The 72,089-nt window shown below is 30.8% G+C and overlaps 5 protein-coding genes and 3 long non-coding RNA genes across 9 annotated transcripts in view; 5 read left to right on the top strand and 3 right to left on the bottom strand.

The window, feature by feature from the left end:
• The window catches only part of LOC107957083 (dihydroxy-acid dehydratase, chloroplastic), a 6,065-nt gene extending 936 nt beyond the window's left edge, over positions 1 to 5,129 (bottom strand). Inside the window, exons 1-12 of the mRNA XM_016892509.2 lie at positions 4,461 to 5,129; positions 4,236 to 4,307; positions 3,637 to 3,684; positions 2,501 to 2,655; positions 2,219 to 2,413; positions 2,026 to 2,137; positions 1,830 to 1,899; positions 1,676 to 1,734; positions 1,433 to 1,556; positions 1,233 to 1,303; positions 705 to 806; positions 327 to 407 (exon numbers count right to left, since the gene is read on the bottom strand). Of these exons, the coding sequence (XP_016747998.1) occupies positions 327 to 407; positions 705 to 806; positions 1,233 to 1,303; positions 1,433 to 1,556; positions 1,676 to 1,734; positions 1,830 to 1,899; positions 2,026 to 2,137; positions 2,219 to 2,413; positions 2,501 to 2,655; positions 3,637 to 3,684; positions 4,236 to 4,307; positions 4,461 to 4,982 (1,611 nt within the window). The 5' untranslated portion in view covers positions 4,983 to 5,129. The remainder of the gene's footprint in view (positions 1 to 326; positions 408 to 704; positions 807 to 1,232; positions 1,304 to 1,432; positions 1,557 to 1,675; positions 1,735 to 1,829; positions 1,900 to 2,025; positions 2,138 to 2,218; positions 2,414 to 2,500; positions 2,656 to 3,636; positions 3,685 to 4,235; positions 4,308 to 4,460) is intronic.
• A 6,353-nt stretch (positions 5,130 to 11,482) lies between these two features.
• LOC107957084 (uncharacterized) lies at positions 11,483 to 12,673 on the top strand. The gene is made up of 2 exons (XR_001700362.2): positions 11,483 to 11,880; positions 12,209 to 12,673. It is a non-coding gene; the product is annotated as an uncharacterized lncRNA (long non-coding RNA).
• A 10,414-nt stretch (positions 12,674 to 23,087) lies between these two features.
• On the top strand, positions 23,088 to 26,489 carry LOC107957085 (chalcone synthase 1). Its single transcript, XM_016892510.2, has 2 exons — positions 23,088 to 23,472; positions 25,230 to 26,489. Exons 1-2 carry the CDS (start codon positions 23,295 to 23,297, stop codon positions 26,219 to 26,221), a joined length of 1,170 nt encoding a protein of 389 aa, XP_016747999.2. The 5' UTR covers positions 23,088 to 23,294; the 3' UTR covers positions 26,222 to 26,489.
• An 8,159-nt stretch (positions 26,490 to 34,648) lies between these two features.
• On the top strand, positions 34,649 to 38,952 carry LOC107957086 (ankyrin repeat domain-containing protein 13C-B). Of its 2 annotated transcripts, none has more exons than XM_041088681.1 (3): positions 34,649 to 35,444; positions 35,926 to 37,586; positions 38,154 to 38,952. In XM_041088681.1, the coding sequence occupies exons 2-3, from the start codon at positions 35,973 to 35,975 to the stop codon at positions 38,484 to 38,486; spliced, it is 1,947 nt and encodes a 648-aa protein (XP_040944615.1). In that variant the 5' UTR covers positions 34,649 to 35,444; positions 35,926 to 35,972; the 3' UTR covers positions 38,487 to 38,952. The 2 variants fall into 2 exon arrangements, with proteins under 2 accessions (XP_040944615.1, XP_016748000.2); XM_016892511.2 differs by having other exon boundaries at positions 34,921 to 35,009.
• An 880-nt stretch (positions 38,953 to 39,832) lies between these two features.
• Positions 39,833 to 45,283, bottom strand: LOC107957087 (leucine-rich repeat extensin-like protein 5). The gene is made up of 5 exons (XM_041091868.1): positions 45,238 to 45,283; positions 44,121 to 45,188; positions 40,883 to 41,493; positions 40,415 to 40,496; positions 39,833 to 40,324 (listed from the first exon to the last, which is right to left on the bottom strand). The coding sequence occupies exons 1-3, from the start codon at positions 45,281 to 45,283 to the stop codon at positions 41,471 to 41,473; spliced, it is 1,137 nt and encodes a 378-aa protein (XP_040947802.1). The 3' UTR covers positions 39,833 to 40,324; positions 40,415 to 40,496; positions 40,883 to 41,470.
• Positions 45,284 to 53,377: 8,094 nt separating this feature from the next.
• LOC107960480 (glycine-rich cell wall structural protein) lies at positions 53,378 to 54,862 on the top strand. Its single transcript, XM_016896821.2, has one exon. The coding sequence runs from the start codon at positions 53,378 to 53,380 to the stop codon at positions 54,860 to 54,862; it is 1,485 nt and encodes a 494-aa protein (XP_016752310.2).
• Positions 54,863 to 60,000: 5,138 nt separating this feature from the next.
• On the bottom strand, positions 60,001 to 60,998 carry LOC121214689 (uncharacterized). Its single transcript, XR_005910322.1, has 2 exons — positions 60,662 to 60,998; positions 60,001 to 60,548 (listed from the first exon to the last, which is right to left on the bottom strand). It is a non-coding gene; the product is annotated as an uncharacterized lncRNA (long non-coding RNA).
• A 1,184-nt stretch (positions 60,999 to 62,182) lies between these two features.
• LOC121214688 (uncharacterized) lies at positions 62,183 to 63,915 on the top strand. Its single transcript, XR_005910321.1, has 3 exons — positions 62,183 to 62,598; positions 62,687 to 62,728; positions 63,398 to 63,915. It is a non-coding gene; the product is annotated as an uncharacterized lncRNA (long non-coding RNA).
• The last annotated feature ends 8,174 nt before the right edge of the window (positions 63,916 to 72,089 follow it).

Here is a 72,089-nt window from a genome sequence, read left to right as displayed (position 1 = left end):
CTTTTATGTTAATGAGATTCATTTAGGAAACATAGAACTCCGGAGCTTTTGCTATCCTACATTCGAGTTAAGAAGCTATTCTGTCAAATGTTTCACACTTTCCACCATTGACCAGTTTAATTCCATTGAAAGTACGGATTAAATTTGTTAACTCTTGTTTATTTTAAAATTTTCAGATCTTTGATTTTGTCAGGGATGCAGGATAAGGCATATTTTTATAGCTAAGAATGTAATACATAAAAGATAACACAGACTAAAATGCACAATTTTAAACTTTCATTGGAATGCAAAAATTATCTTGCTGTTCGAGTGAGAAATTACTGCACCTGTGCTTCAGGGCATATGTGGCCTACAACGAATCCATGTGAACCTCCAGAAAACCTACCATCAGTGAGCAATGCAACATCCTGCAGTATTCGCTTGCAATGTTTGAATCAAATACCATTTTCAAAGGCAGAATAATCACATCGGCAATTACAAAGATCCAATTCAAATTGAAAGTAAACTGTAGAGACAGTAAAAGGAATGCTCCAAAAGGTACAGGTTTTGCAACGTTTTGCAGACCAATTCAACTAACTGTGCTTCTAAAATCACAGAATTTGAGATCTTGCATTTTTGGAAAAAAAATAGAATAGCATCTGAGCAGATTAACAAAAAAATGTAGGTCAGTGGTGGCAAGCCACTAGGACTTCAAATCACAATACCTTCCCAAGACCTGCTCCCATTATAGCACTTGTTGGTGTCAACATTTCAGGCATGCCTGGTCCCCCCTTCGGTCCCTCCCCTCTAATGACTACTACTTTTCCCTGGAAATTTACAAAGCATAAAATATTTAGAGTTTAGCCAATGCAAATAGATATACAAGGAATGCAAATTCAAACTTGCATTCTTGACTGAAAGGTAAACAAACAAAGCTTATGGTGAAAAACATATGTGCAATAAGAAACCCTCAACCTTGCCACTTTAAGACGATCAACTTAAGCTCACCAATAAAACTCAGGGTCTCATAGTCATAGTAAATTTTTTTTCTTTTTTATAACTTGTATTTATCAAAAAGATCCTCCTGCAACAGAGTCAAACTCACAGCAAACAAGTAAAATGAAGCAGCTTACACATCAGAAACAGAATGCAATTAAAACTTCTCACTCAATTGTTAATAAAAAAACTCAGCACATGGAGATTCCCGTTCCTAACTAATTATATAAAAATACTACGCTGCTTGACTCACATACCTTAAAACTTGAAGGATTTTCAGAGATGGCCGCTAGCATAGCTTCCTCTCCTTCAAAGACAAGTGCAGGTCCTAAAGAACAATTTTTGAAATCATTACATATGGAGGTAGACTAGATTCTGAATTATAAAATGTTCTGGCAGGACAATTAACATGAAGCACAAAGTTAAAATTAGAAAGAAGGAAGAATAAAAAGGGAACCAGAGAAATAGAGTCCTTCTTTTCCAGTAATTTTTGCTACAGAACCCTCAGGTGCAAGATTCCCTCTTAATATTTGGATGTGCCCTGTTTTCTTGATGGGATTTGACACCGGTCTTATGATATCCTGGAAACGAATTTTGAAGATTGATCAGACTAATTGCATCTTCCATTCAACAAATCTCGATTTTAATATGTTGAAGGAGCCTAGTCTATTTTTGGTGAAAAATAATCAGTACAACCAACCTGTCCATCAGGAAAACGAGGGTAGCTTTGTGCATTTTCTGCCATTGTCTTCCCGGTCACTAGAATGGAATTATCATTGTATCAAAAATATTGAATATTAAAGCTCCAATATTGCAATAAACAAAGAAATGTAGTAGAACCCAAACTGGCATACCAGTCATGCAATCCCCATCTAGATACCCATGCTCCAAAAGAAAACGAATCACAGCAGGTGTTCCTCCAATCTATCAAAACGTTATTTTTTCCCATGTGTTGCCAGGAAAGTTATTAGAGTCATGATCCATAAGCTCTGGAGGAAAAATGAAACTTGAAAGAAACGAATAATTTAGAAGATAAGCAGTTATTTATACCTTGTGTACATCCTCCATGACATATTTGCCACTGGGCTTCAAATCAGCCAGAAAAGGAACCTCATCACTAACCTTCTGAAAATCATCAAGAGTCAATTCTAGACCAACAGACCTGCCATGATAATTCCACAACTCATTTCCACAAAATTCCAATAATTTTGAGACCCAAGGGATATCTGCCATAAAGTCTTACCTTGCTATGGCAATTAAATGTAACACAGCATTGGTTGATCCACCTAGGGCCATGACAATAACCATTGCATTACGTAAAGATTTCCGGGTGATAATATCCCGGGGTTTTAAATCCATTTTTAACAATTCTAGTAGATACTTCCCAGCCAAACGGCATTCATCCAATTTCAATGGGTCTTCAGCAGGTATTGAAGAGCTTGTCAGGTAGAAAAAGAAAATGTAAGAAAAAACAGCAGAATGCCAAATTCACAATCAAAATGATCCTGTGCGAGCATAGTTGTACCTGTAAGGAAGTGACATTCCCATAGCTTCAATTGCAGAAGCCATGGTGTTTGCAGTATACATCCCCCCACAGGCTCCTGCTCCAGGGCATGAGTTAAGGATAACATTCTTTCTCTGCTCATCACTTATTGATCCACTTACATACTCTCCATAACACTGCATGGCCAATCAAAAAATAAAAAGTTACAAGGTTATCAAAATACTGGTATTTTCAGATAAATCATGCCATAAAGGTTAATCTTTACATATTAGCATATGGTAGAAATTTTAATGATATTGCTTGATCTTGACAAACTTCAAACAGTCAGTTGGCCTTATTTTAATCCTCAAAGTCATGAAAACAGGGGAAGAAGAACAAGAGTGAAAAGCAAAAGCAAACTCTGCCCCTCAAGGGTGAGTACCACTTCAGTTCAGAGACAGAGTAAAACCAAAATAAATGTAACAAGAAAGAGCCTCAAAGCTTCACTGTGTTAGCACCAGAGATGAACTAACTGAACTCACAATCTACAAACTCTGTCAATACTTCAATTCTCAAGCAGAATTTTGGAGTAATAGCAAATAGAAAGATGTGACATTAGTTATTACCAGAAAATGCAAGAGTTATCCTTATTCAATAAAATAACTTCCAAAGACAAGGTAAATAGAGTGTCACCCATTACAAACCAAAACAAAAAATAAAGTATAAAAGTAGGCACTTATCTGATATACACCACCATGAGGTTGATTGTACACAAACACAGTGTCCACGTACAAAAACTCCTCCAATTCTAGAAATGTAGATTTAGCTTTATATGTTTTATTTTAATCTTAGATTGTAATGCCTTCATATGTACTTACCAAAAAAACCATAGATCATGGAAAACACTGCATGTATATATCTAAGTGTAATTATCTACATAAAAGATCATCATATCCTCGTAATTTCCCAAGTTCCACACACTAATCCAAGAAATTTTATTGCAATTGTCACTCCTAAAATCAAAGAATTAACAGACACCAAGGGTCTGAAAAATATCAAATTGAGAGAGGCACAGAAACTCTGGAACCAAGCAAAATATCCAGCTAATATGAAGGTATAAAGAGAAAGAAGAAATAAACTAGCATAAGAACATTCCTATAGCATATCATTGTGCTTACCTGGAAGGCAGATACTATATCGAATGTATTGCCTTGAAAATGACCGGGCTGCAAAAAAAGAAGTATAAAAATAAATAACTCATTGAAATGAAAATTTGATGACAATGAAAGGGAGAACCAGAGCAACAGATTGTACAAATTTCATTTAACACATTACTGCGTGATGGCCTAATATATTTCTGTTTAGCACCTAGAATGTTTAGACTTAATTTTAATATAACCTATAACAAAATTGCCAGTACACCCATGGTATACTAAGCCAGGTGCATTCATTTTTTTAATGGTGGGTATGCATTGATAAGAGAAATCATGCATATATAATATATATACTGCAACTTAGAAAGAAAACAAGCATTCATTCGAATGAATGCTTTCCACTTTGAAACCAATCCTTGTGGACTTATCTAATGAAACAAGGGTGAAATGTGTATTTGTTTTAAGAATTTTAAAGAGCAGCATTGATTTACCAAAGAACACTTGCAATAGAAAGTTATAGGAGCAAAACTAATAGATATAAAGCCTAAATGAGGCTTTTGCAACTGAAGAAAAAAGAGCAGTTGATCTACAGCAGTTATAGTAGACAAAGCGAAGCAGCAAACCTTGATGGTTCCACCATAAACCATAATACTTGGCCGATTGAGCCTCCCCATTGCAATAATTGTACCTGGCATCTAAAGAACTAGCTAATATAAGATTGAGATGGTTGTAAAATTGTTAAAAAACCAACATATTTCACATTATAATTTATAATTGTTGATTTTTTCTCGAAACACAAAAGAAATAAAAAAACACTACTACTACTACATTTGGATAATAAAGCTTACATTTTTATCACAACCAGGAATAGAGATATTCCCATCATACCACTGAGCACTCATAACAGTTTCAATACTATCAGCAATCAAATCCCTTGACTGCAAACTGAAGCACATCCCTCTCGTCCCCATCGAAATCCCATCGCTGACCCCGACCGTATTGAATCTGAACCCAATCATCCCGGCCTCCTCAACGCCCCGTTTCACTTCCTCCGATAGCTTCAACAAATGCATGTTGCACGTGTTCCCCTCGTACCAGACCGACGATATTCCCACCTGGGGTTTCGACATGTCATCTTCCGATAATCCGACACCGTACAACATGGCCTGGGATGCGCCTTGTGACTTTGGCTCCGTTATTCTCGAGCTGTATTTGTTGAGCTTTACGGCTGAGGGAGAAGGAGGTTCTGCTGTTACTGTTGCTTGGGATTGTGCGGTAACGCTAAGACATTGGCGGCGGTTGGGAATAGCGGTAGCTGGCTTTGTGGCGGGGAGGACGGTGGTTCGGGAGGACAGAAATGTGGCTTGCATGGCTGCGGCGGCGGAAGTGAGGGTTTAAGTTGGGGATTAGGAAAGCTGCAACCCTTTTGCTTTACTGCTTGTAAAAAGTGACTGTGCTAGGCACATATCATGCTCGTGCTTTACACTTTTTCGATAACGTATAATCAACAAACAAACAAATTGGACCCAGAAGGAAACAACAAAACAAACAAAAAAGTTTGGCTCCTGTCCTTATTTCGGGGGCTAAATTCTGATGTGAGTCCCTGTAATTTGCAAAAGTTGTGATTAAATTTTACTATTAATCTCTATGCTTTTCAAATTGATCAATTTTAACCCCTATACTTTTTAAATTTTGATCTTGACAAGAACAATTATCATTAATTCATTAACTGAATTTTTTAATTAGTAATTCATAGAAATAACAAACTGATATGACATTACACATATCATAATATGTTAGTTGCATCATATTTTGAAAATAGCAAAACTTAGCTAAATGAACTTAACAATTATCATTCGATGAGAATTGAAATTTTAAAATTTAGAAAATACAAAAACTAAAATTGATAAAATTAAAATACATAAACTAAATCCACAAGGGGAGCAATAAAAAATTTTAACCTTACTTTTTGTCCATTGTTATCTAAACACAATTTTAATCGCCATTTACAAGTTTGATTTTGACAATTCATTGATAAATTTACACATTTGAAGGGTGATAATTAGCGTATTATTAGACAAAATCTCAACTCCGCATTACTCTATAACGATCAAGAATTTGTTTTGTTTTACGAATTTGAAGCTCTCGAAAAGTTTAAAAATTCTCGATCTAACCACCACATCCTAAATCAAGTTCTTCTGCTTTTTCTTAAATTAATGAAGTAAAATTTTAACAAAGATATGAAATAACTTAAAAAATAAAAGGTAAGAAATAAAATAATAATTTATTCAAAATATAAACAAATACTTCAAATGAAAATTATCAAATTAAAAAAACTGTAATAGTTACCACCTATCTTATGTTTGCTTGTTAATTAAATAAATGAATTTTCAAAATGTAATTTTATTAATATTTAAAGCTTGGATATATCAAACCCACGAGTTATGTTTATTTATTAATTAAAAACTATTTTATTTTAAATTTAGATGATGTTTTAAAAAGATTCATACATAAATTCACTTGCTTGTTTTAGGATCCAAATTCGATCCGTTCATAGAAAATATTATTGTTGTTGTTAATGAATTGCACGTGTCTATTCACGGCTCGAATATCCAAATCACGAGGAAAGAAGTTGTTTTTATTTTTTCAAGTTCAAAATTATATAAACGTTGACAAATTAATTTAATAATGACTTAATACAACAAACAATTGCTGCATAAATTTGATTTTTTTTTAAATTTGATAATTAAGCTTTTGTTGCTTCAAACTGATATTTCAACTAGACATTTTTTCTTTAATTTGGTACTTAACCTCTCTTTTTCTTCTTTTTTTTTGTGTCAAAATTGGTAGTTAAATTTGTCAAATGTTATACAATTTATTTTAATATATTAGCGATGTTATTTTTAAGTGGTAACAAAATTAATTAATATATGACCCACATGTGACAGATGTCATGATTTTTTTTTTTGCATTTTAAATGTTGAATTACTTTTAGTTTAATTTAACATAATTAATTTCTTATTCAATATCCATTCATTAAGCATAGCTCAAAGCACAATTTTTTAACACGGTTAGGCCATACTTTAAGCATGTAATCCTTCTTGAATCATTTCTGTCATTAATAGTGTATCATTTAGCGAAACATAAGAAACTCTAAATAAATGTAGTCATTCATGTCATTTGCCACTTATTGATCATACAAAAAAAACTAATGTTGTTAATGTTTTTGGATAATTTGTATAACATTTGACAAGTTTAGGTATTAAATTGGACAAAAAAAAAACCTAGGTCCGAATTAACAAAACAGGCTAAGGTTAAATGCCAAATTGGACAACAAAATTTCAGTACTAAATTAGACAAAAAAAATTTAAGTACCAAATTAAAAAAATGACAACTTTAAATACCAAATGTTATATACTAAAATAAAATATAATACTAGTTTTTTTACCTGTTGAATACACGAGCTTGCTTTTTGTATTAGTCCTAAAAGCCATTGAGATCTATCGGAATTTGAATCTAATAATAAGTTAATTAATTAATAAATAAATTCAAATAATTTAATGTGTACATATGGTAATATTAATTATAATTAAAAATTTATTCTCCTTTAATTAATAATATTGTAAAGTAGTACATATAGATATAGTCTATATATTGTGAATACTATAATATTTATAGTTAATTAAGGTTGTTTATAAAATCTAATTTTAGGAATGGAATATTTATTACAAAGGAATAATAGTTAAATAAGGGTTAGTTTTAAAATATTTATAAAGATTTTAAATTAGTATAATATTGGAGTATCAATGGTGTATTAAAAAAAATGTAAAAGGACGCAATTTGATACGGGTGTAAAATGCAAGCCCTAATTGTGTAAAATGGAGGTTAATAATTATAGACATAAGTAAGCCTCTTTCAACCATATAAGTGCAAGACGAGCCTATGCAAAAGATTTGGTTAAGATATGCTAGATTCCAACAAATATACAAATGGAACTTAACCGTATATGTCCTCCAATTATATCTTTCAGATCGTCCACACTAACAATCCATCATTCACACCTCCAAAGGGTGATTTTAGTAAATAGCCAAATATAACACTTGGGCTAAGAGTCAAGTTGGTAATTTTTCTTACATCTTCCCCTCTAAGAGCTTAGGTATCGTATACGCCCCTAAAATAAAGAGCTTTAAATACTAGAAGAAAAGCACCTATACCTAGCAAAATTAAGTGAATACCAAAATTGTGGTCATTGTATTTCTATCTTTTCATACATAACTGAGAAATGGAAAAAATTCTTCAAGAGTTTTAGGTCCTAGAAGTGCATGATAAATACCGTCAAAGCGATTTTTTTTGTGTGTTTTTTAACATTAATTTCATAATAGATTCTTATAATATTCATTATTTTTAACACAATGCATAGAACTATCTATAGCCCTCTAGCTCCCACCTTTAAATAAGAGGATAATGCACTTCAACACACTCAAACTCACGTTTTGCTGTATTGGCAACAATACCAATACCAATTGAGCTAAGACAATTGTTCATATTAATGTTCATGTTCATATTCATATTTATCGAATATTAATTTTATTTATTTATTCTTTTCGTAAATAAAAGGATATGATACGAAATCTGTGTATCATATTGCTTTAATTACATTAAAATCGGTTAAATAAATTGTTTTAGAATGTTTTGATACTTTTATCAGTTTTAGTACTCTAAATGATAAGCATAAATGCAATTTTCATTAAAGCTTGCATGAATGTTTTTTTTTTTCGATTTCAGTATTTGACAAATTAAAGATTTCTAATCCAAAAACTTTCTTTAATTCGGATTGTCATCATCAACACATAAAAATGAGGGATGGTTTTATAAATATGTTAAGAAACAAAAAATTTATGCAGCATAAATTATGTTATTTAAAAAGGAATAATTGTTTTATACTCGTATTCATAATTAAAACGATAAAAATTTGAACCCATGTGATGACTTGATGGTTAAAGGTGTTTTTCGTCTCAGATGTAATCTGGGCTCGAGTCACACTAGTCGCGTTTGTTATTCGGGCATTGCCCTATTATTATAATTCACTAATTCACAAAAAAAAATATAATAAAAATTTTGAAATATAAAAATGGTTTTTAGAGTTTTTTTTTAATGTGGTTTATTTAAAACTTTGTTTAAAAACACATGTAATTTCTTATTAATTTATGTATTATTATGAATTTTCACTTGAAATAAAATTAACATGGTATTAAGGTATCTAGGATAAAATTTTTTATAATGTTAATTTTTGAACATTTAGCACATTATTTTGTAAGGTTTTTGTTCCATACAACGGAGAATATTATTGTAACTGAGAGCAATAGGGAATTGCTTGTGATGGAGGGAGATTCAAATTCTATCGTTTTAGGGTGGGTTTGGTTAGACGGTGGGGTGTGGTGCAGTACGTTTAGCTTACTTTTTGTCTCACGCTACAGTATCACTATAGTATCTAATCACCGTTGTTTTTACGCTAGACACCGCTCATCCAAACTCACTCTTAGATTTGTTAATATTACAACTGATTGTTGTTGATTTTTGGAACTTAGGTTTTCTACTTCCAATGGTTGGTTTTTGTTCCATATAATGTAGGTTAATAATGATCAAGCTTCTTATGTTGTATTAGTTTTGTTTAACAATTTATTAGAGGAGATTGTTGAAAAATATGGAAAGACTAGAGAACTGCGCCTGAGGGAGTGATAAACATTATTTGTGAGTATATTTGATTGTAAAACCTTCGTGATGTGGTTTTACATGCTAAGTTAACATGGGTGAATTTAGTGGTGAGAGCTCTAGTCTTCAAAAGTACAAGAGTGAGGAAATTGTCACCAGGGTGTGATAAATATAGGTCACTTGTTGTAAGTGTTTGAAGATAATTGATACTTCTCATTGAATTAAGCCCTACAGATGTAGGTGTAGCGACGTAAAAAATTTTGCTTTGGTCGCTAGTTGGATCGATTTATTAAAAATTTGAAAACCGACTTTCGATTTTATTAAAAAAGGGATTCGCCACCGATCTTTTTTCTAGGTGTGATCGGACACCTAATAGATCATCTTTTTAGAAAAGAAAATTTGTTTTTGAACAAAAATGAAGGCCGAATTTGAGTCTACGCGAAAATCCAGAGAAAAATAGGGTTCAGGAGTTGGTTACGCACGAGGAAGGTATTAGCACCCTCGTGATGCTCAAAATTGGTATCTCGTTAAACATGTGTCGTCTTGATTTTCAAAAATACGAATTCAATTTGACATTTAATCGTGATCCGATCGAAAAAACGAGAATTTTCAGTTTTCGAGTTTTTAGAAGGATGTTCCGTTTTTAACGCGAGCTGACGAATTTCACCCAACATAGCGATGAAATCGATGACTTAATGTTAAATTGGTTCATTGCCTTATTTATTGAAATGAATAAAAAAATTTAAGTAGTGAATAACAAAATGATATAAAATGGGCGGGAAACAAAAAAATAAAAGAGTTAGAAATACATCGAAGCACATAATAAATACGACAATAATATTAAAAACAATAACAATACATGCGATATATTAAACGTAATAATAGCATCAAACACGAAATAAAAACAATGAATATATATATAATAATGATATTAAGAGTATGTTCGTAATATATATAAATAGTAATAGTGTTAGAAATATACTATATAGTATTTGAAGTATATACATAAGATAGTAAAAATATATAACTAGTAATGTTAAAATATATACATAATATATATATATATAATAAATATTGAAAAATGTATGTACATAACATATATGAAAAATATATACATAATAATATTTAAAATAAAATAATAAGTAATAATAGTGAAAATAATAGGTATAATAATAAATATAATGATGTAAAAAAATAATACTATATATAAAGGTATATATATACTCATATAATAAAATGTATGTACTAGTATTAACAATAAATATGATAGGGATAAAAAATACATACATGGAAAAGTATAAGAAATATATGTAACTAATAACATTAAAAATATGTACATAATATATACATATATGTTAAAGATATACATATAAAACGCATACTAATATTAATAAAAATAATAAGGATAATACCAATATATACATGAAATAGTATATAAAAAAATATAACTAATAATATTAAAAATACATACGTAAGATATATATATAAAACATATATGATATATACGTATACATTAGAAATGATAATAATATAAAAAGAACTTATTAATACGCTACATAGATACGTACGTATATAATAATGATCTTAGAAATACTTAATATATGATATTAGAAATATATACGTAAAATAAAAAATATATATAATGTAGTACTAAAATATATACATAATATATACATATTAAAAATAATAATAATGTTAAAAACAACTATTGATAATACTTCATAAATATATATATACTAAAAGTATACATAATAATAATATATACAATAGTAAGTCGTGATATATAAAAAGCTAAACATAATATAGAAATGTATAAAATAATAGTGATAGTGATAAAACATGGAAGTTAATATATAATATATATATTGAAAATATTGAAAATAATAATTTAGTACTATATAACAAGCGTATATATATATGAGTATTAATCAAAATAGATAATAAGACTAATAATAGTAATAATATTAATTATAGATACAATAAGAATAATAATACTAAATAATTAATTTAAACAGTAAAATAACTAAAAAAGATTAAATTGAACTAAAAAACAAAATATTTGGGGCGAATTTGAAAAGAAACAAAGAGAAAATGACCAAATTGCAACATGCGCGTAATGTAGAGGTACTCAAAACGCAATATTCCCCAACCTAAAATACAGCGCTTGGCCGAGGACTAAATTGAAAAGTGCGACAAATTCCAGGGCCGAATTAAAAGTAAAAATAACCTGATTGTAAATACATAAAAAAGCGGAAGGGCTAAATGCGCAAATAGCCCTTCCGTTTAAAAAACACGCGGATCCTAATTGAAGCGGGTCGGGTCGGTTCGACCCAGGACAAAACGACGTCGTTTTATGCCCTGGGTTTTAATGCCAAAACGGCACCGTTTTTTAACACTATAAATAGTTCAAAATCAGAAAAAAAAGTCATTTGCACCAAAATCAGAAAAAAAGGGGAGAGAGGGAGAGTTGGGCGATTTCCGGTGGGAAATTCGGCCTAGCTCCGACCGCCGTCCACCGTCACCGGCGTCGGCCATAGTGCACGGTTGCCGGAAAAGGTATTTTTTTTTTACTTTTATTCTTTTTTTTATCTATGTCTATATATATATGAAACGAAAGATAAATAAAGTAACCAAGATTCGAAACGAAATATAAAAAAAAATACTAAATAAGAAATCACCTCTGATTTGGCTTGGTGCTTTTGATTCCTTTTTTGTTCTTACTATTTTGGTGTTAATCTATGCCTTTGTTGAGTTTGTTGAGTAAAAATCTCTTTTTTATTGATGAAAAATGGTCGAACCCTTACAAAATGTTTAAATTTGGCTTTTATAGCCATACCACTTGATTTTGTATTATTTTCTGTCTTTTCTTTCTAATCCCTTGCAGGTGCAAGTCGTTGGAGAGGCGGTGGAGACGTGACCGGTGGAGCGGCGGAGCAGGCTTTTGGCAGAGGGGTAGGTGGCCGAAGGTCAAGGGGTGGTTGCTGCGCCAAAAAGCTAGGGGGCTAGGGTTTGTGATGGCTTTGTCTTTTCTGAATTGGGTTTAGGGTTTCAATTGGGTTTGGGCTAATGTTGGGTTTTAGTGTGTTATTGGGCTGACGGGTTGGGGTTTAAGTGGGTTTTGTAAAATGGGGTTTGGGCTTCTGTTGGGTTAATTGTTTAGGTTAGTTTAGGCATTAGTTGGGCTAATAGGGTGTTGGTTATTTGGGTTAAATTTTGGGGTATGGAAATGGGTTTAAACCCGGGCAAAATTTGGGCTATACAGTAGGAAAACCAAATTGTTTAAACAATCTTTTTGTCCCCTATTTTTTTTTCATGTTATTGCAGTGTATGAATGAGTGCCACTTCCTTAGCCACTCCTTTCAAGCACCTCACTTGTTTCTCAACAAGTGTTTTGATCTAACATTTGATATTAGAGCATGTCACTTAACGTAACTAGTGGATATCCTTAATGTTTCTAGATTCAAGCTATGGAAGGTACATCTACTTCTCGTCCTCCTATCTTAAAGGTTAGCAATTATGCATATTGAAAAGCACACATAAAGGCGTACATTAAGTCCATTGATAAAAAGGCTTAACGAGCTGTACTTAGGGGTGTGCAAAATTCGGGTAAAACTGAAAAAATTCGGTTAATAGACCGAATTCGGTTAATCGGTCGGTTAACCGAATTAATTCAGTCGGGGGTCGGTTAATAATTTTTTGAATTTTCGGTTAACGGTTAATTCGGTTCGAAACCGGTTGGTTAACCAAATTTTTTGGGTTTAACAGAAAAATAATAAATAAAATTATAATATATAAATAGTCCACTCTTTATTCAAACTCAATCCAACATAAACCCAAATACCCAATCTAATATTTATTAACTCAAGTACCCAACCCAATCATAAAAAATTACAAATAATTTAATAAATAAAAATAAAAATTTAAAACTAAAACTAAAAATAAAAAATATAATTTTATTCAAATAATTCAATTAATTCGGTTAATTTTGGTAATTCGGTTAATTTTATACTTATTTTAACCAAAAATAAAAAAAAAATAATTTTCGGTTAATTCAATTAACCGACCGAATTAACCGAAAAAATTTCGGTTCAATTAACGGTTAAAAATTCTGAAGGATTAATTAATTTAATTAATATTATTTCGAGTTAATTAACTGATCGATTAACTGACTCAACACCCCTAAGTACTGACTGGATGAGAGCTACCCAAAATGAATACTGGAAATGGAAGGGTTATTAAGCTAGAAGTTCAGTAGACCGTTGAGGAAGAAAACTAGTTAATGCAAACTCCAAACCTCTATATGTCATTTTTTGTGGAGTTGACGTGCAGAAATCTAAGAAGATCACCAAATGCAATGTAACTGAACTGTCTTGGAGACTGCTCATGAAATAACATATATTGGAAAGCAGTAAAAAATCCACGTGTCACCATGATAAACTATCCCTACCAACTTTTTATGTTAAACCTTATAATATATATATGTAATTATCGCAAGTAAATTATATTATATTTAAAATTAGTCATAATTTCTACCTAACCTGTAAATTAAAATATATTTAAAAACTGTGTTTTGACTTAATCAAGACTCATGCTTTTTGTCTCCAACAACCTAAGTTTGATGATGCATATAACCCATATATTTATATATAGTATTGACTTAGTTTGCTGATGCAATCACTTCTGAATGGTTCAAATTTGACTGTGAGTCCAGTACGATGTTTCTTATTCTAATTAAAACATGGCATTATTGAAATGTAGAAACACTGGAAAACAAGAATGCCGTAATCACCCAAAATTTGTTAATGGTGGGAGGACTGCATGTAAATACATTACAAAATCCGACAGAACTTGTGTCACCCATATTAACCCAATATTTGACCATTTAAAATAGGGGAAAAAAACACAATGAACCCTAAAATAATCATGCCCCCATGCTCCCAAATTTGACTACTCCCAAAGATATATAGATTAACAGTTTGGAAATGATACAATCATACCCCCATTGCTTTCACATTTTGACTTAGTCCAAAAGATATAGATTAACACCTTTTCATATTTTTAGAATTGAATATTTGTTGAGATGTTAATTAGGATGGTGATTCGGTTTGATTTGAATATTTGTGGATATTTAATTTGGATATTGTAGATTCGAATATTTTATTCATGATGAATTAAGAACAAATGTGGATAGATATTTCGAATATTTATTATTTGAATTTATATTACTTATTCAAATAGTGGATGTAGATTCAAATATCCTAATTTACTATATACAGAATGTGTATGAATAAATTTAGTGACTTTGGATTTGAGTTTTCTTTCAAAACCTATATTATTTTCTTAAAACAATTTTATCTTAAACAAAATATATATTTATATATTAGCCGATTGAATATTTAACTCAATTTGTATGGGTATGATTGTCAATGCAGGACGGTGTGGGTTCGAGTGCGCTAAAGCGCATTATCCTCCTATTTATGGTCAACTTAATGTTAAAGTAATTAATGAAGATTATCCCCAAAATTTTATATTTATCCAAAGAAAAATTGGTTTTGAGTTACTTTTTATAATTTGAAATTTTGGTATTATTAAAAATGTAATATTATTGGCTTAAGATAATTTTGGTATTAAAACACTTATTCACTTCTCCTGCTCATGATTAACATATATTTAAATATTCATGATTAATCATTTACAAGCATTGAACTGAATAACTAATTCGATAACTAAATCTTTTCGACCTAACTAGCTAATTCATCAGAATAAATTTGAAAGAAAACCTATACACATAAACACAACCAAACTTGAATCGGAGTACTTTAAGTTCCAAAGCTTCGATATTTGTCAACACAGCTAAAGCCTCGTTTACAAATATATAATGACAACATAGGGGTTTGTTTACAAAATAATGATAAAGAGTTTAATATTTTAGACTATTTTAATAAATTGCCGACAATTTAATGGAACAGTAGGTAAAGGTTTTTGTTAGTACCCAAAGATTAAGATTCAAACCCCATTGTTATTATCTCAAGTTAAATTTTATTATTAGTGTCTCTACTATGCATAAGTTATGAATTTAGTCCTTTTACCTTAATTTGGTCATTTTTAAATATTGTACTTTTTGGATTTTAAAATTTTAGTCGTGAACAAATTATAGTTATTAAATTCATTAAGTTACATTATTTTATTTTCAAATTTTGATGCAGCAAATATATTGTCACATATATAATGCCATGCCATTGTTCTTTCCACATATTACTCAAAAAAAATAGTTAATAAATTAAACGTTTGTCATTTTTATTAAGACTGAAATTGTGAAATTTGAAAAAAAGAGTGACAAAGAATGATCTAGTTGGAGAACATAGATTAAATCTACAATTTTATGCATAATACATAACTGACAACAGAATTTAACCAAATAGATTTATTTGTTATCATTTAGTTAGGACTAAATTTGATAAATTAGACAAGTACAAAGACTAAAATTGATTAAATTAAAATATAAATACTAAATCTACAAGGGCCTAATAAGCAAATTTTGACATATTATCTCCTCTCCTTATTTGTAAGTTGTAATATATGCACGCAAAAGAGTTGTAAATATCTAAGGAATTCTAAAGGAGTAGGTAGGGATTTGGATTCCCCTTAAAATTGAAAAAAAAAATGTATGTTTTGGTCTCTTTCAAATATTGATGACTTTAATTTAAGTGATTTTAATATGAATTTGTAGTTTTGATTTTAAAAATTATATATATTTTTTATATTCTAAAAAGTTTATATATATTGATTGAGTCTTAACTCGATTTATATGAGTATTGTTGCCAATATAAGAGGACGTGGGTTCAAGTGCACTGAAGCGCATTATCCTCTTATTTATGGGTTGGGAAGGAATTATGGGTACTTCTAGACATTATGTCAAAAAGAACAGTAATGATCAAAATCTATAATGAGATTATTCAAAAAAAAGTTTATATCTTTGTACTACCTTTAATATAAAAAGTTTATGTCTCCCGCTAAACATTTTCATATCATATACTTGAATCCAATCATTATTTATCAATTAGGTAACGATGTTGTGATACGTTTATTTAAAGTCATTATTGACATGCCATCTTAAGTTTGAATCTAAATCAAATTGGATCTTAACACGTATTCAAACCATATAACTATATCTCTTACATTTATTATTTTATTAAAAAAAGTAGAATAACTTATTTGTCCTTCCAACTTTATAAAAAAATATTTTAGTCCTTCATTTAAAATTTTACCTCTTTTAGCTATTGAGCTTGCATTATTTGTTAAGTTATTGTATGTTAACTTTATTGATATGGCATCCATGTGTATGCCACATCAACAATTAATTTTTTAAAAATTAAAAAATATTTTATATGTTTTTATAATTTTTTAATATTGTTAATATTTTTTTGAATTTTTAAATATTAAAATTTAATTATTTACTGATGTGACCACGCAATAATACACGTATATGTCACATCAATAAAGTTAACAATAAATAAAAATAAATAATAACTAAAATAACTTTTTCTAAAGTTGAAGGGCTAATAAATCATTATACCTAAAAAATTCTAAACCAAATCTAAAACATAGACACAACACATCATTTAGCATCATTAAGGATGGAATAAGTGGGGATTTCAATTCCGCTATAGTACATAGACACAACACACCATTTAGCATCATTAAGGATGGAATAAGTGGGGATTTCAATTCCGCTATAGTAAGGAGAATCCATACATTATTGAAGCTTCTAAGACAATGAAATCAGAAAAAAATTATTAAGATGGTAGGAAATAGAAAAACTGATTTACTGGATCCCATCCAGATGACATCATCTTAATCTTGATTATTTGAGGAGTATTTATTTTTCATAAGTGTGAGCAAAGGAACATTGCATTAAGTGGACTCAACCGACACAATAAAAAGAACGTGCAAAATTAAAAGACATGCAGCAAAAATATCTTCTTTAACGTAAATAATGTTCACTAAAAGTAAACAGAAACGGTAAATAATTAAATTAAGTAAGTTTTTCAATAATTTATTATTCAAAAATAAAAACATGCAGCAAAGGAACATTCCTTTTGTCGGTTTAAGGTTTATTCCACTCCATAAATAAAGAAATAAATTTTTATTTTTCAGCAGTTTAATGTTGTAAGAAATTTTAAAAATATTACCCTTTGTACTGTGAGAAAACTTCAAAGCTCCCTTCTTTTTATTTTCCAATGCCTTGTTCATGAATAATAAAAAAAATACAAAAATTAAAAAAAATATGATGTAAATATTTCCTTTTTTTACCCTTTTTTACAGCTTGGATTTACCTTTTGTGTCGAAATCAATCAGCTTTTTAAGTGGTATTTCAAAAGATCAGAATCTTTTACAGCAGTAAAAAAAAAGTAAGTTCTCTTCTTTATGAATTTGATTATTTCTTGTGAATTTTTCCTTTTTCCTTTTTTTGTTTATGCATTTTGAATTCCTTTTTTATTATTTAGGAAAAAAAAAACTTAATGAATTCATGAAAGACTTATTAAGGTCTAAGAGGGAGGCTAAGGGATCATTGTAGTTAGTATCTTATCGGTCCTAAATTTGTATCAATTAATCTATATTTTGTTTTGGTTAAAGTTTCGGTGTGTTTTGGTTCATTTCGGTCAATATCAATTTAAACCGGTACGTACTAGCTCGTATCAGTTCGGACAAATTTTTTATATTTTAAACTGAATTTTTAAAATTTTTACCTTAATTATTTCAATTTTTTATAATTCCATTTAAAAATTGGTAATTATTAAATTAAGTTATTAAACTTAATTAATAATTTTATATTTTATATTTACATATAAATATATAATATATAATTTATTAAGAAACTAACAATTATACTATAGATATATAGATAGAAAAAATATTTAAATGTATATATATATAATTATCAAGAAACTAAATATTAGGTTATAAATATATATGTGTGTAAAAATATTTTAAAATATCGATAAATCTAAAATGGACAAGGACCAAGATAAAAACAATATATCCTCCTGTTTAAGGGGTTGGAGAGCAGATATGATAAGAATCTATAATGATATTAATGTTCAAAAAAAATTTACATCACATATATGAGATTTAAACCACAATAACAACAACAACAATAAAATGTGCATCAATTTGTCCAAATACATAAAATATAAAGATATAATGATTTATTTAGCCCTCCAACTTAAAAAAAAAATTAATCTAACCCACTATTTAAATTTTCAACTCTTTTAACTATTGTACTTGCGTTTTTTTTTATAAAATCACTTCGAAAAGGATGGAAAAGGTTAACAAACATTGACTTTGTTAACGTGGACATACACATGGACTACCATATGAATGTCACATCAATAATTAATTATTTTCTGAAAAATATAGTTAATAAAATTATTTTAAAAACTTGCAAAAAATAAAAAAGATTTATAATTTTTTTAAAAATTAATTAATCGTTGATGTAACATCCACATGGCAGTCCACGTGTATGTCTATATCGGTAAAGTTAATGCTCATTAATTTTTCCATTTGCTTTGGAGTGATTTGATTAAAAAAATGCAAGTTCAAGGATTAAAAGAGACAAAAAAATAAATAAAGGGCTAAATTGAATTTTTTTTAAATTAAAGGGTTAAATAAAACATTATGCTTGATATGAAATAAAAAAGTAAATGAAATTATGGGTTAACAAGAAGGGTTGGAATGCTTTTTTTTTATGTTTAAAATTTGGGTAAACTTTAAAAATAGTCTCTCTCTTTTTTAGTTTGCCTCAAATTACATTTTAGTTATTTATGTTTGAAATGTTACATTTTAGTCACTTACATTATCGTTTTGTTACAAAGTGATCACTCTATCATTAAATTTCATTACCTCCCTAACGGTAGTCTTACGTGGCAGTCCAAATGGGTTTTAAATGCCAACTTGAATGTCTAGTTGTTGGGATGAAAATAGGTTTTTAATTAAATAAGTTTAATTTAGATTGTCATGTAGGACATCCAAGTTGGCATTTAAAATCTATTTAGATGTCACGTAGGACCGCCATTACGCAAGTAAGGGAGCTTAACGGTAGAGTGACCATTTTGTAACAAAATGATAACATAAGTGACTAAAACGTAATATTTCAAACATAAATAACTAAAATATAATCTCGGCTAAACAAGAGTGACTATTTTTACAATTTACCCTTTAAAATTTAGAAAATAAAATACATGCTTTAAATGCTTTCGCTTTCAAGGATTTAAACCTTTAGTTGAAAAGAAAGAAGGCAGAGGTGGATGTTAACTCAAATAAATTAGTATCATTTTCATGCATTGGCTACCTAAATACAAAAAAAGTGGTATCAATGTGATCCAATGGCTAACCTTCATTGCCTGGTGCCCAATGAATTGTAGCCCTTGATCTTGTCTGGGAAATCAATATACCTACTCCTTGATGTGCTACTTGACATTTTTTTGGGGATTAATTTATTAATTTTGTAAGATTCCATTATAAATATTCATTTCTATATATTTGTGTTATTACAAAATGTATGAGTTTAATGTTACAAATAATATTAAAAAATAAAAAAAAATTATTTACCTATAATGCATATAGTTTGAAACTAATTAATTATAATAACACGTGAAATATGTATAATATTAAACGAAAAATCAGATTAAATTTCGAGTAAACCAAAATTTGAAACAGATAAATACATTAAATTGACAATACTGTATGTATTACAATTGTTTATTATGATATTGTCTTTGATTATCATATTGATATAAAAATGTATAAACACGCATTAAAATGAAGTTTTAATTAAGTGATATATTTAAGGTTCAGATCCTACTCTATGCATAATTTTATTGTTTTTTTTAAATAAAAAGATTAAAGTACCTCTAAATAGTATGATTTATTTTAATTACAAAATGATATTTCTGTAATTTTTTTAATTGAGTTGGTAACCTGATTGAAAATAACACTAATTCACTTAGTAAATCACTTAATAAATAGTATAGATAACAATAATAATCCTAATAATATCTAGATAGATATTTTTGTCCAAAAAAAATATAGGTAGATATTTATAAATTTTTAAATAAATTTTTTATTTTTTATTTTTCTCTTTCTCTACTTTTCAATAAAACATTAAAAAGAAAATTAGAAAAACATGGACCACACATGCTACTTACTTCAAGTCTTCATTTAATACATGTTAGGTTAAAATATGCTTATATAGTACTTGTACTTTTTGAAAATTAGGAATTTAGTTATTGTATTTATATTTTTAGAAATTTAGTCATTTTATTTTTTAGATTTTAAATTTTAGGTCCAACTATTAATATTACTAAAATGTTTTTGTTAAATTCGGGTGAATTGCAACATGTTTTTTTAAATTACATGGTTATCGAATAAGTAGTTTTTTATTTCAAAATGTCACAACAATAAATTTAACAAAAAAATAGTTGTGTTATCAGTTGGACCTAAATTTAAAATTTTAAAAGTAAAGAGACTAATTCCTAATTTTCATAAAGTACAGAGACTATAAGCACATTTTAACCAATATGTTATATACCGGAATAAATCCACTTACATTAATAATTATATATCTTGTATAAAAAAGCTTAATAATTTTATATTTTTAATAACTTTTCATATAATAATAACTAAAAAAATAGATAGATATATGAGAGATAGAAGAGAAATTATTCATAAACGTGTCATGACGGATAATATTTTAATAATATAACCGTTAAATTTATTAATATAATTTTATTTTTTATTTACAATAAATTTTGAATCTCGTATCGATTTAAAATATTATATATTTTACTATATAGTTAATAGTTAATTTCTGTTTACATAAATAATTAAGTAATTTTAATTTACTCAGAAATTAATAGTTTATTTTCTCTACGGTTTTAATTAATACATTTATTTTAATTATTTTATTAATATTTTTCATTTATGCTCATAATGAAAGGAAAAAGAAAAAGAAAAATTAGAATACGGTAATATTAAAAGTATAAATGAAAATAAAAATTCTTCAAATGTATAAAATATATCATAATTGCCGATTATGTCTTAGTTCGATTGCTATTGTGGGTCTGAAGGTGCTGAAATACATTAACCTCCTATTTAAGGACTGGTGAGGAATTATGTGTAAAAGTAAAATAAAATTTACCATAATTAGTTAATAAATATATGTATTTAATTACACCAACTCAATTAAAATTAAAAAAACCATTAAATTAATCATTTATTTTTAAAAATAATATCTAACCTTCTTGAATGGTATTTTCTTTTTTTTTAGATAAAGAAAACTAGTCATACTTTTTACCTAAAAGTCCCAATAATTTAAATGCACAATTTCCTAAAAATAATATAAAAATTAAAAGTCCCCAAAATAATATCTTATTACCATATGATTGAATAGGATGTCAATGATTAATATTTATCACTTAAAATAAAAGTACTTTTTTTGGTATGTATTTAACATTGTATTGTACTTTATTTTCATCCTTCCTTGTCATTGAGCTTGTCACAACTTTATTCTTAAAATATATACATAAAAAAAATATTATATTTGTTACCCGTATTTGTATCTCAATAGATTCGGATTTAGAATTACACGAATGCATTCTGTAAGACTAATATAAACGTTAATCGTTTTGTATTTAAAACATTAATTCTCAATTTAACCAATTCATGGTTGAATTTTTCGACACCAATGACAAGTAAATAGCCACATATAGCTAAAATGTGGTAATTTGCTGCTTTTCTTTATCGTTGTAACGCTGGGCTTTATTTGAATGTTGGGTTATTATTGTCTTATAGTCTGCTGTTTTTCTTGGGTAAATTATGTTAGAAGTCAATCAATTATGAAAAATTATAAAATAATCATTTAATTATTTAAATTTATTTATTTTATCACTAATTAACTAACAATAAAATGGAAAAATTAAAAAAATATAATTGGGCGATCAAAAATGATAGTTAAATACTTAGATAGCCATTTTATAATTTTTCATAATTAAAAGATTAAAAAAATATAATTGAATGACTGTTAATACAATTTACCCTTTTTTTTAATGCTGTTCCTACTTTTTATTGATGAGTTTTTGGACTTAGGTGTTAGGGGGGTTTGTTTTGAGATTCATCTAATTGGTGTGGAGTGGTTGGTAGGTTGTATGGTGCTGATCATTTTAGTTATTTTTCTGTTTTTCCATTTTTAATAAATATTTTTTAATGCATTGACGTCCGTGCCTTTTGATTCCACAAATCAAATTTAAAAGGAAATTCATTACAAGTTGGTCTAATGTAGTCGCCACTTCCAAAAAAAAAATAATTATAAATAAAGGATTTTAATTACACCCTAATTTAATAATGGAATCCAGACTTGATTGGTATAAATACTGTTGTTAATATAAGAAGACATGAGTTTGAGTATATTTAAGCATATTATCTTTTTATTTATGAGTTAAGGAATGACTATGATTAATTTTAAGTATTGTACTAAAAAAACAAATAAACCTAATTTCTCGATTGATTTTCGATCGATACCCAGCATAAAAATATTTTGGTTATTTAATTTTTATTGGTATTTAAAAAAGAATTATTTGATTTTAAGAAATGATATCATTAACATCGTATGAAAATTTTCACCATTAAAAATTAATAAATTAAAAAATAAAATGATTGTTTGGCATACATGTTAAGCGGAGAGCGATCGATAGCTGCACCAAACTCCAATGTCACGTGCCTGCTAGTCTCAACAAAGTGAGTCGTAGCATCGTTTACGCACGTGAGTCTCAGCTACCTCTCTTCTTCATCTTATTTATAGGAGCCAAACTCTTTATGGAACTTCAATCAAAACACTTCTCCTTATCACCCTTAGCCACCACCACAACTCTTGGGTTGTTTTTCTTTTTCCTTTTGTTGAAGCTTTAAAAAAAATGCTGACAGTGGAGGAAGTTCGTAAGGCACAACGAGCCGAAGGGCCGGCCACCGTGTTGGCGATCGGTACGTCGACTCCACCCAATTGTGTGGATCAGAGCACGTACCCTGATTACTATTTCCGTATCACAAATAGTGAGCACAAGACTGAGCTGAAAGAGAAATTCAAGCGCATGTGTAAGTTTTCTTTTTAATATCTCTTTTCCTGAGAATATATATATATTTGTTGAAAAAATTTAGCTTATTTCATGAGATTTTAAGGTCATTTTTGGTGTTTCGTACGTCATTTTTGCATGAAATGCGCATGGCTTTGTATCATTTTCATGCAAAAATCTTTAGAAATAAAAAGGTAAAATTTTGTTCATTTCTTATTTGCGACAAATTTCTCAGGGTTAAATTCTGCTGTCAGTCCCCGTGATCTTTGTGGATTTAAAATTTAATTTCTTTACTTTTTTTTAAAGAACTTTAGTTTTTTTACATAAGGTTGTTTGTTAAATTGAATTTTGTGATTTTTAAAAAATAAAATATTTACTCATATTATCAATTTAAATTTATGTGAAAGTCAGGAAAAAAAATAAAAAAATATTGAGTGTAGCACCACGATTCTAACCTTTATTTTTTGATACAATGCGTCCTCCTATACTGGCAACAATATGATGCCAACTGAGTTAAGATTCGATCGGCTTCATTTTGTTTTTCTAGAACATTAAATTCAAGATTTAAAATAAAAACTTTACATAATTAGGTGAAAGTATTATGAAAACTCATGTATTAAGTAAGAGTTAGATTACATTTTTGCTCCCTCTACTAAAATAGACAAATTAGTCATTATATGTTAGATCAAATAACAAATTAGTCTTTTCTGTGAAAAATTTCATTCATTTATACAATTAAAAACTAGTGTGACCAAGGGCGAAGCCAGAACAATTTTTTACAGGGGCCAAATAAAATTTTAAATTTTTATAGTCTATATCTTTATAATTTTTAAAAGATTAAATCGAATTTTTATAATTTTAGGAGGGTAAAGTGCAATTTTACTTTACTAATTTAAAATTTTTAAAAATTTTAGAGGGCCTAAATGGTAATTTTTTATTTTAAGGGGGTCGAGGCCCATGTCAGCCCTCCTAGAATCGCCTCTGAGTGTGATTAATGGAATAATCAAATGGTGACACGTAACATGCCAGGTGTAGCTCATTTTAACCTTCATAGATTAATTTACGCATTTTTTTAAATAAAATCAATTGTTGTATTTGTATATTAATATTATAATACAATAATACATTAATTATTTTTAGATAAACTTTAAGATACTTCATAATGAAAACTGTAAGATGCTTCATAATAATAGTTTAATAAAACAAAACTTTAAAATTATGTTTCATAAAATATACCGCTTGGTTCTCTTCGACCTTATTTATTTATTTATTTTAGAAATATAATATTTTATGTATTATTTTTAGTATATAATAAAATATGTTAATATTATATATATGTAAATATGATATGCTATTATAATAGATTAATTTTTTTCTTAAAATTTGATCTAACGGTGCTAAATTTTTAGTTTTATTCTGGGTATATTTTTATAATATTAAATTGCAAATTTATTAGGAAATATTTTTATGCAAAACCTTAGAAAGTCTTTTTCCTTTCACTTTTTTGTGCCTTTTGTCATTTTCAGTCGGTTTTGAAAAAGATAGATAGAAAAAGGGACAAGAAATATTTATTGCTTTAGGGTTTAGTCCACTAAGAATAAAAATCATGCTTGCATGTAAACTGAACCGGCAGGTCAGCCGGCTACCAACCACAAATTGTAAAAAGTAAAAAGTAAAAAAATAATAATAATAATTTGTTGGGTTAATTTTTAATAATTTCGATGTATTTATATCATATTTATATAATATTTATCTTGGGTTGGTATTTAAATTTTGTAGGCGAAAAATCAATGATCAAAAAGCGTTACATGTATCTAACGGAAGAGATTTTGAAAGAGAACCCCAATGTATGTGAATACATGGCACCATCACTAGATGCAAGACAAGATATGGTGGTAGTTGAGGTACCAAAGCTAGGTAAAGAAGCCGCCACAAAGGCTATTAAGGAATGGGGTCAGCCCAAATCCAAGATCACCCACCTCGTGTTTTGCACCACCAGTGGTGTCGACATGCCCGGTGCCGATTACCAGCTCACTAAGCTTTTGGGCCTTCGCCCGTCGGTTAAGCGTCTCATGATGTATCAACAAGGTTGTTTCGCTGGGGGTACTGTGCTCCGTGTGGCCAAGGACTTGGCTGAGAACAACAAGGGCGCTCGCGTGCTTGTTGTTTGCTCGGAAATCACCGCGGTTACTTTCCGTGGGCCGAGTGATACTCACTTGGATAGTTTAGTTGGCCAAGCGTTGTTCGGTGATGGTGCTGCTGCTGTTATAGTAGGTGCGGATCCATTGCCTGAAATCGAGAAGCCTATGTTTGAACTTGTCTCAGCGGCCCAAACGATCTTGCCAGACAGCGATGGTGCCATTGACGGTCACCTTCGTGAAGTTGGACTTACATTTCACCTTCTCAAGGATGTTCCCGGCCTAATTTCAAAGAACATTGAAAAGAGCCTAGCTGAGGCATTTCAACCTTTGGGCATTTCGGATTGGAACTCGCTCTTTTGGATCGCTCACCCCGGTGGTCCAGCCATATTGGATCAGGTTGAGGCGAAGCTAGCCCTTAAATCCGAAAAACTCCGAGCCACGAGGCACGTGCTTTCAGAATATGGGAACATGTCAAGTGCTTGTGTGCTGTTCATATTGGATGAGATGAGGAAGAAATCAAAGGAAGATGGACTTGGAACCACGGGTGAAGGGCTCGAGTGGGGTGTCCTGTTTGGGTTCGGACCAGGGCTCACTGTTGAGACCGTGGTGCTTCATAGTATCTCTGCTTAAACAAGGTTTTAATGTTCATGTTGGCTAGCCCTGGCTGCACTACAATTTGCTTTGCATTTTTATTTATTTTATTTTCCTTTTTATTAATGAAATTTGGGATTTGTATGGTTATTTGAAAGAGAGTAAAGCTCTCACATATGGTGTTTAACGCCTGTAGAATTTATGTGCCACCTTATATTTTATGATATGGTGTTTAACGCCTGTAGAATTTATGTGCCACCTTATATTTTATGGAAATAATAAATTGCCTTTTTTTTAGGTGAAAGTATTTGAGAGGTGTTCATTAAAATTAATTTAATTTTTCTATTATTAAAAAAAATCAAATAAGATTAAATCGGAATTGATTTAACATGTTGTTTTTTAAAAAATATCATTTATTGTTTTCAAAGTTAATATTTCAAAGTTTTTATTATTTTGTATTTTCAAAATTTTTTTTATACGAGAATAAATATGTTTGTCGAGCCATCTTTTTCAAATTTAAAATATATGTTCCCACATGAATCTCAGCAATAACTTGTTCTTGTCTTACATGTTAATCGTTTTGAACAAAAAAAAAAAACTTTTTGGTAGAAAAGTTGCCTTATGTATAATATCTTTGCTCTCATTAATTACATACAAGTTCATATAACATAAAAAAGTAGATGTCCATGACACGTACATGTGGGATGAACCAAATCCTCATTGACTTTGATGTTTCCATTAAAAAGAGTTTGGGATGTCCTTGTAAATACTCCGTCGGTATGAAAAATTCATAATGTTAGTTGTGTTCTCGATTCTCCAATGAATTGTTGCCAAAAATACCTACAAATTCTCCCAACTCAATTAGGTCATCATGAGTGAGCCTCCGATTATAATGTTAATTTTATTAATTTGAATTTAATTAAATTTTTAATAATATAGGGACTAAATTGGTCCATTTAATAATAGAGGAACTAATTTCATCATATTCCTATAATATAGGAAACCATATTTTATATTACCATGAAATATATGTGGTAATATTGCTTGACAAGTCTCTGTATTATTGGCTTAAGATTTAATTAGTGAATAATTTGCTCTGCATTTAATTTTGAAGCCAATAGAAACGGCAGTAAGGCTGAATGTCAAAAAATGTTAATTTGTCGTGTTTTAAAGTGACTTGAACTTGAGTAAATATTTAATTATTGTGCTTAAAAGAGAAAAAAATTCTAAAAGTAAGAAAGATCATAAAAATTAAAAAAAATATATTTAAAATGTTTAAAATATTATTTAAAAATTAAAGAATTATTAAAAATTTCCAAAGTTTCAAGAAGTTACAAGAATTTCTAAATTCTATAAACAATTCAAAAAATATTAAAAGTATATAAATTATAAAAATAAAAAATAATATTAAATATTTATTAAAAAATAGTAAATATAAAAATTCCAAATTTTTGAAAAAGAGCATGAAAAATTCTATAGAAGAAAATATTTTATTCTTTTCTAAAAAAAGATTTTATTCTTGACAAGCTTTTTCATAAATGGTATCACATAACTTTTAAATTTAATATTTCAATTAAAAAACAAAAAAAAAATCTAAAAGTACAAAAATCATAAAAATTTAAAAAATGAAAAATTATTTAAAATTAGGAAAAATATTTGAAATTATAAAAAAAATTCAAAAAAAAACATTGCCGATATTCCATAAAAAACATTTTTATTTTGTCAAAATTTTGGATAATTTTTCTCTTGTACTAACGAAAATTGAAAGATAGGAGAAACACATTGAAATCAGTTACTGGGTTGGTAGGAATTTTGCCCTGAAAAATTATCGATTTAAGCTTTTTAGAAATATTAAAATTTTAAATTAATAAAAAATTATATTTTAGTCCTAAAAATAATAAAAATTTAATTTAATTTTTAAAAATTATAAAAAATACAAATTATTAAAAGTTAGAATTTAATTTTCACCCACAATAATTTATTAATTTTTTTCAGAAAACTCAAATAGATTTTTTCAGACTACTAGATTCTATAATAGATTTGAAAAGATTGAAAAGCTGGCTGCTGGATTTGCTTCTTTAAATGAAGCCCCATAATTTTTGTAGCTGAAGTAGGAAAAAACTTCAGCAAGTAGTCCTACTTCATCAATGGTATCAAGCTTTGGTCAAAGAAATGTTGGTTTTTTTAAATAGTATAAAAAAATTACTAAAATTATTTATCGTTGAAGTGAACAGCAAAATATGACGTTGCTGACATTTCAAGCGATACCACTTATAAAAATAATATTTTAATTTAAAATGAGTGTCTCAACATGTCAAGCGATACCCTTTTCTACTTGCTATTACTTTTTAAATTTTAAATTTTATATGTTCATAAATTAATTTTATTTCATAAAGAATAGTTGAGTTGTTTTGGTTTTATAATTTTATTTTTTAATATTTTATAATTATAATTTTGTTAATATTTAAAATAATGATTGAGTTAAACGTTGAAGGTGAAATATATTATTTTTTATAAATAGAAATAATTTAATAGAGTGTGTAAAATATTAAGGGTTAAATTTATTATTATACCAATTAAAAGAAGACTACATCAACATTCTATTTGGTGGCAAATTCATTTTAATATAAGTGACTAGAATTAAAAATTCACCTAATAATAGCGACGAAATTAATAAAAAATATTCGGTGATCAAAATTAAAACTCACTAAAAAAATTTGAATCACTATTTAGACAGTTTACCCTAATATTTTTATGTCAATTTTATAAAAATTTATCAACTTCGTCATTATTTTGAATATTCTAAATTTTATAATTATAAAATATTGAAAAGTTATAAAATTATGAAAATAAAACAATCGAAGATTTTTATTAAATAAAATAAAATTATAAAAACTATAAAATATAAATATAAAACTAAAAATGTATATATGATTTGTATAAAAAAATAACAGAAAGAAGGGGCAGCAGAAAAAAGGGGTGTCGCCTTTTGAGTTAAAATATTATAATTTATTAATTTATTTTTATTAAAATATTATTTTTTTGACATGTTGGCCACATCATTTTTTATTAATCATTTTAATTCATTCTTATAAATAATTTTTTTTCCATCTCAATTTTGTAAACATTTATTTTCATTTATTTAAATAAAAAACTCAAGAAATGTAACCATATGTTTTTATATAAGAGTACTTACCATATTATCTATATATATTATATTATTTACGTTTTGGTTACTCAATTTTAAAAAGTTATAGAATGATCGCTGAACTATTTAAAAGATTTTATTTAAGTCTCTAAACAATTAAAATTATTGTTGTATGACTTTCTCTATTCGCACCGCTTATACTAATTGAAACTTTTCTTCCCCTTTTCATTTAATCAAAATTACTCAAATGTTTTTTTTTGTATGGCTTGATTTTTATATCGCACCAGTTTATAAAATTATTTTAAAAAGAAAGAGAGGGTAAAAAATATATTTTACGACTTAATATTTTTTTGGTAAATTATAAAAATAGTCATTTTTGTCTACCTCATATTATATTTTAGTCACTTATATTTGAAATGTTACATTTTAGTCACTTACGTTATCGTTTTGTTACGAAGTGGTCACTCTACTGTTACCTCCCTAATTGCAGTCCTACGTGACAGTCTAAATGAGTTTTAAATGCCAACCTTGATGTTCAGTTGCTGAGATGAAAATAAGTTTTTAATTAAATAAATTTAATTTAGATTGCCACGTAGGACATCCAAATTAACATTTAAAATCTATTTGGACTGCCACATAGGACCGCTGTTAGGGAGGTAACGGAGCTTAACAGTAGAGTGACCACTTCGTAACAAAACGATAATGTAAGTGAGTAAAACCTAACGTTTCAAACATAAGTGACTAAAATGTAATCTAAAATAATTAAAAGTGACTATTTTTATAATTTATCCTTTTTTTTTGTTTTGTTTTGTTTTCCTTTCCTTAGCTTCCCTCTCAAATTGGGATAAGTTAAAAATTGAAGTCCATTACTTTCCGTTGCTTAAATTAAAAATTTATTCTAGACAAAGGAAAGAATAATCTTTTTCCTTACTTTCCTTTCATTTCCTTTGCCTACACCAATCCAGACAAAGGGTTAGAGTTTAACAAGTCCTTCACTCCTCCTTAAGCTTCATCAATAGAAAAATTGTTTATTTTTTAAAGAAAATACTATCGAAACCATGAATGAGCACGAATGATAAATAAAACATTACAAATTGATACTAAAATACTATGTTTGTAGAATAATCCCAAAAGAAGAGAAATATAAATTGTCAATAACTGTAACATTAGAAAATTTTAAAAGCAAACATAGGATGTATCTAGACCTGTTCATGGGCCGAGCTATTCGTCTAAGCTCGAAGGCTCGCTTGAAATTTAGAAGGATTTTGGCAAAAATATTAGGCCTGAAAATAGGCTTAGACAAAAAATTAGGCCCATTTAAAATATGAGATGGGTTTGGGCTTGAACATTCAATGACTGAGCCCGACCAGTTTTAAGTTTATAATATTTTATATTATGTTATTTTTATATATTATATAATCTAGAACACATTAAAAAAAAGGGTAATCTATAAAAATAGTCACTTATGTTTGAAATGTTACGTTTTAGTCACTTATGTTACTATTTTGTTACGAAGTGATCACTCTACCGTTAAGTTCCGTTATCTCTCTAACAGTAATCCTACGTGGTAGTCCAACTAGATTTTAGATGTCAACTTGGATTTTTAAATGGGATGGAAATAGATTTTTAATTAAAAAATTTAATTAATTAAAATTTTTAAACCTAAATTTTAACTAAAAAAATTGTTCATCTCCTCTTTTTATTTTTTCTTCATCTCTTCTTTTTTCAATGGTTTTTTTTTAATTTGACTGGAAAAACTAGATCAAAATAGTTGAAATCAAATTGACTACTTCATAAAGATGGAGGTATGTATTCTTTGCATTCATCTATCTCTTTTATTCAATACTGAAAAATAAAAGATTAAATTTTTTATTATTTAATGAAAACCCTAAATTAAAATTCTTGATATGAATATTAACAACTAAAAGAATTTCAGATCAGAAAAAAGGGATACCCACAAAGGGGTGTGAACAAACAAGCCGATACAGATCAGAAAAAATCGGATTGAGAAACTAATTATTCAAGAACGTGAAGAATTGGAAAATACAATGATTAGGAACAAAAACGATTACCATTTTCTTATTTGTCGACAACCACTTCATTTTAAGTTTTAGAACATAAATTGGTCGGTGAAGAAGACATACCTGGACTCTCCATTGAATCCTCTTTTGTTTTTGTACGTGAATACAAAATTTTGATGATAATAGCTTTTTTAGTCAATTGAAAAAGAAAACTAAAAAAAGGGGGAGATGAATGGTTTTTTAACTAAGACTTAGGGTTTAAAATTTTTAATTAATTAAATTTATTTAATAAAAAATCTATTCTAATCCCATTAGGAAATCCAAGTTGGCACTTAAAATCTAGTTAGACTGCCACGTAGGATTACCGTTAAGGAGATAACGGAACTTAATGGAAGAGTGATCACTTCGTAACAAAATAATAACATAAGTGACTAAACGTAACATTTCAAACATAAGTGACTAAAATGTAACTTGAAACAAAACAAAAGTGACTATTTTTGTAGTTTACCCTAAGAAAAACCTATACTAAATTTACAATATTACTCTAATGTAAACATTAAAATAATGTTAAGATGACTATATAAAAAACTTCAATAAATTAAAAATATATAAAATTATTAAATATTAAAATAAAATAAAGTAAATTCTTTTTAAAAATAAAAAAATATGAGCGAGTTTAAAATGGGTTTGAGTTAGTTTGTTGCAAATATGGGCGGCTTTCGGCAAAATTTTAGGCACAAATTTTGGGTCAGCATAAAGTATGTTAATATTATGCTTAGACCCAGCCCGAACCCGACCTGACTCAATCCACGAGCATCTCTAGATGTATCACCTTCACTAAATTGTTGGAAATTACATTCTAGCCAAGGTCAAATTTGAGTAGCGTGAGTAAAACTCAATTCGACATGAAAAATAAAAAAAAATTTGAATTTCGAGTTAATCAAATTGAATTATTCGAGTTATTCAATTTTTTGAGTTAACTCTAATAAGTAATTCAATTTTTTGAGTTCGAGTTGAGTTGAATTTTACAAATTGAATAATTCGAATAATTCAAATAACTCAAATGACAAATTCGTAAAAATACCCATTTGATCCCTAATAATTTTAAAAAATGAGCAAATTGATCCATTTCAACAAAAAAATCTAAAATAATTCAAAATAATTTTCAAAAATTCAAAATATTTATAAAAAATTCTAAAATTTCATAATTTTTTGATAATTATAAAAATTTAAAAATTCTAAAGAATATATAAAAAATGTTTATTTTTTTTTAAATTTAAAATAATAATTTTGAGGATCTAAACAAATAGATCATAAATTCAAATTTATCATAATAAAATATCTTTATCTTTTTTCTTATTTTACTTTGAAAGAGTTCTTAAATGTATGGTTTTAAATTTACGGGCTCTAATATGAAATTAATTATATTGTAATAAGATTTTATTTTTACATGTTTAATTTTTTCAATTTAACTTAAACAATTTCACTCGATTCGACTCTACTTTGATTTATTTCACTCGAACCAATTTGAATAAAATATGGCTTGTCAATTCAATTAGCTCGAACTTTTTTACTTGATTCGACTAAACGCTTACCCTTAAATTTGAGGGGCAAGCAGGGGCCTTGTCCCTTCCCCCACCCTCAAATGGAAAAATGCTATTGAAATATCTTATAAAATGATTAAATTAAAAATTAGTATATAGTAAAATTACACTTTACCCTCTATAAATGAAGAAAGTTATGTTCAATCCCTTAAAAAATGATGAAATAATAAATTACTACATTATGAAATTATGTTTTGATCTCTAAAAAAATTATTATTCAATTTCGGCCCTCTAAAAGATGAACTTTGGTCAACAAAAAAACCACTACTAAAAGCTCTAAAAGATCCACTGCATCAGTAATGTTCAAAATGTCAAATCTTAGATGACATATTCTTTTTATCATTATTTCGGATTCTATTTTTACAAACACTATCACTATTAGGGGTGAGAATTCGATCAAGTGGAATCGAGTCGATTTAAAAAATTTCGAGTCAAGTCGAGTTGAGTTAACGAATCCTATTATTTATACTCAATGTTGCGTTTACATGAACCAATTATTTAACTAGTAAACAAAATATAAAATTATTTAACTACATAAACAATATGATAGTTTTACTTTTTAACTTAATGAGTAAACATTTATCAAAACAACGTAGTTTTGCCTTTTAATTTTATAAAAGTTAAATATTTATCAAAATGGCGTAGTTTTACCTTTTCTTATTCGGATTTTTCGATAACTCGAATTGTGTAATTCATATTCGAGTTAAACTGAAAAACTTAATTTTTTATTCGAGTTGATCCAAATAACTTGATTAACTCAAATAACTCGAACTATTTAATTCAAAATTTAAAAATTTTATCAAGTTTTTTGAATCGAATTGAATTTTGCTCACCCTTAATCACTATACTCTATCATAATAAGCCCCCTCCCCTCTAGCAACACTGTATCAGGGTAAATCTCATCTATAAGCTAGAAACATGACTAAAAACTAAAACCACAATATTGTGAACTGAAATTAAAAATTAAAGAAAATACTATTAAAAAAAGCCATGACTAACAACTAGCCAGGGGGCTGGCATGGGCCCCGGCCCCCCCTAAAATGTAAAATTATATTTTAGGCCCTTGAAATTTTTAAAAAATTTTAAATTAGTAAAGGTAAAATTATACTTTGGCCTACCAAAATTATAAAAATTCGATTTAATCCTTTACAAATTATAAAAATATAAACTATAAAAAATTAAAATTTCATCCGGCCCCCCTAAAAAATTTTTCTTACTTCGCCCCTGCAACCAGCTCAACGGTAGTAGCGAAGATTAAATCTTGGGGGATGGGGTTAGTAAAACTTTTAAAAATTTTAGGAGTTAAATTAGTTTTTTTTAAAGAATGAGGTCTACTAAAATTTATGTGTGGGATTAATGAGGACTTTCAAAAAATTTAACCAAAATTTTCTAAAAAATTCAAGAAAAAAAAATAAAAATTTCCAAAATTTTTCAAAGGATTCGCCTCTAACTCGAGAGTCGATGCGACTACCAAACCCGTATGACGTTAGGAGAGAGGTACTACAAAGTACATTTAATTACATTTGCTACTGAAAAGATTAATTAAATTTGGCAGTTTCTGAATTAATTAACCCTTTTCTAAAGCTTAAAATATTAAGCCAAATAAATATACATATTTTATTACTAACCAATCATTTAAGACTTTGTGTGCTCAACAACAACATAAATTTCATTTACTACTTTCTTTATTTTCACGGAAGAAAAGCACCCAAATGAAATAGGAAAGCAAGTTCCCCACTATTCTTGGCCAACAACATACAGCTGCAGCCTTGCCACCTCTGGTCTTCTTATTCTTATCATTTTTTTTTTAAAATATTAATTTATATTTATAGTGAGTGAAAATATATATAAAATGAAATAGTAAAAATTATAATATTTTATGTTCAAGTATAGTATAATATTTAAAGCATTATTTTTTATACAAATAAAAACGTAAAAGAAAAAAAATATTATTCTTTTAATTTTCTTCTCTCTTGTATTAAATTAAAAAGTATCTACTTTTTTTTGGAAAAAAAAAATCCTTCTTCTACTCTGTACAAAAAGGAGTAACTTGGGTACTTCCTGCTTTTCAGTTTTTGATTTCTTTTTTCTTCTTTAATCCTTACTTAATATTTCCTTTTTTTTTTGTTAGGTTTTCTTGAAAGGTGGGGTTTTTTGTTTGCTTTCTTATATAGAAATTCTTTTCTTTGATTATTGTCCCATCATTTTTTTTTTGCTTTTAACTTCTTTACCATATTCCCCACCTGGGTTTTTTTGGGTATTATTATTATTATTTTAAATTTTGTTCCACACACCCACATGCATGTTCTTCAGTTTGTCTGATCTGGATTGGATCACAAGGTGTTATTTTTTTTCCTACCTTGAAGAAGTGTAAAGAGAGGGATAGAAAGGGAGGTTTCTTTGGTGGGGTTAGTTGCTTGAAGTTTCTCTTCTTTCTTTTTTAGGAGCAATCTTTGATTGCTTAGAAGAATGAAGAAATAAAGAACCAGGTAGGACTTCCCCCCCCCCCCCCTAAAGTTCATATCTTTTTGATCTCTATTTTGGGTCCACAAAAGGTTCTTTTGTTGTTTCCCTTCTTGTTTATGTTATGATAGTTACAAGAAACTGTGTAATATTGCATTTCTAAGTGGGTGGGACTTGGGGTTTTGGTTGGTTTTTGGCCAAAATTACATTTGCTTATTAATTGTTCTTTTTTATTATTCTCATTTGTTTGAATTTGTTGGTTTGTAGGGATGAATAATCTACTTATGTGCTTGTATTGTTGCTGGATTTTTAAGTAGAAATTGAGTGTTTTAATACTGAATGATTGAAAATTGTTTTAATTGGAACAGCAGTCTTGGGGTTGATAGCTTTTGTTTGAATTTGTTAGTGTGGAGGGATGAATAATCTACTTCTGTGCTTGTATTGTTGCTGGATTTTAAGTCGAAATCAAGTATTCTAATGTTGAATGATTGAATTGTGTTTAAATAGGCAAAAGCAGTCTTGGGGTTGATAGCATATTTGGACACCCCTTTGGCATGGCTGGTATTGATGTTTCTAAGTATGCACATAGCCCCGTGCATGTGGCTGTTGCAACGAGGGATTATGGTAGTCTCAGGAGGATACTTGAGGCTCTCCCACGTCTTGGTAACCCTGATGAGATTCAAACTGAAGCAGCCTCATTGGCCGAGGAAAAAAAGGCTGAAGAGATTGCTGCTGTGATTGATAGGCGTGATGTTCCTAATCGGGATACCCCTCTTCATTTGGCTGTTAAACTTGGTGATGAAACTGCAACTAAAATGCTTATGGCTGCCGGTGCTGATTGGAGCTTGCAAAATGAACAAGGATGGAGTGCACTCCAAGAAGCAATTTGTAATAGGGAAGAGGCTATTGCGATGATTATTGTTCGGGATTACCAGCCATTGGCATGGGCAAAATGGTGTAGGAGGTTGCCTCGTTTGGTGGGAACTATGCGAAGGATGAGAGACTTTTACATGGAAATCACATTCCATTTTGAGAGTTCTGTGATACCTTTTATTTCCCGAATTGCTCCTTCTGATACATATAAAATTTGGAAGAGGGGTGCGAATTTGAGGGCTGATATGACTTTGGCCGGATTTGATGGTTTCAGAATTCAGCGGTCAGATCAAAGTATTCTTTTCCTTGGTGATGGTTCTGAGGATGGTAAGGTTCCTCCTGGATCACTTTGTATGATCTCACATAAGGATAAAGAGGTGATGAATGCTTTGGATGGTGCTGGTTCTCAAGCAACTGATGAAGAGGTACGAAAAGAAGTGGTTGCAATGTCTCAGACTAGTATATTCAGGCCTGGAATAGATGTGACACAGGCAGTTCTTTTGCCACAATTGACTTGGAGGCGACAAGAGAAAACAGAAATGGTGGGTGCCTGGAAAGCTAAGGTGTATGATATGCACAACGTTGTTGTTAGCATCAAATCAAGGAGGGTGCCCGGGGCCATGACAGATGATGAGTTTTTGGTAACTTCCAATGAAAACGAAGCAGAGAGTGAAGAGCTTGATGAGATTTTGACAGAAGAAGAAAGGAGACAACTTGAAGTTGCTCTTAAATTGGATTCTTCAGAAATGTCCAATGAGAGTGAAGATGGCATTATTGGACATCAGCATAGCGGTTATGAGTCTCGGGAAATTCCTATCGAGGAAACCAATGGTTTTAAAAATGGAGAGACTAAGCAGGAAAAGAAAGGATGGTTTGGTGGATGGAGGAAAAAGGAGACAAAGCATGAAGTGCAGAGGAAGATTGTGCCACCTCGAAGTTCTTTCTGTGTTAATGAAAAGGTGAGTGACTTATTAGGAGACTCTCCATCAAGGAGTCAGATAAAACCTGGTAGACATTCTGTGGAGATTGTGGCAACAGATGATCATAGGAGGATACGAGATTTGAGAATATCTACTTCCATGAGTTCTGAGAGTAGTAATCGGCGTAAAGATAGTAGCTGGGAGAACGAGTATAAGAAAGGATTGAGGCCTATTCTTTGGCTTTCTCCGAACTTCCCACTGCAAACTGAAGAACTCTTGCCTTTGCTAGATATTCTTGCAAACAAGGTCAAAGCAATTCGGCGGTTGAGAGAACTGCTCACGACAAAGCTTCCTGCAGGAACCTTCCCAGTAAAGGTTTGTTGTTCTTTTACCGACTGATTAGGCCCTGTTATTATCCTGTTTTATCATATGAACTCTCAATAATGGCTTCTGTACTTGTGCCCAAAACATAATATGTTTTTCTGAGAAGGCGTACCCTCTAGACAGATTTGTGGGTTTTTTCGAATCTTAGTCATTAGCTACACACCTGTTGATGATTTTTGGCATTTATTTTGAGGTTGGTTTGTTTCCCGAATTTTTTGTGATCTATTACATTAGAGCGCATTGGACTTTTTCTTGACTTCTTTAGGGTTTAAGACTAGGATTTTGGTATCTTTATGCCTGGTATATGATCCATTCCCTCCCTTCCATCTATGGATGCATAGACTTGCCTGGTGAAATGGAGCTATAGTTTCATTCTTAAATATTGATCGTGCCAGTTTACTGTACTCATTCCTCAGGTTTGGGGCTTTCTGCAAAAATTAAAAGAAAAAAAAGGATGGTGGTTAAATAAACTGGTTGCTACTGCTTTTAATTTCATATGCCATGCATAATTCTCTTTTAAAGATTTTGACTTGAATGAGTTCTCATGGTTGTATGTAGGTTGCTATCCCTGTTGTTCCAACAATCAGAGTATTGGTTACTTTCACAAAGTTTGAAGAACTATCACCCGTGGATGAGTTCTCGACACCCCCTTCAAGCCCCACTGCCGGCCAAGAAAGCCCTGCTGTGACACATTCCTCGGGTTCTTGGTTTCAGTGGATAAAGACTCCATACCAACGACCTAGCTCGTCCAATCATAGCTACAATAAGATAGAAAATCTTCAAGATCCGTTTGCAATACCGCCCAATTATACTTGGATTACAGCTGAAGCAAAGAAAAAGAAGATGCAAGAGAAGAGCAAATCAAAGAAAGGTAAGGGTCAGAATCATTGAAGTCAGGCTATGATCCCGACGTATAACAAGTTCCAGCTTTCCGAAAGGAACTCCAGCAGGTACCAAACAGGAAATAGTGTTTCATTAAATCCATTGAAATGAAAATAGGGAAATAGATAATTGGAGCTGTGCTCCATAAGTATTCCCTTCCCTTCTACCACGGGAAAATTCGATTGTGGGGGCATAAAACAGGTGGAAAGAAATGTGATTTGGTTGGCATTTGGTAGGATGTTACAATCTTTGGATTACTGATTTATATCTTTTACTTGTGACTAACTTTTGGCTACATACAGTTACCTATTTCTGGCACTGATATTATTAGTAGCCATCGAAAAATCTAATACGAATGACTCGTTATTCACTAGAGTTATTGGCCATAATAGTTATGTAGGATAGGTGGCTGAGTTATTCTGTAACCACTTAGAATTCCTTTTAGTTCACCTTGTGCAATGTGTCTTTTTCTTTATCTGTATTTGTTCCATTGCAAAGCAAATTCTCTTATGTTCTGATGATTAATGATTGATGGAGCTCTACTTGAATATGGAAACTGTTTAAGAATACCCTTTTGGTGGAAACTTTAATATTTATGAATGACATGGAGTATAACTTAAAAGATAGTGGACTTTAATGTACTAGATCTTCTGGCATTTACCAGATAAGTATCATGGAAGACTTTGCATTAGGAGTTGGATTGTGTTTTGTTCCATGTACTTAAAAATAGGTAAATTAATTTTTGTGCATTGGATTAAAAAGTAAATTGATCTTTTTTTTTATTAAAAAATTATCTTTTTTAGTGTTAAAAAATTTTTAATAATAAAAATAATAAAATAAAAAATAATTTATTCTTCAATTTAATCTATAGAGAATAATTTATTAATTTTTGAGTAAATGGGCTTATGCTTCTGGGGTCGCATTTACCAATGAAAACCCTATTGGCTAATAATATTGCACAAAAGAAACTATGAAAACCATGGGGATTGATTATGCTGCTGTTTGGTAATGTGACCATCCAAAATAACATGAAGACAAGTTTATTAGTTTAATATTTCTTTATGAAAAGTAAAAGGTGCCAACATTTCAATCAAATATTAAAAGCATCTTAGCAATCATGTTTTTATGTTAGTGCAGCAGAGGCTTGTGCGTTTATGCTATGATTGTGGTAATAAGCAAAGATTTTTGATTAACTTGTCTTTTTGGGGTCCTACAAGGATCTGCAAACCCCCCCATCGCTAGCATTCACCAGCTTTGTTCAAATTGGAAACTTGGGATTTTCAGGGAAAATTTTCAGTTCTAAGCCTATTGCTATTTGTCAAGATCATACATAGCAACTAGAATAACATTCAAACTTTAAAAGATTTTTTCGTTGTTAATTGAAGTTTTTGATGCAAAGGAAAGGGAAAGTTTTGAAGAACTTTAATGGCATGCAGTTAACTAATTCCTATATGATTTTGAACTCATTTGATCACTAGATTCACTTACCAAAGGGACCACTTTAAGTAACAAACATGCTCCTAAAGAGAAGAAATGCATGCACCTGTTTTTGAAATAATCATGACCCAATTTCCTTTAGTTCTGCAGCCAACAGACCCCAATGGAGAGGGGGTCCTGCCTCTTCTCCTCATGCCTCATATTTAAAAGACATTGATTGAACAATGAAGACTCTTGTGGGCAACCATTTTTAATGCATTCCGTAACAGTGAAAAGAAAAAAAAACCTACCTACTTTCACAAATCTGTCTGCAATAATGCATCCCTTATGGTTAATCAGTTTTTGGAGCACTGTCAAATATGATGCAGGCACTTTCACTGCATTATGATTCATCTTTGCATATCTGAACCCTGCAAATTTGGCTAACTAATTATGAATAATCAAGCAACAATAGTTCTATACAATTTTCATAAATTAGTTCATCTTTGAAGGGACTTTACCTGCTTGGGGATGTTGTTGCTTCATTGAATTGCACAAACACAAGAGTTCCTAACTCCTCCTAGCTCTCCATCATCTGACACACTTTTATGGCAAAAAATATGTCAGAAACATACAAAGTTGGTTTAAGACTATGCTCTCTTTTCATTAACTAAAGTATCAATCCATATTCAACTTCTATATCTGATATATATTTTGAACATAGGACGAGGCTAGGATCTCCCGGATATATGAAAAAAAGTGCCATATCTGACATCCATTCTCGAGTCTAGATAACATTAGTTGAATCTTAAACTATGAAATATAATGCTAACAAACATCCTAAGAACACTTCTTGGGGTAGTGCTATTTCTCAAAGTATTGACTAAGGCCTTTGGCTAACCTAATGGAATCTCAGCCATGAAAGTGAGATTAATTCCTTATATATAGAAGAAAATATAAAGGATTAGCTACGTGGGGATGATGTTTACCTTGGTTCAAACTCTTGAACATGAGCAATATCTTTACCATGAGCATCAGGCCAACTAACTTTCCTCCTTTGAGTCTTTAACCGGTTCTCTTCATCAGTAGCAGTAGCTTTCTTGAGATTGCTCTTGAGAGTGGTAATTAGTTCCATGTGAGGCCCATTAGTCCCACTACTACTGCAGTTGCCACCATTGGTGACCCTAATTTCATGGCCTAATTGTAACTCATCATCATTACGAACTTCTTCCATGACCCCATCTTTGATACTCTTTCCCACACTTGACCACTTCTTCTTGATGTTAATCTCTTCACCTTTGGTATCCAAATTCCTTGATGGTACATAGCATGAGCACACTAGAGCAGTGCACCTGTTCTGCGCCGACGCCGCCAGGAGTACTATACCTCCCCCTCCCAAAACAAAGCTTAGATCCCCTCTCCCTTTCTAAACTGGTGAAGAAACAGCTTCATGTATATATATATATACATGCCATTTGATTTTACTAGTATACTTTGCTTTTTTACATAGAAGATAATTGGTAAAATTATCATAAAAGCCCTTGTACTAAGAGTTAGATTACATTTTGCTCCCTCACTCAAAAAATGGGCAATTTAGTCCCTGTACATTAGATAAAAGAGCAAATTAGTCTTTTTTATTAAAAATTTCATTTACTTTTACTATTAAAAATTGGTCCTTGTATGCTAGAATGAGGCACGAGGCACGTCACATGTAATTGCTTGGTTATTCTGTTAGCAAAACCAGTTTTTAATAGTAGAATTGGAAGAAATTTTTAATAGAAAGGACTAGTTTGCTCTTTAATTTAACGTACATGAACTAATTTACTTATTTTTTAAATAAAGACAAAATATAAATTAACTCTTAGTACAATTCCTTGGTGCTTTTACAGAAGATGCATAGGACTAGGACTAGGAAATTGTTAGGAAAAGATGGGATGAATAGTTTGGATATAGCAACTCCGGATTTAAGTTGGAAATCGTAATATTACATTATAATCATTGTGGTGAATATCTTAAAGTTGTATTCTTTTGCTTTTAGCCTCACCACTCATTACTGAGATGAAAATGGGGTGAAAAAAAGAAAGAAAAAAGAGGGGATTAGAGTACTCATCAACCCCCCAACTTTTGACGGTTTATATGTGGGGGAGGATTTGGGTTTTCATTGTTTCTTATGGTTATGAGATGGAGATAGGCATCTAAGCTTTTATTCGTTGCTTTTTGCTCATTTGTTTTGCTTTTTCAGGGCATGAGAGCCAGCAATCAATAAGTGGTAATGAGGGGAAATAATTATAGTTTCACAGGACATTATTATAGAAAAGTGGAATAAACACAAAATTATATTTTCTTTACTAGGTCTTGTATATATATATATTATGTTGAGTAGATTCTCGGGTTATTTACTCAAAATCAAAGTTATTTGAATTGAATTGAATTGGCTAGTTAGATCGATTAAATTGAGAAAAGTCTATATACTAATTTGAATATAAAGATTAAATTGATATCTGAGTAAACTGCTCAAAATTGATAAAATTAGAAATAGGAACAAAAAACTTTTTAATATTTTTAATTTTTATGAATTTTTAAATTTTTAATAAAAATTATTGATTTATATATAGAGACAGTTGGATTTGTGAACATTTATATAAAACTTAATTTTAAAATATAATTTACCTTTAAGAGAATAACTTAATATAATTGACTAAACAATGACGTCAAAGTCTTCATTCCAATTTAATTATTAATCAAATATTTTTATTTACTATCGAATATCGAAAAATTAAATTAGGGGTTAAATTAGTTATATCATCCATTCTCAGTCAACTTATTTAACAACGATTAAATAAAAAAAATCATAAAGATTTAAAAAAAAATGTTTTTCTTATTTTGATTTTTGATTTTAGAATTGCAGAGAGGACAATAGGGCTGCTACAAAATTGGCTTCAATGGCATTCTCAAGACCATTGGGTAGATATATTTTCATGCAATAGCTGGGATGATGTGCTCCAATTATTACATGATGACTACTTTGGAATGACTTGCCCTTGTTTAATGTAGTTATGGTTTATTCCTTCTTCTTGTAAAAAATAAAAAACAAAATTCAATTTTATTAAATATGTAAATGGAAGCATTTATAATGCCTAGTGAAACATTAATCTTCCTAGTGTGTGGCTTCTATGTGCATAAAATCCAACACTATAACTACACCATTTGTTCCACATCAATCCTCAATATCCTCATGTAATGTATTTTGGTCCAATACTTTGTTTTTTTTTTTCACTCAAATAACTAGGAAATATGTTTTTAAAAAATCCTACTTTTTAGCTCATCATGGAATTATTAATTTTTGAACTTATTACTACTTATTTTTATTTAATTTTTCCTAAAACAATATATCACCCATACCTAAATTCTTTTCTCTTACACAAGAAAGAGTGCAACTGACATAGTCATTTTGATTTGACACATACAAAAATGCAATTTAATTGATATAATTATTTCAGATTTGGTTTTAAATGTGATTGTATCAAATTCACTTCTAATGATACTTTTTCAAGGAGAAAATTTAGATTTAAATTTTAGAAATAAAATTGTTGGGAATGATAATCACGAACTATAAATGGATTATTTTTCGTGAGTAGTTAATGGACATGGAGATACCATTATTCCAAAAAAAAAATCTATTTTTAATGGAAATAAATTTTTTGATGGAAAAAGTTGTTATTTATTCAATTGCTGGTGTAAAAAAGAAAGGGGAAAAATTTTCATTAATAAATTAAATGATTTTCAACATGGGTTCTCTTTACCGAATGAATGGTTAAACAATTTCTTACTCCCTTGCTCAAAGCTTGACCATTTGTTCATTTTCTTTATAAAGTCAATATTTCTCTATAAATATTTAATTTCTTAATAAGGTAAGCAATGAGAAAAAGAAAAAAAAAGAAAAAAAATCAAATGGTAGAATTCTAAAAGCTTGAATTCACGATTTCTTACACGCCTTATTGTATAATCAGATTATTGTGGGTTAACCTTCGCTTAAGCTTTTAGATAAGATGGGTTTTTTTACTTGGATGGTTGTGCCTTTTGTCTTTTTTGCTACTTTTATGGATGGTCATGTAATTGCTGATATTCTTAATGTTGATGAAAATGAACAAAATTTACTTCAGCATATAGGTTTGTCCAAAGAAATGGCAGAAAATAGAAGAAATATGAGGTCTTTAACACTTTTACCTTTAGTTGGTTTAGGTGCCATTGGTGCAGTTGGTGCTGGTGTTGCTGCTTTAAAAGGTGCTTCTGCTTTAAAAAAAGCCATACACCAACAACGTGTAGCAGGAGGTGGTGGTAAAGGTGTTGGATTTGGAGGTAATATAGGAAGACAAGGAGGGTTTGGTGGAAAAGGTGGTGGAAGTGGTAGTGGCAATGTTGCTGGTGGAGTAGGAAGGCAAGGAGGGTTTGGAGGAAAATGTGGTGGAAGTGGTAACGCTAATGTTGTTGGTGGAGTAGGAGGGCAATGAGGGTTTGGTGGAAAAGGTGGTGGAAGTGGTAGTGCTAATGTCGTTGGTAGAGTAGGAGGGCAATGGGGGTTTGGTGGAAAAAATGGTGGAAGTGTTAATGTTAATGTTGCTGGTAGAGTAGGAGCGTAAGGAGGGTTTGGTGGAAAAGGTAGTGGAAGTGGTAATGCTAATATTGCTGGTGGAGTAGGAGGGCAAGGAGGGTTTGGTGGAAACGATAGTGGAAGTGGTAGCACTAATGTTGCTGGCGGAGTAGAAGGGCAAGGAGGGTTGGGTGAGAAAGGTGGTAGAAGTGGTAGTGTTAATGTTACTGGTGGATTAGGAGGGAAAAGAGAGTTTGGTGGAAAAAGTGGTGGAACTAGTAGCGCTAATGTTGGTGGTGGAATAGGAGGGCAATGAAGGTTTGGTGGAAAATGTGGTGGAAGTGGTAGCACAAATTTTGCTTGTGGAGTAGCAGGGCAAGGAGGGTTTGGTGGAAAATGTGGTGGAAGTGGTAGCGCAAATTTTGCTAGTGGAGTAAGAGGGCAATGAGGGTTTGGTGGAAAAGGTGGTGGAAGTGGCAACGCTAATGTTGCTAGTGGAATAGGAGGGAAATGAGGGTTTGGTAGAAGTGGTAGTACTAATGTTATTGGTGGAGTAGGAGAACAAAGAGGGTTTGGTGGAAAAGGTGGTAAAAGTGGTAGCGCTAATGTTGTTAGTGGAGTAGAAGGACAAAGAGGATTTGGTGGAGAAGGTAGTGACAGTGGTAGTATTAATGTTGCTGGTAGAGTAGTAGGGTAAGGAGGTTCTAGTGGAGGTCATGCTGTTGGTGCAAGTGGTAGCAGAAGTGGTCGCACTAATGTTGCTGGTGGAGTAGGAAGGCAAGGAGGATTTGGTGGACATGGTAGCACTAGCGTTGCTGGTGCAGTAGGTGTGCATGGTAGAAGTGGTGGTCAAAGTCGAGCAAAAGGTAGTGAGGGCAACATTGGTGCTTCTACTAGTGGTGGAGCTAAAGCTAGTTTCGAAGGTAAAATAGGAGGACAATGGGAGGTTGGTGGGAATAGTGGTGGAAGTGGTAGCTCTAGTGTTGTTGGTAGGGTAAAAGGGCAAGGTGGAGGTGTTGGTAGTGGTGGTGTTGATGGTATATTAGGGCGTAATGGTGGTGGTGGTAAGGGCTTGCATTTTGGTGGTAATTTTTATTTTGGTTTAGAACGAGGAGGAGGGTTTGGTGGAGGTAACTGATGCATATGGCAAACAACGATATTTAATTACTGAATTCTAGTTATATATCCTTATGAATAATAACATTTGGTTATTTTTGTTTCACTTATTTTTATTCGGTAAAACTTAAATGAGAGATTTTGTTAATCTTCACAAGCTATGCATAAGAAGTTTGTACTCTATTTTTCTAATATCTTTGTGAATCTTTGTTAAAGAGAATATAACTTGTACTTTTTTTTGTAATGCTTTTTTGGGGACTGCCAGATGAAACTTGGGAAAAGTCATGGAGTCAACATAATCTTTTTTGTTAGACATAATCAATCACCTATATATTTCGTCATTTTAATAATGTGAGAATAAATTAATATTTCACACTATATGCACTCATAAAGAAACATTCTTTATTGAACAAAATAAGTGCTATCTAATGTATATAACACCTATACAAGTCCCCTCAATGTATAAGCAACCTGGCTAATATACTAGATCAATTACAATCAATCTTCCACTAAAATAGCAGGATAATAAGCTCCGGGAATATCTCTAATAAGTTCTAGATAAGTCTCGAATCTTTAGGATATGTTCCCATTGTTTGTCCGATTTAATCCAATCTCCTTAAAAATAAGGAAATTGTTTTACTTGATCTAATCGCAACGGATCTGAAAGATATGTTCCTATAACAGGTTTGGACATCATAGATGGGCTTGCACACATCCAAGATATCAGCAAGGATTTCAGCCTAAGGTTATTGTTACGAAAATTTTCCAACTCTATATAAGGTAAGTTTACGAGGTTGAGCAACGCTAAACACTAGTGGGCACTACTCCTAGTCACTCCTGATAAATTGCGTCAACAACCTTTAAATTTTTAAAATTAATAATGTTGATTTTAGTGAGTTGGGTTGATTGAATGTGAGTGAGTTAGGGTGGTTTTCAAAAGGAGAATAGGGTCAATAGGCACTAGAGTTTGATTTTTGGTGTGTCTTTCGATGCTTATGTTAGTACCGATACAAATGATAGAAAGCAAGAGATATGGTTTTAGTCAAAGGGTCAACATACCTTGCTAAGAATTGTGTATAGGTATTTATAGGCTTTCCATTCCCTTCCCGCATTTGCGTGCCTAAAGCTAACAACTTTGTGCATGGCTTATTTTATAAATTTAGGATTGTTAGACCCCTTAATGATTTTGTGCTTGTTGATTGAGTTAGAAACGGAACTTGTGGTGTTGAGATCTAGTGCCCTTAGTGTAGTGATATTGTCAAATGTACTCGTAATTTTTGAACAAATTGGTTTAATAAAATCTCATCTTTCTCATTAATATCTTTTGTATAATGTACTTAATGGTTTTTGCAAGCAAAATGAAAGAAAATATTAGCTCGTTGATTATCTAATGTTTAAATAATATTAAGTTGCAATATATGGTTGATCATAATGCGACAAAGACAACTTATATTAGTAAATAATCTAAATGGTTCATAGTGTAATCGAAATTGAGTAAGTCGATTAAAAGATTAATATGTCATCTATCAAGTCCAAATAGGAAGATACCTTGTCTTGGGTATTGAAGAGGATGATTCCTGAAAGATAGAGACTTAGATGTGATTGTTTGGACTGACAGAACATTGGATAGGACCAGATTAGAGTAAATATAAATTTATTCACTTGTGACACTCATTATCCCAAGTAGAGTAAATATAGATTTATTCACTTGGGACACTCATTATCTGTCTTACCTCAATACTGAGTAAGTGAAGGACTATGTGTGTGCGACTTGTATATTGTAATGTATTAAAAAATCGATTTCATTTAGTAATAGAGTTGAAAGTTGGTGTTTGGGCATACGACTTTTGCTTGATATAACTTCACTTAAAATAGTGGAATTCATAGCTCAATAAATGGTAAATGACATCCTCTAATTGACATTATATGACAGATGGAAAAGTAACGTTACCACAAGTCATTTGTTTAAAGACGAATGATTCAATTACTATGTGTTAGTAATTGATTTTTTCATGGAAGAAGTTGTAATAGTTTGCATGATATAAAATAGGATCATGTTGGGAGAACGAATTTTATCCCAAAGAGATTAAGGATGTCTTATGAGGGTAACACGCATATGACAAAGTCATTGGACGAACACTCAATGAAGTAATTTTTGTAATGGTATATTATGGGGAGAGCTTAGTCATGGTACTTTAGTGGAATGACCGCATGACTAAATAATGTTGTAATTAATTGAAAAAGAGTCGGAAATTAATTACAATTATTTGAGTCCTAATTATATATATCTGATTGGTCCTTTTGCTAGCTCGACATATCCTTGATGGCTTGCATTTGAATTGATGATGTGAATATATGAAAATGATATATTAGAAAAATAGATCGCATTTATCACTATCCGCAACGAATGTATTTTCTTGCGCTAAATAAGAGATGCATTAGAGATTAAATTAATTTCTTCAAATTATTATTTAATTAAATAATTGAAGTTCGAAGTGAAGATTAAATTAATTAGTGATCATAGTTTCATAGTGTAAATAAATTTATTTACTCATAGATTTTAATATAATAAAGTCATCATGATTTTCATGAGATTAGAATCGAGTTGATAAAATAATATAATTAAGCTAATTAATTAAATTAATTGAATAAATAATATTTTGACAATTAGAAAATTGTTTGTTGGATTGGATAAATTATAAGTTTATCTAAAGAATAAATAACATATATAATTGAACCTAATACATGACGAGATCCAAGTAAGCCTAATATATAATAGTGGGTGACAAAGCTTAATCCTAGAAAAGGGTTGTCACCGCCCACTATATGTACTCCTTATAGGAGTAATTTTATAATTAAAATATTAATTTTCGATCACACATCGTTTGATTGAAACTCTAGCAAGTTGAGGTCGAGATTAGTGAAGAAAATTGAAATGTTGCAGGTTATAAATGACTTATTCCACTTATTTAGGGAAAAAAAACAAATATTTCAAGTAAAATATTCATTATTATAAATATCATAAACACTCAATTGTAGAATAATAAATTAAACTTCCACTTGGTAATAAAACTGTTTTCTAAACTGTTTTTTCCAAGAATGTGGGAGAAGGACAAGATGCTTAGTGAAGATGCATTTGTACTCTGTTAGGGAAATTCCTTTATACCCTTGGTTGGCTTTTTATCATTTGACTAGTCTGCATAATAAGTTTTTATTTCCTTATTTGGGTTTGAGCATGTGCTTGTTACTCTGTGTTTAAGCCCATGAAGTGTTTTGGATAAATAATAGTCCCCCATTTGAAGTGGCTTGTAGAAGACCAATAATAATGTTGCTATTGAGTATTGTGAGAGTTGGCACCTTTTCAATGGTGACTGACACGCTAGCCTTGGGGATAATGTGCAATAATGAGGGGAAGAATGATCATTGTAGAGTGGCACCACATGAATGGGATGTGTAGTGTTGTAGTTATATATTTTATTTGCAATGTTTCTGTGATTTTTTCATTCCCTGTCGCTTCTTCTTTTCTTGGTTTCTTTCTTCTTGAGTTAAAAATGTAAAGTGTGATGAGAAAGGGTACCACCAGGGTCATTCTCCTTCAGCTGCTGCTGGTGTTATTCCCCATTCTGTAGATACGTATAGTTTGGAGTGAAAGGTAGAGACTATAGTAGGGTTCTACGAGGGATGAAAAAATCATTTGTTCTTTTATTGACAAATTTTTAGGGAAGGTTTTCACTTACCACTTCAGCCATTCTTTTATGAAGTGCTGAATTTGAATGGTCTATGTCGAAACCATTTTCAAATCGAGTTTTGGAAGATGGGAATCGATTTTAAAAAATGAAAATGGGAGTCGCCACCAATCTTTTTAGGTGTGATTGGATCACCTTTAAAACATTTTGTTTTAAAATCACTAGTTTTGGTCCACGAAATAAAAGAACGGGTTCGGGAGTCGGTTACGTACGAGGAAGGATTAGCACCCTCGTAATGCCCAAAAATTGGTACCTAATTGATTATCAAATGTCTTTAATGTCGGAAATTTAAAAAATTTTAAGATATAATCCTCTTTAAAATACTTTGATTTTGAAAATTTGGGTTCACTCGTATCAAAACATTGACATTAAGTTAACCTTTTGAAAATCCCTATCTCAAAACGACAAATCGCCACATCTAATAAGTTAGGACACAACGCTTTGAAATTCCAAGATAGTTGCTCGTATTTTGAAAATCTTAAAAACTTAGAAGGGTACTTGACTATTCGAACTCAACGAGAAAAGTTGCAACCCAATAAGTTAGGGCACTACTTTTCTCGAAGCTTTCAAATACTAAACATTGCCTTTTTATTTTTATAAAACTTTTAAATATTGTTTTAAATGACCTTTTAGAGTGACAATTCTATATTACGAAACATAGATATTCAAATAGCGTATATTACAAAGTATTATAACACTTTATATAAGTGCAATCACTATATAGAGGGTAAAATAGAATAATAAAAATAATCATGCTAAGCAAATAGGAATATACCCAAAAGAAAGCATAATAAATGCACTAATTATATACAATATATCATAAATAAAACATTAAATAATATAAAAAACATGGTAAATATTAATATGTAAAATATGTATGAGTAAAAATAGATGACATGCATAGCAAATGGATAAATAGAATCTACATAAAATATAAAATATACAATCCAATAATTTAATGTACACATGAATGGATTAATAAATGAAATGATGCATATAATACAATATATCAATGTACATATATAAAAATATGCATTTGAAAGTAAATTATAAAAGTCTAAGATATTACATAACATATGAAATACATAACATAATAATACATTAATTCTAAAGTAAAAACAAATATTGTATAATAATAAAAAAAACATAAGTTTTAAAAATATACGTATAATATAAACAATTGATAAATAGAATGAGCATATAAAAAATGTGATATTTAATAATAAATTTAAAATATAATATATAATAAAAAATATATTTATAAGAATAATAATTATATAAAAAATATAAAATATATTGGTTTAGAAAAATAATGTATAAAATATCAAATATGTAAAATAATTTATATTTATAATGAAATGATTATATAATATATATACATGCATAGAAAATATATATTTGAAAATAAACTATATAAAAAGGTTAAATATTATGATATATAAAATACATAATCAAATGTATAAAAGATAGGAAAAAATATACATATTTGAAAAATGAAGAAATTAAAATAAAAAAGGGTTGAAAAGCTAAGATAGACGAAGAATAAAATAAGAACAAACCACAGAGAGTAAGAACGCAAGAAGGAGAGAAATTTGAGTGAATGCTCTCAAGAATTCTTATTGCTTCCCAAAACTCAAGTGTGTGTCCTTTACAATGAAGGGAGAGGCCTCTATTTATAGTTGAGCCTCCCCAAATCCAACGGTACAGATAAATTACATCAACGGTTAAGATTAAAGTATATCTACAAATTAAATCTCCAAGATTACAAAATCATATCTTCTAAGATTGTATATCATATCTAATATTGCAATCATATCTAAGATTGTATCATATCTAAGATTGCAATCATATCTAAGATTGTATCATATCTAAGATTGCATATCACATCTAAGATTGCATATCATTGAAGATTATATTTCCATATGAGTCAAGCTTGTAGATGGACCTTAAATCTTTTCAAGTAATGGGCCATTCCGATCGGGCCAAATTATATTTGTAATTCTGGACTGAACTTGGACTTCATTTTTTTGGGATTTATTATTTTAAATACTGAAATGGGCCGGGCAAAATTGAGTGTCTACAGTCTAAACCCTAACAATATTACCTAAGGACAGTGAGCTACTTTACTTGCTGTTGCGAAAAGAAATGGAATCCTTTTGCGAGGGTTATCCCCCCACTTATTCTCTTGTAAGTTGAAGTCGAGTTGTTGGTACTACCTGCAAACATAGCATGTAAGGATGTTTGTAGGGCTGAAAGATTATGACTGGATGGATAAAGCAACATATTTCTGTTGGAAAACATGGTCGTGCACCAAGCTTGTAAATATGCAATTAAATATGTGAATATGAAGTAAACTATCTGCAAGTATATAGATCAAATTGTAATATAGTTAACCTATAATGGAATACTTGAAAAGTATTTCGAGTATTGTACCTAATGGATTACTATATTGGAAAAAATTATTACTAAATTAATTACCTAAAAATAATTACAATTGAGTTACAAATTAGAAGTGCTGGTTCAAAATTGAAATAACAATAAATCAAATTAAATTAACTAACCTAAACTAACCTATCAGAATTTCCTACTCCTAGTTTCAACGATGCGAGCTCCTAGCCTAGAATCAATTAAATTCCTAATTGTTAATTAAGCTATTAATTACCCTTAATTGAGAGATTTACCACCCTTAATTGAGAGTACCCTTTCGGTCTCACCCTTAAAATGTGAAAAATTCACTTCTTAATAAAAATGATAAGAAACATCTTCGAGATAGATTATAGAATTATCCTAAAGTTTTACTTATTTTACTTCTCTTGGTATATTAAATTTAATTACTTTAGTTAAACCAATAAAAGAAAATAAAGTTTCTTTGTATTCTAAAAAAAAAAAGTTTTTGCCTACTACTTACTGTTTAATTTTTCATGATTCATTTTTGGTACATAAGTTAATATGTAATGTTGGTATAGTAATACCATTTTATTTGATTTGTGTATACCTTAGAAGGAAAATGAAAAGGAAAAGGAAAAGGAAAAAAGGCTTAATTACATTGAAAGGATTCATATACCAAAAAAATTCAATGTTATTAAATGTGTAAATGGGAGTCTGTGCATTTATAATTGCCTAGTGAAACATTAATCTTCCAAGTGGTTAGCTTCTATGTGCATAAAATCCAACATTATAACTACACCATTTGTTCCACATTAATCCTCAATATCCTTAAGTAATGTATTTTGGTCCAATACTTTGTTTTTTACTCAAATAACTAAGAATTATGTTTTTAAAAAATCCTACTTTTTAGCTCATCATGGAATTATTATTTTTTGAAATTATTACTAATTATTTTTATTTAATTTTTCCTAAAACAATATATCACCCATACTTAAATTCTTTTCTCTCTTACACAAGAAATAACAGTGCAATAGACATAGTCATTTTGGTTTGACACATACAAAAATGTAATTTAATCGATATAATTATTTCATATTTGGTTTTAAATGTGATAGTATCAAATTCGTTTTAATGGTACTTTCAAGGAGAGAATTTAGATTCAAATTTTGGAGATAAAATTGTTGGGAGTGATAATCACAAACTATGAATGGATTACTTTTTGTAAGTAGCTAATGGGCATGGAGATACCATTATTCCAAAAAAAAAAATCTATTTTATTCGAAATCATGTTTTTAATGGAAATAGTTGCTATTTATTCAATTGCTGGTTGAGAAAATGAAGGGGAAAAAATTTCGTTAATAAGTTGAATGATTTACATTATGAGTTCTCTTTACTGAATGAATGGTTAAACGATTTCTTACTCCCATGCTTAAAGCTCGACCATTTGTTCATTTTCTTTATAAAGTCAATATTTCTCTATAAATATTTAATTTCTTAATAAGGTAAGCAATGAGAAAAAGAAAAAAAAAGGAAAAAAAAAATCAAATGGCAGAATTCTAAAAGCTTGAATTCATGATTTCTTACATGCTTTATTGTATAATCAGATTATTGTGGGTTAACTTTCGCTTAAGCTTTTAGATAAGATGGGTGTTTTTACTTGGATGGTTGTGCCTCTGGTCTTTTATGCTATTTTTATGGATGATTATGTAATTGCTGATATTCTTAATGTTGATGAAAATGAACATAATTTACTTCAGCATCTGGATTTGTCCAAAGAAATGGTAGAAAATAAAAGAAATAGGAGGTCTTTAACACTTTTACCTCTACTTGGTTTAGGTGCTGTTGGTGCAGCTGGTGCTGCTGTTACTGGTGTTGCTGCTTTAAAAGGTGCTTCTGCTTTAAAAAGAGCCATACACGAACATCGTGTAGCAAGAGGTGGTGGTAAAGGTGTTGGAGTTGGAGGTAATATAGGAGGACAAGGAGGGTTTGGTGGAAAAGGTGGTGGAAGTGGCAGCGGTAATATTGCTGGTGGTAAAAGTGTTGGATTTGGAGGTAATATAGGAGGACAAGGAGGATTTGGTCGAAAAGGTGATGGAAGCAGTAGCGGTAATATTGCTGGTGGTAAAAGTGTTGGATTTGGAGGTAACATAGGAGGACAAGGAGGGTTTGGTGGAAAAGGTGGTGGAAGTGGTAGCAGTAATATTGCTGGTGGAGTAGGAGGGCAAGGAGGATTTGGAGGAAAAGGTGGTGGAAGTGGTAGCGCTAATGTTGCTGGTGGAGTAGGACAAGGAGGGTTTGGTGGAAAAGGTGGTGGAAGTGGTAGCACTAATGTTGCTGGTGGAGTAGGAGGGCAAGGGGGGTTTGGTGGAAAAGGTGGTGGAAGTAGTAGCGCTAATGTTGTTGGTGGAGTAGGAGGGCAAGGAGGGTTTGATGGAAAAGGTAGTGGAAGTGGTAGCACTAATATTGCTGGTGGAGTAGGAGGGCAAGGAGGGTTTGGTGGTAAAGGTGGTGGAAGTGGAGGTGGCAGTGCTAATGTTGCTGGTGGATTTGGAGGGAAAGGAGAATTTGGTGGAAAAGGTGGTGGAACTGGTAGCGCTAATATTGCTGGTGGATTTGGTGGGCAAGGAGGGTTTGGTGGAAAAGGAGGTGGAAGTGGTAGCGCAAGTGATAGAGCTAATGTTGCTGGTGGAGTAGGAGGGCAAGGAGGGTTTGGTGGAAAAGGTGGTGGAAGTGGTAGTGCTAATGTTGCTGGTGGAGTAGGAGGGAAAGAAGGGTTTGGTGGAAAAGGTGGTGGAAGTGGTAGTGCTAATGTTGCTGATGGAGTAGGAGGGCAAGGAGGGTTTGGTGGAAAAAGTGGTGGAAGTGGCAACGCTAATGTTGCTGGTGGAATAGGAGGGAAAGGAGGGTTTGGTGGAAGTGGTAGCACTAATGTTATAGGTGGAGTAAGAGGACAAGGTCAGTTTGGTGGAAAAGGTGGTGGAAGTGGTAGCGCTAATGTTGCTAGTGGAGTAGGAGGCCAAGGAGGGTTTGGTGGAAAAGGTGGTGGAAGTGGTAGAGGTGACTTGCATTTTGGTGGTAATTTTCATTTTGGTTTAGGAGGAGGAGGAGGGTTTGGTGGAGGCAACTGATGCACATTACAAACAAAGATATTTAATTACCGAATTCTAGTTACATTTCCTTATAAATAATAACAGTTGGTTATTTGTGTTTCACTTATTTTTATTCAGTGAAACCTTAAATGAGAGATTTTGTTAATCCTCCGCATGCTATGCATAGGTGGTTTGTACTATGTACTTTCCTAATATTAATGTGAATCTTTGTTATAGAGAATAAAATGAGAATATATTAAAATCTTAAAAAAAATGGGTTTAAGAGTTCAGTTGCATATGAGTTTATGTTCTTACAATACCCGTTATCAAAATGATTCCAAATAAAATGTGTTATCCATAATTTTTAAGTAATGAAATCAAATTCCACATATAATAAATATTTCTCTCAAATCAAAAGTATTATTTTTTTAATTTTTTTTATAAATGAAATGAAATTTCTTTTTTTTTTTACATCCAAAGTTGTCAGTATCCCTTTGGCATATTGAAGGAATTTGAGGGTGTATTCTATGGAAAATTTCATTCTATTCATCTAGTGTATTCCTTTGCCATTAATAAGCTTGTAGTGCTTTCTCGACACCCCGATGGTGAGCTAATATATTTTTATTGCTTGGGACTATTGCCATTGAATGAATTGAAACAATATTTGTATGCAAATTAAGCAATGCCACGATTAGTGTCTACTGCTTCAGGGACTATTGAAGAAGAAATAAGAACACAACAATTTATTTACATAATTCGGTTTCTCCAAGTTTATTGTTCCTAGAGAGACAATCCACTATCTTAACAATTTGTATAATAAGTGGTTACAAGCTTTAGCATTCGCTAGATTAGAAACCTCACTTTTTCACCTAAGATCTACATCACTCTCCTCTATGTTTCCTTCAGGAAACTTCGGCTAAAAATAAAGTAAACCACTTGATTTCACACTCCTTTATGATCAAAATAAGTGCTCTCTAATCTATATAACACCTATACTAGTCTCTTGAATGCATAAGCAACTTTGCTAGTATACTAGATCAGTTATAATCAACCTTCCATCAAAGTAGCAAGATAATAAGCTCTGAGAATATCTTTAATAAGTTCTAGATAAGTCTCGAATCTTCAAGATATGTTCCCATTGTTTGTTCGATTCAATCCAATCTCCTGAAAATAGGGAAGTTGATTTCCTCGATCTAATCCTAACCAATCTTTAAGATATGCTCCTATAATATGTTTGGATATCATAGACGGGCAAGCACACATCCAAGGTATCAGTAATGATCTAAGCCCATGATTTTTTTTTGAAAATTTTCTAACTTCATATATGGTAAGTTTACATGGTTAAGTAGTGCTAGACATTAGTGGGTACTACTCCTTTTCACTCCTCATAAATTTTCTCAACAATTTTTAATTTTTAAAATTAATAATGTTGATGTCAACTTTTTAGTTTAAAAAGGGTTTGGTGGAAAAGGTGGAGTAGGAGGGCAATGAAGGTTTGGTGGAAAAAAAGGAGGAAGTGGGAGTACTAATTTTGCTGGTGGAGAAAGAGGGCAAGTAGGGTTTGGTAGAGGTGGTGCTATTGGTGCAAGTGGTGGTGGAACAAGAGGACAAGCATGGTTTGGCAGAAATATTAGTGGAAGTGGTTGCACTAGTGTTTTTGGTGACATAGGTGTGTAACAACCCAATTTCTAGTGGTGTCGAAAAACATAATTTCGGGATCTCGTTTATGTAAACCGAACCCGTAAATGTTAAATAGGAATATTTGTAGAGTTAGTGTATAGATGAATTGAAATTTGAATTAGTAATTTAATTGAAATTGTGATTAATTAAGATTTAAGGACTAAATTGTAAGTTTAATTGCTATAGATTTTTTATTAGAATAAGGATAAGGGATTTATATAGCAATTACCCAAAGGATTAAAATAAAAAATGAACCTATTTTAAATGGATGATAGTGGGATGTGATGTGAATTATCATTACTTTAAGTTAATTAAGGATTATGACTTAATTAATTAAGTTTAATTAAATTAATTTAAGTATAAACGATAAAATTGGTGAAAAAAGTTGATAAAAAGCATCATTTGTTTCCTTCTTCAACCTACCACGATAGGAGAAGAGAAGAAAATCTTTATTTTCCATTTTGGCCATCAATTAGATAAGAATTTCAAGTCCTTTTCTTGTAATACTTATAAATTCTTATAGATTTGTGATCATAAGAGCTTGATTTAGCTAGCCCATGTACCAATTTGTAAAACTGTTAAAGTTTTGAAAGTTTTGATTGTCGAGAATTAAATGATTTGGGAATTAAATTGATAAAAATTTAGCCTAGTTTACGAAAAATGACTAAACTGTAAAGCTTAACAGTGAGTTTTGCACATTAGGGACCAAATTGAATAAAATGAAAAACTATTATGAAATTTTAGTAGGAATAGAAAATAAATGGTCCCTAATTAATATAAGTGAAAGTGGATTTTAATACAAGGCTTTGGATTGAAAGTTTTGCTTGTTTTGCTTTTAGGGACGATATTGAATAATTTGCAAAATATGCATAAATTGATAATTGATTGTGAATTTGATGTATAATGATAGGGTGATATGTTTTATGATTATTTGTAGCTACCGTTGACATGGATTCATTGAGAGGGAGAGTGAAAGTAGTCGATGGGTAGCTAAAATTTCTGGTTTGTACATTTATAATTTAAGTCGTGTGAATAGTTTGCATTTTCATGTTAATTGCATGTGGGAGTACCAAGGTTAGCAAATGGTGATAATATAGGTTATTAAATTGAGCTTGAATGTGAATTTTTGGAATAGAGGACTAAACTAAGTAAATTGCAAAATAACATGAATCGCTAGAAAAATGATATGTATTATGATTTGGGTAGAAATGTATTGAATGATATGAAATATATGTGATATGATAATGAATTAGATTGTGATGGTGAAAATGATTGGAAATTGATATGTGTACTAAAATGTAAATGGAATTGAATATTGATACCTATTATCTAATCGGGTGGAGTCGAATATAGTTGACATATCATGGGATTGGTTTGTGTACAAATTATGTGCCAGGATGCACTTTATGTGTCATGATGTGTTATTATCGCATTAATAATGTAGCACCTTACCCCCAGCTTAGACGTTATGGTCAAATCTTGAGGTATTACGCTTACGGTTTAGAAACCCAAATTAAAATCTAGCTTTGGAAATCGTGTTATCTAGCAATAGTCTTACATGTTTTTTTTAGAAATCACGCGCAAAACTTATTTATTTTACAAAAAATCACTTAATTTGATACTTAATGTTGTAGCAAAAATTTTGGAGTTGATAATTTGAAAACTGTGATTTTAATAAGTGAAAACATATTATTTTACCGATTATTGAAAACAAAATCCACCAAAAAATCCAAAAACTGAAGAATAAGTCCAAAACATTTATATAACCCAGAATTAAGGCTTCGTTTGTTTCACTGAAAATGACTTCTAAAATATGATTTCTAGAAAATGATTTACTTTTCTGGAAAATCTAATATTTTCAGGTGTTTGGATGAATCTGTGTAAAATATTTTTGTTGTTTGGTTGATTTCTTAAAAATATTTCATAAAAGTTGTTTTCAATTAAACAAACATACATTTGAGATTTTTTTTATTTTTTCATTGTTTAATTGAATTTTTTATCTATAATTTTATATTTTACATTATTTTTGCATATATTAAAAATATTATGTTAAATTCAGATTAATTACGTCATTTTTTAATTATATGACTACTAAGTGAGTATTTTTTATTTAAAAATGTGACATCAATAAAATTGACAAAAAAAATTAATGATGTCAACAATTGGATTTGATTTTTAAATTTGAAAAGTAAATGGACTAAATTCTTAGAAATAAAAGTAAAAAGACTAAATTACAAATCTGTGAAGTATATATAGACTTATGACATATTTTAACCTTTATATTACAAAACATTTATTATTAATATATTTATAATTGTAATAAATATTTATTATTGAAATATTAATGTTGAATATTTTCAATAATATGTGAATAATATTATTTAAAATTATTATTTTTAAAATTTATTATTAAAATAAAATTGAAATATTAAATAATTTATTAAAATAATAAATTGAAATATTAATAATGTATTATATGGCCAAATATAAATAATTAAATATGTATGTTTAATAATATTAAAAAATATAATATTTTAAATATTTTTAAAAATAAAAATAAAAATTATTATTAATATAATAATATTAAGCTTGATTTAAGTTAATTTTTATATAAAAATTAAAATTATCTACAGATGAGCTCTTTTCCGGAAGTCATTTTCAATCGACCAAACTATTTTCTGTGAAACAAACACAGGAAAATGCAAAAAATATTTTCTGTAAAACCTTTTACATGTAAACAAACGGACCCTAAACTTAAAATTGTGTTCTTTTTAATTAACCTGAATCTAATTCAAGCTCCCACACGTCGCTCGATTAGATGTTTACTAATTACCTGAGAGGATGAAATTTTTTGGGTGAGGTAACAAAGCTCAGTGTACAACTTAGCCTACATACAAAAGTAGATAACAGGCAGTCAAATAGAAATCAATAATTGAACAAACACGAATGGCATGATTATGTCAATGCAGAATTTTTTAGAAAAACACAATGCATATTTTCAGAAAGTATTCCTACCAAACTCCGCTACACACCAAATAGAGTTACCCAGAACTCGTCCAGCCAAAACACACCAACATATAGTTGTGGAACAATGCCACTAGAGTAACAGATAAATTGCCAGAACATATATGGGTGGTCGAACCACCATAATTGCAGTCAAGCTGCCATAACAGATATGTGGTTATACCAACTGATAGTGCAGATCATTAAAACTTCCTCCTTACAATATCATCGCTACCCCATGCAATGTGACATGGCATGCAAATTCAGAATCAGAATAGTAAGCATGTTGAACATGCAATCATGTATTTAACAGAAATCAGTAGGCATGAAATTTCATGCTTTGCACAACAAATATGTCCGACTTCAATAACAACAAATCAATTAAATCAGAATAGCAACAACGTCATATGCTATGAGAATTGGAACAAAACATAACTAATCAATAATCGTATATACTTAGCTAATAAGAAACATGCTAACGATGCTCACAGAAGTAGCACATACAGAAGCAAAATATCAGATTTCATATTTAAAAGTCATACATATCACATTACAGCTCCTACGAAGTGGCTAATCTCGAATTGCACTTCAACTATGGCCCTAACCAAAATATACAGAAAATGATGTTTATGTGACCCACACGGCCTAGCACACACCCGTGTGGCCTACACAGCCTACTTAGCCCAACTTATGTGATCCACATGGCTGTGTGGCATCGATAGTGAGTTTTTTGATTCTGCGTTGTTCGCTATTTTTCAAGATTATCGTCATACACCTGATTGTTTCTGAAACACGACATTACAACACACTTTCAGATCCTAAAACAACAATCAAAATAACTAATTAGCAACCATATCAAATCCGAATTAATCACTCAGCCTTTACTCGATTAGAGTATTCGACCACAACCGTTAGGGCTTGTCTACCATAGCAACAACATACCCAACGAGTCCTTAAACTGTATTATGCGATTTTTTACCCAAAGGTGCAACAATTCCTAACACATAATTCACCGACGGAGTGTCTGTCACAAAATCTCCACCTAATAGAACACAAAACAATTACATTACCCGATTGGCCAATTAATCAAAATCATCTATCACCCTTGGAGAAAACACGAAAACAAAATTCCTAAATGAAATACATGGAACTTACCAAATGATAAATCGACCGTAATGAAATGTCACAAGAGCAGGGGACAGCCAAAAGAACACTAGGATTAACAACACTTAGAATAACAATAATGTAATCGAAGGTAATTGGAAAGTAGCAAAGAGAAGGAAAAATGACAGAAGGGATTTTTTCCCGAGAGCCAGTATAGCAAAATGGAAAAAAAATGAGCATGGGAGAAGTGGAGAAAGAATAGGGACGGCAGAAGGAGAGAAGTGGGAGAGAGAAAATCGCTAGGGACTGTTTTGTGGAGAAAAATTAAGAGATTATCTCTCCAGTCCCACAAACTCCTCCCTTAATATCATCAAATTAGGTTGTTTTGAATTCAAATCCGACTCAAACAATGAGCATGGACAACTCAACAAAGAGAAGCAAAAATAATTTCATTTTTTGTACACCACAAGATTCAAACATGAGACCAATTGATAAGCTAAAATTTTACCACTAAACCAATAAGCTCATCATTGTTAACAAACTAACAAGAATAAAAGAGAACCCTTACAAGCCAAGTCAAATATAGATTCAAAAATTAATAGAAAAATTTTAAAGGAAAAAAATTTGAACACAAGCCCTCAAACACATAACTAAAACACTTAATCACTAAACCAAATTAAATTACTTAACATGATTTCTACAACATTTATTTCAAAAACAAGACGTGACCACTCTCGACTTACTAACTAAATTTTTGCTAATCCGATTTCTGAGATGTAACAAATAAGGTAGAAAATTTCAAATTAAGAAACTATCCTAAGCAACTATTCCCATCACCGAAACATGAAACTTTTATTAGTGTAAATCGACCCATTTTGAAAATAATTTTCTATTAAGATTGAAATATTGATAGTCCGGTAGATGATTCAGATTTCACTTAATCATTTCTACTCAAACAATCACATTTTCCAATTTTAATTAATTATTATTGCCATTATTTTACCACCTATTTTTACTGAAGCAATTTTCTAAATAAAATTTCAATCTACTTATAATCAAAACATACATCAAATCCTAAGAATTCATCCGAGTTTAATGGTTTTATAAATTACTCCCCACACTGAAGAATCTTATTCATCTCATCCTTGAACAAATAACCAATTATTTTAGTCTCAAATTAAGATTTTAATTATACGACTACAAATGATTATTATTTTTAAAACAAACAACTCACATGATATATTAAAATAATAAAGTGAATATTTGGTACATTAGTAATGTATTTTTTTTAATTCTACAATTAAAGTTATAAATTTGTCATGTGTTCTATTTATTTTTTAATTTTTTATTACACCTTATATACATTTTTCGTCGTCTCAACCCTACCTTTGGAACTTTTAAATTTCACTAACATTGTATCAAATATTTTCTCAAACAATAAATACACAAATATATAAACTAATAAGCTCGAGTAAATATATAATATTATTTGAAATGGATAAATATATATACCCCAGGGATCTGTAGGCAAAGATTCAATCTAGATAAAGCCAAAGTGCCAAAAAATGAATAAGTTGGGTTGCTGGTGGTGGTGGGACGAACTGCTTCCTTTATCGGATCGATTCACTATTGTCGAATTCAAATTGAATTTGGTTCACCTAAATCCAGTCGGCTCAGACTGACTTGGGAAGCTTCGCCCAAAGCTTCAAAATAGTGCATTTAGCTCAGAAGTAAATTAGAAAACCTCCTTTGGCTAATATGCTAAATGAGACACCAAAATGATCCACTCCTCCTCCTCCTCCTCATTCTTTCGAACAAGATGACGAAACTTGAGACTAATATTTCGAACAAGATGACTCTGATTTAGCTTTGGTGACCACTTGATCATCTTGGTTTCTAATATGCTTCCCTCATCATCTATTGTCCTCTTTGGACCGTCAGGACTTGAATGAAGACCACGATTGACTCCAATGAAGCATTGGTCGAAAGTAGTGGTTTCTTTTTCTCCCCTTTTCATTTTTCTTCCTTAGATACTAACTTTGGTTTTCTTTTTATTCCTCTCTTCCTCTGTTGCAGGTTTAGGTTCCAGGGATTTTGTGGGTTATACGGGTTGCAATGGTATAGGCTTTGTAACCCCCCAAAATTCTTTAATTTCTGGATTTATATTTGTGTTAAGTAAGTTGATCTTATTTAGTGGTTAATTGTAATGTTTATATGACCGAAGTTCTGTATTTGAACCCCTGTTTTTAAATTTTGGTACTTTTATTTCATCACCTACTTGTCAATGTTAAGGTTATCTTTAATTTTTCATGAATGGTTGTAAGAATGAGTTTATTAGTTTGATGGTTAAGCATTTTCCATTGTTGATTAAATTCAAATTTTTAGTGGCTGAATAGGATAATAACTTACCAGATTTGTTAGGAATGAGTAAGTTAATATTTTGTTCTTTTTAAAAACAAAAGGAAAATAACCCTAAAATTACTCCCCAAGTTTACTGTCGAACTCCCCACAATTGTCATTCTTCACATTTTCTTTTTTCCATTTTTATTTGTTGTTTCCACTCTCCAACATTTTTTTTTTGTCTTTTCCTATTTTTTCAATTTCACTATTTTTGATTCCTTTGGCCGTTGTTTGTTTTTGCCATACCTCAGTTGTGTCACCGATTCTATAGTGTTGTAGTCTTCTGTGCCATGCTTTCGAGTGTGTAGTTCGTATTTCTACCTTTGTGTAAGTATCAAATATCGTTCCTTTGTAATAATATTTTTTTTATCTCTTTTTATGTGCAAGGTAGGTGATTTTGGTTATTCAATGCCTTCATTTCAATTGTTTCTGCGGATCTTTTAGGTGACGATTGTGGAATGAGTAACCCTCCGGTGAATTAGGTGCTAGTTGTTCGTTTTTTCTTCGAGGTAAATGACCAATTGCCTTTGTTACGGGATGATTCTTCTTATTAAGACCAAATGTCTAACTCTTGTGGTTGAATTAATGATGTGGATTTGAAATTTCGTTGCTAATCAGCTTGTTTTGAATGTCGTTTTTAGTGTGCCATGGTGTCATTATTCAGAATCATTAGGTGTGTGGCCTAACCCTACATGATATATGTGTGTGGTGTTAACTCAAATTTCATAAAATAGTGAAAAACTGAAATTGTCATTGTCACACAGCTGTGTGAGTCACATGGTCGTATGTTTGGTCGTGTGCTAGGTTGTGTGGGCTACAAGTCTAGTCCGGTAGTGTGTGTGGGCCACAAGAGCATGTGGGCTTGTTTCAAGTAGTTTGTTGGGCCTTGCTTGGGCCAAATGTGGGAAATTTTGGAATCTGATTTATGAGTATCCTGTGAGTATGTTTGACCATGTGTGTTCGTATATTGTTATAAGTATGTCTTCGATCAGTAAGACTCAGGGAAAGCTAAAATATTATGCTTATGTTCTATTAACTATTATGTATGAGTACATGTGGCATGAACACTTAGTATGATTTTGCATATGTATTGGGGTGGGATATGATTATGTGATGAAGGAAGTCTAATTCTGGTAGTTTATCTGCACTATAATTCTGGCGGTATACCTGCACTATATATTTTGGCAGCATAGCTACATATTATTTGAGTGGCATACGATCACATTATGGTGCGATGGATGGATGAGTTCTTGTAGCCCTATTTGGTGTGATTGGTTTGACTGAGTTGTGTAGTGGATAGGGGTAGAATTTTCTATATGACATTGCTATGCTAAGCATGTTATAATTTTTGTTTTGTTTGTTTTGATATGTGCATATGTGCATGGTTAAGTAATTTGATTATGTTTATTTGTTTCTGACTGTGGGCCAAGGCACACATTGAGCTTTATAGCTCACCCCATTTGCTTAATAATTTCAAGTAATCCTCAGACTTAAGATCTGACGGCGTTTAGGGGCTCGGATTGGTTATTTTGTATAAAACTTAGTTTGTATTCTTATTTTAAAATTTATGAAATTTTGGACTGTTAGAATGTTTTGCGGACTATATTTGTGGTTTTGGGATTTACAAAGTATTTATTTATTTAAAATTCAGCATGATTTCTGACAATTAAAAATTAAGCTCTCGATTTTCAAAGTTAAACAAGTCTAAGAATTTTTCCGCTACAAAATTTTAATCGGGAATATACGTTTTTACAAAGTAAGTAAATAAAGTCAATTCCACGAAATTTTAATTAAATTGTGTTTTATAAGATGACATTTCAAAACCCTCTTTCACACCTTTCGACTGTCAAATTTTCTTATCAAAGGATTAAAGTAATTTTTTATAAATTTTTTTACTTCAAAATAAATATGTTTTGAAAAAAAAACAATCCAAGTTTTGATATAATAATATAACTTTCAAGATCCGACCACAACATTTAGGCCGAGTTTGGGGTGTTACAAGTCTAGTTTTTATTGTAGGTCTAGGTGGTTTAGGGACTTGGGGTTGAGCGGTGTTATGGAGGTTGATGGAAGGTGATGGTGCTTGAGTGGGGATGGTTGTTTTTGTAATGGAGACGAAAATGAATGCTACAAATAAGGGATTTGCGGGTCTAATTGTGAGTAATTGCTGAGTTGAATAGTTGAGGATTTGGGTAATGGAGAGGGGGTCAAAGTTGAAGGGTTTTGTCTTCGGATGAGCTTGGAGATGGTGGAGATTAGTAGTGTTGTAAGTGGTGGATTGAGGTAGTGTTGAAGTTGATGTTGGGCATAGTGGTGGCTGCGATGATTGTGGTGTATGGTTGGAAAGGTTGAGGTGTAGGGATTTGAGGTTTTAAGGATGATAAATGTGGAAGTATTGAAAGGTTGGTAATGATGAAGGTGAAGGTGATGATGGATTGAGATGATAAGTACCTCGCCTATTTAGGTGTTGTTACCTTTACTTCGCTATGTCAAGACTTCATTGATCACGTCCTCACTAAAAGCAACATTTTGCCAAGGTCGAGTCTCATGGACATATGTATGCATAACATGTGAAGCATTATTTGATCTACCTCATCAATGATAGGTGTTGGATCTTCCCTTGCATAACTCACATGTGCGACATTGTCTAGTCCCATCGCCACCTATTTAAAAAGGTACTATGGTTCTTAAGTGGCAAGACCCAAGTCTAAGACATGTTTGACCTTACGTATAAATATTTGTCTTTAGTCCCTAGAAGGGGCCTTATGCTTCTCCATTTGTCCTTTATCCTTCACTAAGCCTGACCAAACCAAAACTATAACCTTTATCTTGTGGCTCTCAATACACTCTCCACTATTTGAATCGCCACTTCTTCCTTCTACCTTATATTCTCTTAACAATTTGGTGCAATGAGTATGGATTGACATGACTTTTCTTGATTAAAACGTCCTCGAAGATTCAAATATTATTGCATATCCTTCTACCTAGCATGTTGACCAAACTAGTAACTTATAAAGAGCTTACCATCTATATATTGATGTTTATGGAAGCTGGTATTACCAACAACCTCGACATACCGCTAACATTGACTTTTTTCCCACCAAATATCGGTCTAGTACCCACATCTATTGAATAAGCCACTCAAAATTCTCACTCCAACCTTAACCTCTATTTGCAACAAGTTTTGGAATTATAGAAGCAAATGAGGGCCCTAAGTGGTCAAGTGCTCTAGCAAAATTTAAGACGTGAGTAACAATACCAATATTACTAAGACTAACTTCAACAAAATAATGAGACAATAAGGGAACTAATTAAGGGTAGGTAAATGCCCTTTGTCTCCTCTACCCTTTCTATTTCAAAATTAGCAAGATGAAGCTATTTTTTTTGTAAATGCCAAATTTTTGAGGCACATCCCCTACTTAGAATACCAACCAAAGAAAGTCAATCTTTAACAATAATAGTTGTAACACACCTCGCCTGACCTGAGCGCTGAGTCTAAGCTACAGGATGCCACATTCATTGCCGGAGCAACTACCGTCAATTATACAATAAATATCATTCAAACATGCAGTTATATATAAACACATTTACATTATGATACACAATCAAATCTGAGCCTTAATTGAGCTTACGAAAGCTTTTTTGTTGACCTGGGCATGAAATAGGATCAAATTGCAAAGTTTTAAAACTTTAGGGCCGACATCATGACACCACTTCCTCTATGTTTTGACGTCGTCAAAATAATATGTCACGTCTTAACCTTAGACCACTCGATGTTGCAACATGACTCTTTTTCGGTTGACATTGCGACGAGGAAGATAACTTATCGGGACGAGGACTCTGTTTTTGGCAAAATTTAAGTCATTTGGTACCTATTTCAAAAATCTCATCAAACCTAGACATCCTGCTCAACAATTCACCATTTTTACTTGAATTAAACCATACCAAAACATGTCAAAATAAACCATTTAACCATTTTCATTCAATTAATTCAATATAACTTCAATTTTGCACAAAACATACCATTTCAACTTATTCAATTATAAACCATTCAACCAATCAACTAGCTATTCAAAAATCAACATCTCATTTATGCTAAATAAATTACTATTACTATCTCGCAGAATAACAACGTGTGGTGTAATGACCCAAATTTTTGGGTCATCAAAAAATTGAGTTTTTGGGTCTTCGATTTTGAAAATTAGATTCGTAAATATTTATTAGAAATATTTACGAAGTTAAGTAAGAGGTTAATTAGATTTTAATTAAGTAAATTTAGCTTAATCAAGGCTAATTTAGTGAAAGGACTAGACTGAATATAGTGGAAAAGTTTAATTATAAACTATAGAAAATTCAAGGGACTAAATTAGAAAATAAGCCTTAGGAGACAAGTGTGTGGTATGTATGAATACATTTGTATTATTTTAATTGGTACTATGTATAAATAGGTATTTACTTATTTAATAAGAAATAATAATTATAATAATTTAATAATGTAATAATATATATGTTATAATAATAATAGAATAAAGAAAATAAAAATGAATAAAACATAAAGAAAAAGAAAGGAGAAAGGGACGAAACAGAGCAGGGAAAGAAAGAAAGAAAAAGAAAAGGAAAAATTAGGGCTTTGAGGTTTCAAGCTTAATTGGTAAGTCAATTTGATCCATTTTCTTGCAATTTTGATGTCTATGGAATCCTAGGAAAGAATACTACTTGAGTTATGTTGAAATTTAGAAAGTTATTGAATTTTTAAATGTTGATTAAGTTAAAAAATGGAAGAATTAAGTGTTAATTTGATGGAAATTCAAGTTAGAAGTGGGAGAAGGATTAAATTGTGAAAGAAAATATAGGTCTTGCAATAATAGGGATTGAATTGAGAAGATGTTATAATTAGTGTTTTATGCTATAAATTTAAGAGTTGGAATAGTTTAAAATGATAATTGGATGATAATATAGGATTTGTTTTAAAGAAAAAGAATGGTTATGGTGGAAGGACTAAATTGGAATTTAAGTAAAAGATACATGAAAATACAAGAGTGTGGTATTAAATAATATATATTGATAATTTTAAATGTTAAATTTTATGCAACTAACATAGCACCGGAAACATCATCGAAAAATGGAAAGGAGAAAGTGAACGAGGATATCGAGTAAACTCGAGAAATTCGGTTTGTATTTCTATAAACTATACTTAATGATTTAATAAAATGTAATTGTTATTATTAGTAGTTAGAATGTATAATGCATGGTATGATAGAAATTATTACTGCTTTTGTATTGAAATGTAACGATTTGTACACCCTATTAACAAGTGTCGGACTAGTCGGATATAATTGGCATGCCATAGGATTGGAAGTATTCAGGGATATTCCGACTGTGTGTCAATGAGACACTATTTGTGTCGACTATTGTGACTGTTCCGGATTCGTTCCGAAGAGGTACTTTGTACCTAACTATGACTGTTACTGCTATTGTGACTGTTACCCTACAGTGTATTCCGGTTTCGGCCAATAAAACACTGTACATTATCCCCGGTGTGTGGGTTGGATCCGTGTATCCACCAGGTCCGAGTTATGTTAATAGGGGTAATTGAAAGCACTAAAGACAAAGACTGACTGCTATTGATTATGTGATTGTGACTGTTATACAAGTATTGAAAGATATTGAATGATATGAAAAGTATAAAAAGAATTGCTTAAATACATTTAAGAGTTATAAGTTAAAGGTAAGTGATGAAGCTAATAAGATTATGAAATAAAAAGTTATGTTACAATGTATATACATAGCTTATTATTGTATTAAGTATTAGTTTATAGAAATACCACTGAGTGTATACTCAGCGTATGGTATGTTTCCGTGCGCAGATCTAGGTACGAAAGAAAGTTAAGGACTTAGCATCCAAGCCAATCCCGGACTCAAAGTGGTGAATACTTTTCTTTTGGTAGTATGGCATGTACCTAGGTTGTTAAGGTGTTATTTTGTATATGGTAGTTTATAAACATGAAAGTTGTTGAAGCATGGTATGAAATACGCATATTTTGAAAGTTAAACTTATATGAGTTTGACTAGTATGATAATGTTGTATAATTTTGATATGAATTGTGGTATAAAATTCTTAAGAGGTATTGAATGAATGAATGAATATTTGCTAAGTTTGAATGGCATAATGAATGATATTTGATTTAAGAACTATTAGTAAATGTTTGGGCATGAAATAGATATGTTTGGCATGTGAAAATAGCTTAAAAATGGTCAAAAATCATGTTTTCACATGGCCAAGTCACATGGGCGTGTGTCCAGGCCGTGGGAAAAAGTCGGAATCTGCCCATGGTGTAACACCCCGAACCCGAAACCGACACCGGAGTCGAACACGAGGTGTTAACTGACTTTAACCCCTTACAAAATTTATTTTCCAGACACTGCCCAATCTGTGTACTAGTCGTTTTAAAAATCATATATTGAGTTTCGTAACTCGAAAATCAGTTTTGTAATTTTTCCCCGAAACTAGACTCATGTGCCCATCTATGTATTTTTTTCTAGAATTTTTGGTCGGGCCAATTAGTACAGTTTATTAGTCAAAGTCTCCCAAGTTGCAGGGATCGACTACACTGACCTTTGCCCAATACGACTTGAATATCTCCCTACACGGGGCTTCAATACTGATGCCGTTTGTTTCTATGAAAACTAGACTCAGAGAGGAATCTGTACATATATGGTACGACCCCTAATTATCTCTGGTTAATTTATTATGAATTTCCAAAGTCGGAGCAGGGAATCCAGAAACCGTTCTGGCCCTGTCCCACTATAATCTGATTATCTCTTAATATACTGCCCATATGATCTTTTCGTTACTTCCTCAAGAAAACAGACTCATCGAGCTTCGATTACATAATTTATTCATCAATTAATTCCACTCCTACTATTTTTAGTGATTTTTCAATCTCATGACACTGCTGCTGTCAGCATCTGTTACGAAAGTAACTAGGTCCATTTCATGCCTACCCTTGATCCAACTCAATCGAACATTCGTGCCATTTTCGCATGGCTTAAAGTTTACATGCCAAAATTCAAACACAACGTAATAGCTTATACATGCCAAAATGTTCTTCTAAGCCAACTAAGAAGAAAGTACCAAAACTTGCTATCCGATGTGATGACTTCGATGACGGCCTGACCCCGCAAAATATAGATGAGTCCAAGCAACCTATTATGGGTGACAAGGAAACACCGAGTGAGTTTATAACTCAGTAAGTCATAAGCAATGCACTACCATCCATCAATAACATTATCACAAGAGGAAACAAAATGGAACGAGACAATTTACTCCATCCATACCGAACCATACCATAGTTCCTCCAACCTATCGATTCAATTTCATATCAATTCATGCATTCACAATCCATATACTCATCAATAGGACATTGAAGCATTTTCATAAATCAATTTATTTTCGTTACAATCAAACGACTAAACGGCCTTTCACCCATCCTACGATAAATTTTATGTACGTGACTTCAAGTATAGTTGTCACATAGGTTCAACTTACCGAGCTCAACACCAAGTATAAGTATAGCACCTATTAGCCATGTACTCAAGACACTTACCCGATCCGCTGTCCGCGATCGACTCAATAGTGTCGCACACATAGTGTCCATAATGATTCACGAATGTATATTGAGCCCGCACACTCAGTGCTATATAATCAACTCGCACACTTAGTGCTACGTAATCATATCGCACACTTAGTGCTACATAGTCAAACTCGCACACTTAGTGCCGCATGGTCAATTCGCACACTTAGTGCATCATATTCATTTCGCACACTTAGTGCAACATAGTCAAATCGCACACTTAGTGCTGTACAATTTAATCCCGCGCACTTAGCGCCAATCTCATGGTCATAAATGGTTATCCCGCACGTTTAGTGCCGAGATCAACAACTCAGTACATCTTACCTCTTTTCTTTCATTCAACAATTTCATCATCACATACGTACATGCATATATATATATATATATTTATTCATTCCATTCAGCATCAATACATAAACATTATGACCATTGAAATACTACCAACTACATGCTTAATGACTTACTTTATGTTGGGTAAAATAATTCCGAGTCGGCTACTCGATGACCTTCGATTTCCCCTTGTTGGACGCCTCTCCTTTAGGTTCTTGAGCTTAAATAAATAAATCAACTAGTTTAATTACCTTGCTAGTTATTTATATCCCGTAACATTAATAGTTTCATATCAAAAGAAGCATACGGCAACATTCTATTTCAAGGTACATATTCATAATTCAAATTCGACCATATAAACCAACATCATCCACTTGATCAATTATAAAGAATTAAGGTTAATATCACCATGTGTACTCTATATGGCCCATTATACATAACCAAATTTAACATCATCTATGTATTCACTCATATGGCCGAATATACATACCCCCATATAACATCATTTTCATTCCATTTAACACTTAATTCATCATAAATTTCCCCCTTTGCTCTCTTTTTTTTTTCTTCATGGCCGAATGCTCCTTCTACTCCTTTTACCTTCACAAAGCATGAATTTCATCATCCAACTTACAAGCTTACAATCTCATGAAGTTTAACCTCATGGTACCTATCAAACTCTCACTCATTAGCTTCTATCATAAACCTCCAACAACACCCGATAAACATATACTTTGGGGGTCTATGGTAGAACCAAGAAAGAAACTCATAGATATCAAGATGTGAGCAACTACCATTATTCATCTAAGTTTAGCATGAAACACAATCATCACCCTTATTAATCTTTTATAGCCGAAAACCATACTCACCCCCAAAATCGAAATTTCAACATGGTTTACAAAAATCACTTGATAACTCACTCAATATCAACTAAAATTTCAAAAGCTAGTACATACTTCCTTATCTTAATAGTGACTTAAGATGACCGATTGCTCATGTTACCAACAATATTCAAGATTTGAACATGGGCTAAGTAAGGGACTTAGTAACTAGCTTAATACATTCAACAATTTCCAAAAGCTACCATGCATTACATACCTTATTCAAGACTAGAA

Source organism: Gossypium hirsutum, chromosome A02, assembly GCF_007990345.1.
Source record: "Gossypium hirsutum isolate 1008001.06 chromosome A02, Gossypium_hirsutum_v2.1, whole genome shotgun sequence".
Lineage (NCBI taxonomy): Eukaryota > Viridiplantae > Streptophyta > Magnoliopsida > Malvales > Malvaceae > Gossypium > Gossypium hirsutum.
The sequence above is the reverse complement of the archived record's forward strand: the minus strand, read 5'-3'. Positions and strand labels throughout refer to the sequence as shown.

Coding starts and splice junctions, on each gene's coding strand:
- LOC107957085 (XM_016892510.2), top strand. CDS start 23,295: ATGCTGACAGTGGAGGAAGTTCGTAAGGCACAACGAGCCGAAGGGCCG. Junction 23,473..25,229: donor AGAGAAATTCAAGCGCATGT/GTAAGTTTTCTT, acceptor TAAATTTTGTAG/GCGAAAAATCAATGATCAAA.
- LOC107957086 (XM_041088681.1), top strand. CDS start 35,973: ATGGCTGGTATTGATGTTTCTAAGTATGCACATAGCCCCGTGCATGTG. Junction 37,587..38,153: donor CAGGAACCTTCCCAGTAAAG/GTTTGTTGTTCT, acceptor GGTTGTATGTAG/GTTGCTATCCCTGTTGTTCC.
- LOC107957087 (XM_041091868.1), bottom strand. CDS start 45,283: ATGTCCACCAAATCCTCCTTGCCTTCCTACTCCACCAGCAACATTA. Junction 45,189..45,237: donor CTACTCCACCAGCAACATTA/GTGCGACCACTT, acceptor GACCTCCACTAG/AACCTCCTTACCCTACTACT. Junction 41,494..44,120: donor GGCACCTAAACCAACTAAAG/GTAAAAGTGTTA, acceptor TCTAATGTACAG/GGACTAAATTGCCCATTTTT.
- LOC107960480 (XM_016896821.2), top strand. CDS start 53,378: ATGGGTGTTTTTACTTGGATGGTTGTGCCTCTGGTCTTTTATGCTATT.